We start from the raw sequence: 72089 nt of genomic DNA, 5'->3' as shown, positions 1-72089 counted from the left end.
TATGGATCTTATGTTGCACCTACTCAAAATGTTTCAAGAATATTCTTATCATGTTACTGAATGTTTCCAGAGTATTTTCAGATTTCCTTATCACAAGTGTGGCGAATAGTTCAGTAAATGTAACATGCGCATATAATCAAGTGTAATGTTAGGATTCCGTCGTGTCAGCTGAACTGTTGTGTCCTCACCTTTAGTCTAATATTTTTTTCCCATCATCTCCAGAATGTCCCTTTTAAATTGCTACCATTGGTTATACATGCAGAAGAAAATGGAAAAAGTGTAAGAAACATATCAATTTAGCCCTATCCAAATAGGCCAATTCCCACGAGTGTAAGGGGTTACACTGTTCCTAGACCTTCATTGTAAATAAGAATATGTTCTTAACTTACTTGCCAAGTTAAATAAAGGTTTAAAAAAATTACCAAGTGTGTTTAAATCTATATATTTCATAGTAGTCTATTTACCACCACAAACCAATGCTGGCACTAAGACCGCAGTCAACGAGCTGTATAAAGTCATAAGCAAACAAGAAAATACTCATCCATATGTGGCCCTCCTTGTGGCCGGGGACTTTAATGTCGGGAAACTTAAATCCCTTTTACCTCAGTTTGACCAGCATGTTACATGTGCAACAAGAGGGAAAAATCTCTAGACGACATTTACACCACGCTCTCCATTTGGACAATCTGACCATAATTCTATCCTCCTGATTCCTGCTTACAGGAAGTACCAGTGACTCGCTCAATATGGAAGTCAGATGATGCAGATGCTAAGCTACAGGACTGTTTTGCTAGCACAGACTGGAATATGTTCCGGGACTCATCCGATGGCATTGAGGAGTATACCACATCAGTCACTGGCTTCGTCAATAAGTGCATCAATGATGCTGTCCCCCACAGTGACCGTACGTACATACCCCAACCAGAGGCCATGGATTACAGGCAACATCCGCACTGATCTAAAGGGTATTGCTACCGCTTTCAAGGAGCGTGACTCTATAGGAAACGCTTATAAGAAATATCGCAATGCCCTCAGACGAACCCTCAAACAAGTAAAAAGCGTAAATACAGGACTAAGATTGAATCCTACTACACCAGCTCTGACACTTGGACTACAAAGGGAAGGGCAGCCGCGAGCTGCCCGACACAAGCCTACCAGACGAGCTCTTCGAGGCAAACAACACTGAAGCATGCATGCTGTTCCAGACGACTGTGTGTTCAGGCTCGCCGTAGCCGATGTCAGACCTTTAAACAGGTCAACATTCACAAGGCCGCAAGGCTGATGGATTACCAAGACGTGTACTCTGAGAATGCGCTGGCCAACTGGCAAGTGGCTTCACTGACATTTTCAACCTGTCTCTGGCCGAGTCTGTAATAACAACATGTTTCAAGCAGACCACCATAGTCCCTGTGCCCAAGAACACCGAGGTAACCTGTCTAAATGACTACCGACCCGTAGCACTCACGTCTGTAGCCATGAAGTGCTTTGAAAGGCTGGTCATGGCTCACATCAACACTATCATCCCAGAAATCCTAAACCCACTCCAATTTGCATAGCGCTCCAACAGATCCAAAGATGACACAATCTCTATTGCACTCAACACTGCCCTTTCCCACCTGGACAAAAGGAACACCAACGCTGTTCACTGACTACAGCTCAGCGTTCAACACCATAGTGCCCTCAAAGCTCATCACTAAGCTAAGGACCCTGGGACTAAACACCTCTCTCTACAACTGGATCCTGTATTTCCTGACGGGCCGCCCCCAGGTGGTAAGGGTAGGCAACAACACATCTGCCACACTGATCCTCAACAAGGGGGCCCCTTAGGGGTGTGTGCTTAGTCCCCTCCTGTACTCCCTGTTCACTCATGACTGAGTGGACAAGCATGACTCCAACACCATCATTAAGGTTGCCACAACGGTGAGACAGCCTACAGGGAGGAGGTCCGAGACCTGGAAGTGTCTCCCTCAACGTGATTAAGACAAAGGAGATGATCGTGGACTACAGAAAATGGAGGGCCTGAGCATGCCCCCATTCTCATCGACTGGGTTGTGGTGGAGCAGGTTAAGAGCTTCTTGTTCCTTGGTGACCACATCACCACAGACCACAGAAAACAACTACCCACAAATCAAGTGGGAAAAACAGGCTACCTAAGTATGATTCTCAATCAGAGGCAACGATTGACAGCTGCCTCTGATTGAGAACCATACCAGGCCCAACACATAGAAAACCAAAACTAGAACAACACATAGAATGCCCACCCCAACTCACACCCTGACCAACCTAAACAAGAAACATAACAAAGGAACTAAGCTCAGGATGTGACAAATCCTCACAATCATCACACACAACATCTTCCCAAACATTAGGCTACTGTTCTGGTCCTCACTTCTTTTTATTTTCAACTCTCCATTTTGCATCTTTTCTCTCATTGAATTACAGTGTCCCATTTGTCTCAGTGAATCGACGTTAACTTTTTCTGCCCAAGTTTCCAAAAGCATGTGGAAATTGACATGTATTTAGTGCGTGTACAGTTAGGCCTAAGCTTAGACTAACACGCACCACCCGCATCACTCTGCAAAATAAATGTACACATACATGTTATTCAAACATTGCACCCACACTGCTCATGCGCATTAACGAGCGTCAGCGTAGCCAGACGCTAACATAAAACTTGGTTGTATTTGTGATGCACTTGGTTGTATTTGTGATGTAGTCGAAAACAATTGAAACAAAGCCATGACCTAAGCACTGACTATTTATATTTGGGATAGAAATATGTAAACCGTCATAGCCTCTTGATCACATTTGACATACTGTAATTGTTTTGAATTTCACTTAGTTTGTGACGTTCTCGAAGCTCCAACAGTCATTGTTACAGTTTTCGGTTCCTCTTTATAATAAATGGTGCTAAAATCATATATTTACATTATAGTCACATAGATAGGTAAAGCGTAACTACAGATTAGGCACATTGTTACTGCAATTTATTGTGATAGCAGTTTACAGTTGTGTCATTACACATTTGGATATTCACACATTAGATTAGCAAACATTGTATGATGTAGCGATGTGCATCCTAATGGTAAAAGTAATTAGGCCTACCATGTCAATAAATTATTATATTTCATTTTAAAGTAGGACCGTTTTTCATATTTACATTGTCAAATTTCATTGCATGGAGTTTTTATGGATTTTTGGTGATATGGTTGTCCATAGAGAAAAATGTATCTATTACCTTTGTCCATAAGCTGTCTCTGTACAACATGATTATAATCCCTCTACTTTTTTTAATCACTGAGCAAATTTCAGGTCTGCTGAGCCCGAACTTTGAGAAAATTCTGTGCATTTACTGTGAACATGAGGCTGTACCCGCTTTAAGTTAGTTTTAACAGTGGTCAAGAGGCTACTGTGGCTATTTGATCATAATGTAGGCCTAACATGCACACAGTTTAGAGGGAACATTGATCATGTCTATTTTACACTAATGATAGTTCTATTGAGTCCAATGAAAAATGACTCTGCTCCATTGTCATATAAACTGTGCCATCCTAATTCCATATATCATATTTTGTCTTGTCAGTAACACCTGCTGTCTTCAGAAAATAAAAGTAGTTTTTTGGAGTTTGTAAAGTTATTTCACTCTTACTTCACCTGGTAAATGACCATGTGAATATTGTTTTTAATTTACCTTTATTTTAACATAAGACATATTGAGACCAAGGTCACTTTTTGAAATGTGTTCTGCACAATACAACACAAATTATACATATACATACATTAAAATACAACAACACAGTCATGGGAAGTACAAGTAAAACATCCCAAATCTATCAGAAAAACAAATAATTACCCAATCAATACGGAACGGCACAAGAATATTAAGATGGACTCTATTCCGAATTTTGTTCCGGTAATACTATATTAAAACTAAAAGCAGATTTACCAAGCTTGGTGGAGACCCTACCCAGCTAGCAATAAGGAATCGGCACAGAAACGGCCCTCTTCCGGGTGTCGGACTCGGCCCAGAATCAAAATGAATGACTGCCCAAAATTGGCCCAAGTTCAAGGCCGTTTCCATCTACCAGAATTCAGACGAGTTTGCCGGAATCCTACCAGAATCCCCCCAGAAGCGGCCCGATGCAAATTTAAATTAATGTATACAAAATTACCCGATTTAATCATTTAAAATATTACTATTATACATTTTATACATACAATTTTACCCATCCACAATTTATTTTGTCTCAGATACACCTGGTGACCATGTCAGCGTGCATACGCCTAGCCCGCCACAGGAGTCGCTACAGCGCGACGAGACAAGGACATCCCTGCTGGCCAAACCCTTTCCTAACTCTGACGACACTGAGCCAATTGTGTGTCGCCTCATGGGTCTCCTGGTCGCGGCCAGCACGGATCTCAAACTAGCAAATGCAGCTTGCACTGCAAAACAGTGTCTTAGACTGCTGCGCCGCTCGGGAAGTTCCATCCATAAAGTTTTTAATGCTTATCAATTGCCTTGCACAAAGTACCAAATAGTAAAATACTACACAGGACTTCTATAGAATTTCATTTAAATGTTAATTGTATTTTTTAATCACAGAAACAATGAGAAAATATGGAAAAATAAATAATGACATTTTAATTATATAAAGCAGCCCGTGTAATCATCTGCCAGAGTGTAGCCCCAATCGGCTCGAGCCCCAAGTAATAAATATGGGCCAAATGAACTCTCACCAGAATCGGCCCAAACCCCAAGTAATGTATACATTTGGGCCAGACAGCTCTCACCGGAATCGGCCCGAGCCCCAAGTAATATATACATTTGGGCCAGATAACTCGCACTGGAATCGTCCGAGCTCAAACCCCACATCCTAGCCATAAGTAATACTGCCAAAGGCGGCCCAGACTCAGGCCACATAACGTCAGCCGAGTGCCCCGACTCTCAGCCAGAATCAGCGCAGATCCACTGTGCTAGCTGGGTAGGACCCTCAAGAGTTAACCAATCCTGTGAAGGGGTTAGGCAACTTAGGTGTCTATACGTCAAGAGCAAAATGAGATAAGACGGAAGTTTATGAAGTAGGGCCTTGTAAACAAAAATGGAGTAATGAAGAGATCTATGGGTCTTTAGTGAAGTCCAGCCAACCTTTTGATAAACCTACAGGATGCAGTGAGTATCAAAACTGTCACCTGTAACAAAACACGCAATATAACCCAACAGTAGGAATATTTGTGAAAAGTTTGGGGTCCAAACTAGGATGCGATTCAATCCGATTGTACTTGTAGACAATGCATTTTTAAAGGAAATGTTCCGACATTCGCGAGGATTGCATACATATTTAAAGGTCAAGCTCGCTATAACGCAGATCAGATTGAATCCTGGCCCTAAACAAAATACCTTTCTGATTTTGATGATAACAAGAGGGAACTGGTGCTGCTACTTGTGCCACAAGAGGTTGCTGTTGCTGCAATTTCTGTGGGCTGGAGTGAAGATTATGTTTTAACGGCCACATTAAATTTCAATACCTAGCCCCTTTGGTCTCCACAGATCTGATAGGGCTGGGTACGTGAAAGCAATATGGAGGAATCCCCACTCTGCCTACTGCAGGTCTAGGAACACCATCACTATATTGCTTACCCTTATCTAGTCCTTTCCGGTCTTTAATACTATACAGGCAGGGGCAAGGGACTGAAATGGGACTGGACCCTCTTATTAGTTTAGTCATATGGTATGGTGACATCACTAACCTCTTACTGCAGTAATGGTTCATTCAAGACAACTAGGAACTCGGGAAAAAACAAGGTTGAATCATGACGTCAGTCATTTTCAGGTCGGAGCTCTGGAAAGATGCCTGAGTTCCCGACTTGAAATTCTAAGTTGGATGACCGTTCAAAACAAATTTTACCAGTCAGAGCTCGTTTTTTTCAGAGTTTCCAGTTGTTTTGAACGCATTGAAGTTGGTTGTCTGAGATTTTCCAGTTCTGAGTTGCCAGTTCCCAGTTGTTTTGAACGCGGCATAAAAGCATGCTGCTTCAGTCACCGGATAGAAGTACTAGAAGGAGATTGGATTTGAAACTGAGGCCGATATTGTTCATGTTCCCCGGCTCAGTCGCTGCATGCATCAACCAATGTCTGCATGCCACGTCATTGACTGTGCAGTTGGGCACCAGATAATTGCTATATTCAAAACACCTGAGAACTGGGAACTGGGAAATCTCAGACTTCCAACTTTAGTGCGTTCAAAACAACTGGGAACTCAAAAAAAACGCTCCGGCTGGGAAATTTGAATAGTCATGCAACTCAGATTTCCAACTCGGGAACTCAGGCCTCTTTCTAGAGCTCCGACTTTCCGACCTGAAGATCACTGACGTCATGATTTTACCTTTTTTCTGAGGTCCCAGTTGGTTTTAAAAGCGGAGTGCTATAACATATGGGTCACGTTACCCTTTGGGACCTTGCATGCATCAACCAATGGTTGCTTGCCACGTCATCGACTGTGTCATCGATTGTGTCATCGACTGTGATATCGACTGTGTCATCAACTGTGTCATCAACTGACGAATTGCAATAACATAATGTGGTTAGCTGATACTTAAAATACCTATCCAGGTGTTGTAAGATATGGAATGAATCAGCAATGCCTGAACAGAGGAACATGAGGTTTAACTGTGAGGAGAGTCTGCTATTTTATTACAGTACCCAAAAATCATTCTGCAGTTTTATTTGGGAAATAAAGATACAGTTTATGCATTTGGGTAAAAAATGTTCTACAGTGTTTTCAAAAAGTATACTTTTTCCACATTTTGTTATGTTACAGCCTTATTCTAAAATGTATTAAATTACCTTTTTACTCATTAATCTACACAGAATACCTTATAAATGACAAACCGAAAACAGGTTTCTAGACATTTTTGCGAATTTATAGAAAATAAAAAAACATAAATATTTTTTTTAAACTTTATTTACATAAGTATTCAGACCCTTTGCTATGAGACTCGAAATTGAGCTCAGGTGCATCCTGTTTCCATTGATCATAGAATTGCTCTAGAATGCCCAGGACCTCAGACTGGGGCGAAGGTTCACCTTCCAACAGGAGGTGAACAAGACAACGCAGGAGTGGCTTTGGGACAAGTCTTTGAATGTCCTTGAGTGGCCCCGAGCCCAGATTTGAACCCGATCTAACATCTCTGGATAGACCTGAAAATAGCTGTGCAGCAACGATCCTCATCCAACTTGACAGATTTTGAGAGGATCTGCAGAGACGAATGGGAGAAACTCCCCAAATACAGGTATGATTGTAGCATCATACCCAAGAAGACACGAGGTTGAAATCGCTGCCAAAGGTGCTTCAACAAAGTACTGAGTAAAAGGTCTGAATACTTATGTACATTTCATATAAAAAAATATATTTTAGAAATATGCAAAACATTAAAAAAAAACTGTTTTTGCTTTGTCATTATGGGGTATTGTGTGTAGATTGATGAGGGATAAAACTATTTAATCCATTTTAGTGGTCTGAATACAGGCTAATTGCCTGTGAAACTGAGACAGTCAGAATATGTTCTGTGAGGATAGTGCACCCAAATTACATAAATACGTATTGGTTTCCTTACCCTGTCACCATTCTATGGACAAGGTATGACAGCAAGGTATGACAGCAATCCATGCTTTGGTTTTGTTTACCTGGCCACTGTTTCCAAATGTTAACTTTTTCAATTAGGCCTAGATTCAATCAGATCAAGCGCAAGCATTATCTGGCGATAGCCGACACCCGCATAGCTGATGTTTTGTCGGAGGTGGAACTGCATTGGACCTGTCAAATCGTTGAGCAGCTGCTCTTGTGATCATTGTCACAAAGCCACACCCGCCCCACTCACGTTAGAAGTTCAGAAAGAGAAAGTGTAGGCTATATAGAAATAATGAAGCTCAATTGAAAATAAGTTATCAAAATAATAAGGATTTATATCAGCCTAATCGAGGTGTATATTACAAGTAACATCAATAGGCCTTCTAGGAAAGTGCGTTGTTGGACCTTCACTTCATATCTGTACTTGTCTAGGACTTACCTCTATTTTTTGTAACATATTGTATGAATGGGAATTCTAACATACACTACATACACAAAAGTATGTTGGCACCCCTTCAAACTATTTCAGCCACACTTGTAGCTGACAGGTGTATAAAAATCAAGCACACAGCCATGCAATCTCCATAGGGGCAGCAGGGTAGCCTAGTGGTTAGAGCGTTGGGCTAGTAACCGGAAGGTTGCGAGTTCAAGCCCCCGAGCTGACAAGGTAAAAATCTGTCGTTCTGCCCCTGAACAGGCAGTTAACCCACTGTTCCCAGGCCGTTATTGAAAATAAGAATTTGTTCTTAACTGACTTGCCTGGTTAAAAAAAAAAAAAAAAAAAATAGATAGGCAGTAGAATGGCCATACTGAAGAGCTGTGACATTCAATGTGGCACCACTGCAAATTTCTGCCCTGCTAGAGCTGTGCCGGTCAACTTGTGAAGTAGAAACATTTAGGAGCAACAACGGCTCAGCCGCGAGGTGGTAGGCCACACAAGTTCACAGAACGGGACCACCGAGTGCTGAAGCGTTCGTGAGTTGCAACACTCACTACTGCGCTCCAAACTGCCTCTGGAAGCAACGTCAGCACAATAACTGTTCGTCAGGAGCTCCATGAAATGGGTTTCCATGGCTGAGCAGCCGCACACATGCCTAAGATCATGAAAGCGTCGGCTGGAGTGCTGTAAAGGTCGCCGCTATTGGATTCTGGAGCAGTGGAAATGCAGTCTCTGTAGTGATTAATCACGCCTCACCATCTGGCAGTTTGATGGACAAATCTGGGTTTGGTGGATGCCAGGAGAAGCTACCTGCCCGAATGCATAGTGCCAACTGTAAAGTTTGGTGGAGAAGGAATAATGGTCTGGGTCTGTTTTTCATGGTTCAGGCTAGGCCCCTTAGTCCCAGAGAAGGAAAATCTTTAATGCTACAGCATACAATGAAATTCCAGATTATTCTGTGCTTCTAACTTTGTGGCAAGAGTTTGTTTCACCATGACAATGTCCTGTTGCAGATGACAATGCCCTCGTGCACATAGCGAGGTCCATACAGAAATGATGATTGGTGTGGAAGAACATGACTGGCCTGCACAGAGCCCTGATCTCAACCCCATCGAACACCTTTGGGATGAATTGGAACGTCGACTGACAGGCCTAATTGTCCAACATCGGTGCTCAACCTCACTAATGCTCTTGTGGCTGAATGGAAGCAAGTCCCCGCGGCAATGTTCCAACTAGTGGAAAGCCTTCCCTTCCCGCTTCATGAGTTGGTTTCATAAATTCCATACAGTTGAAGTCGGAAGTTTACATACACCTTAGCCAAATACAATTAAACTCAGTTTTCACAATTCCTGACATTTAACCCTACTAAAAATTCCCTGTCATAGGTCTGTTAGGATCACCACTTTATTTTAATAATGTGAAATATCAGAATAATAGTAGAGAGAATTATTTCTTTCAGCTTTCATTTCTTTCATCACATTCCCAGTGAGTCAGGAGTTTACATAAACTCAATTAGTATTTGGTTACATTGCCGTTAAATTGTTTAACTTGGGTCAAATGTTTCGGGTAACCTTCCACAAGCTTCCCAAAATAAATTGGGTGAATTTTGGCATATTCTGTCTGACAGAGCTGGTGTAACTGAGTCAGGTTTGTAGCCCTCCTTGCTCGCACACGCATTTTCAGTTCTGCCCACAAATTATCTATAGGATTGAGGTCAGGGCTTTGTGATGGCCACTCCAATACCTTGACTTTTGGAAGACCCATATGCGACCAAGCTTTAACTTCCTGACTGATGTCTTGAGATGTTGCTTCAATATATCCACATAATTGTCCTCCCTCATCATGCCATCTATTTTGTGAAGTGCACCAGTCCCTCCTGCAGCATAGCACCCCCACAACATGATGCTGTGCTTCATGGTTGGGATGGTGTTCTCCGGCTTGCAAGGCTACCCCATTTTCCACCAAACATAGCGATGGTGATTATGGCCAAACAGTTCTATTTTTGTTTCATCAGACCAGAGGATATTTCTCCAAAAGTACGATCTTTGTCCCCATGTGCAGTTGCAAACCATAGTCTGGCTTTTTTATGGCAGTTTTGGATTAGTGGCTTCTTTCTTGCTGAGCGGCCTTTCAGGATTAATTCGATATAGGACTTGTTTTACTGTGGATATATATAGATATACTTTTGTACCCATTCCCTCCAGCATCTTCACAAGGTTCTTTGCTGTTGTTCTTGGATTGATTTTCACTTTTCGCACCAAAGTACGTTCATCTCTAGGAGACAGAACGCGTCCTTCCTGAGCGGTTTTGACGGCTGTGTGGTCCCATGGTATTTATACTTGCGTACTATTGTTTGTGCAAGTGAACATGGTACCTTCAGGCGTTGGGAAATTGCTCCTAAGGATGAACCCGACTTGTGGAGGTCTACAATTTATTTGCTGAGGTCTTGGCTGATTTATTTTGATTTCCCCATGATGTCAAGCAAAGGCACTGAGTTTGAAGGTAGGCCTTGAAATACATCCACAGGTACACCTCCAATTGACTCAAATTATGTAAATTAGCCTAACAGAAGCTTCTAAACTTCAACTTCAACTTAGTGTATGTAAACTTCTGACCCACTGGAATTGTGATACAGTGAATTATAAGTGAAATAATCTGTCTGTAAACAATTGTTGGAAAAATTACTTGTGTCATGCACAAAGTAGATGTCCTAACCAACTTGGCAAAGCTATAGTTTTTTAACCAGAAATTTGTGGAGTGGTTGAAAAACTAGTTTTAATGACTCCAACATAAGTGTATGTAAACTTCCGACTTCAACCGTAAGTTTTACTAGATGCCTAGTAAAATAAAGGTAAAAAAAAGATGAAAAAAAAAGAATGTGTAGACATCCATCATCTATTCCATAAGGTATGTTATGAATAACAATTTGTATGGTATGTTACGAATTACAATGAACATACTTTTTTAATTTAATTAGGCAAGTCAGTTAAGAACTAATTCTTATTTTCAATGATGGCCTAGGAACAGTGGGTTAACTGCCTGTTCAGGGGCAGAACGACGTGTACCTTGTCAGCTCGGGGATATCAACTTGCAATCAAAGTAGTTAAAAAGTAGCAAAAAGTAGTAACTACTTGCAAAGTTGCTAATTAGCTCAAATTGTCCATGACGAGATTCGAACACTCAACCTTCGGGTTGTTAGACATTTGCGTAATATATCCATTCAACCACCCTTCTTTCATTTTTGACTTAAGTAACCTTCTATCTTCTGTAACCCTACCAAACATAACAGATTTTTTTTGATAATTGTCTTCCTCCTGTTGAATCATTGTGGGTGACCCCTCGGAGCTCTCGGCCTCTCATGTTCTCCCACCCTCTCCAGACCGGTTATATGTACAACACAGAAACAGGGCAGAAAGTTGCAATAGGCCCGTGCAACTCAATGTTTGATACCAACATAAACATAAACCCTCTTAAACCTACCAAACGTAACATACTGTATCATACTAATTTGAGTGTCTGGGATTTATCGTTTACTATGTTACGTCTAGCCTATGAGAGCAGACTGCACCAACAAAAGCTTTTCAAGCATTATCCATTCATTGGACACAAGACCCCACCTGCTCTTTATTTTAATTTGAGCAGCAATAGCTGCACAGTTGAAACAGGGGGGAATATGCCCCTAAAATGCATTCAAAACACAACTTTGGATCATCAGAGAGTGAATGATCCATACGCTGTAGTGGGAGGTTTTATTGAAATGTCTGTCATTTACAAAGTTCGATATTGATGTCGTTATATATGGTCACCCAATACAAGTTCATTACTTTGTACTGAAACATTGGAGATAAACAAATCAACAAACAAACATCATGGAAGAAGTGCAGTAGAGGATGACCCACACTGCAATGTCTGAAAGCAGAATTCCTATTTGTCCCATCGTAATCATCAACATCACTCTTCCCAATATGCACATTTAGATACATACGGCCATATCTTCTGCAGTTGTCTAATGTTTGTGCCAATTATTCACAGGGGTGTTTATATTAAGGCAGCATACTTCAATGCAAGGGGGAAACAACGTAAAAAATGTAGTTCGTTTTATGATGTTCAGTCTGTACAGTAAAACAAGTGGTTGATGTTATCAATATCATTTCCATTTAATGTTTTCATTGGAGGAAGTGTTGTGCTCCTATTTTGTCTACTGAAACGTTATAGTTCAGTGACAGTGCACAAAAGTCCAGGTCTGCAAATGAAGACGGTAAAGCAGAGGTGCACTAAACTTGTCTATTTATCACTGATGAAGGATTAGGTCAAACTTCAGAAGAATGCTTGACCATAATAATGTAGCAGCTACATTATAGCTGGATTAACAAATGGTCCACTAACTATGAAAAAATGACTGTTGTAAAGTGGCTTCAATGTAAGTAAATGCATTTGATTTCCCAACTTACTCATGTAACAAGCCTGTCATGTAACCTAACTCCTTTGTCCCCCTGCATCACCTAACTTCTGTTGAGCTTGTGGACAGATAGCCTTACATTCTCCTGCAAAATGTCTTGATAAACTTGGGAATTCATTTTTCCGTCAATGATAGCAAGCTCTCCAGGCCCTGAGACAGCAAAGCAGCCCCAAACCATGATGCTCTCTCCGCCATAGGTTTAGATGTTGGTATGCTGTGCCTTTAGTTTCATCTGTCTACAGAATATTTTGACAGTACCACTGTGGAACACCCAGGTGCTCTGTTGCGAACGTCAGACATGCAGAAATAGTTGTTTTTTTACAGCAGTGGCTTCTTCCATGGTGTCCTCCCATGAACACCATTCTTGTTTAGTGTTTTACATATTGTAAACTCATCAACAGAGATGTTAGCATCTTTAACTAACACTCTAGGATTCTTTTTACAGTTTTTCTCAGTCGCTTTGGTGCATTTCTTAGATCAAAAGAGCAATTCTTGATACTACTTGTACAAATTCCAAATCATCTAGTCACTTGTGGCACATCATTAAAGCAATTTCTTATTCCTTTGAACAAATTGCAAATGATAATGTACAAGTGTCAGCTTTTTTCCACATGATCAATTGCTCATGTCATGTTGATCAAAAATATAGTAGATGGTTCTCTGTTGAATAGTCTTACCCTTCAAAACGTGAATTGATGAATCGTGCAGGTGAAATTGGCCCTCACTCATGAAGGAATCTAAAGTGTTAGTTCAACGAACAATCAACCAGTTGTCTAAATTGCTCAAAAGTGCATCTCATGAAGAATCAATTGGCAAGCATATATAGACAGACCACAACACAGAGTTGCAATTTTCCAATAATGGATGGACCAGGAAACGAACAGGGTCAACAGCCAAGAGGAGGAGGAAGAAGAGGAGCAAGAATGCGTGGTGGAAGGCAAAACAGAGGAAGAGGCAGAAGAGGACATGGGCGCATATCTGATGACATAAGGGCCACTATAGTAGACTATGTTGTCAATCATGGCCTTACAATGGCTGAGGCGGGTCGAAGGGTGCAGCCCAATATTGGGAGATCAACCGTGTCCTCAATAGTTCAAACGTTTCGAAGAGAGAACACGTATGTCCACCAATGTACAGCGCACTGTTACTGTATATAAGCAGTATACTGTATACTTCCTACAATGCTTCATATTACAGTGGTCCACTTGTATTTCACAGCATACAGAAATATACTCTATACAGATACATACAGCACCTTTACATGCACCTACCTGTATGTTTTACAGTAAAATGTGTGTTCGCATAGTTTTTGTCTATGTGAAAGTGTGCGATGCATCACTGCATTTTTCCCCACATAGGACTGCAAGATTACCTCAAACTGGTGGCAGAGGACGCCTTTTCACACCTCAACAGGTGGAGGCTATTTGCACCATGGTCGTAGAAAACAATGCCATGAGACTCAGGGAAATACAAAGGACCATTATAGAAGACAACGATGTCTTTGAAAACATCCATACGGTTAGCATCTCAACCATCGACAGGGTGCTGCATAGAAACCAGATGAGTATGAAACAGTTGTACCGTGTACCATTCCAAAGGAATGAGGACAGAGTTAAGGAGCTACGGTACCAGTATGTACAGGTAAAACATATATCTATGTAACTACTTTACAGCAACATTTGATAGTGATACATAGTACAGTAAGCATAAACTGCACACATTTCCATTGCTGTGGAAGGAACATGCAATATATATACATTTTATGTCACTCTTCCTTCCCAAAACAAATTCAACTGTGTGTTCTGGGATATAGCGTATAATGGATTTGGAATCAAGTGAACCCTCTCACAACTTTGTATACGTGGATGAGGCTGGCTTCAACCTGACCAAATTCAGAAGGCGGGGTCGGAATATCATTGGTCCCAGAGCTACTGTGGATTTGCCAGGCCAACGGGGAGGAAATATCACCATGTGTGCTGCAATTTCGGAGCATGGTGTCCTAACCCATATCCCCCTTATAGGGCCATACAACACCCAGCATCTACTCAACTTTTTAGAGACTCTCTACAGGGCGCTCATCCCTGATGATGGAGAGGGGTCTGTTTAGAGAGGATTTGCCAAAGTATGTGGTCATTTGTGATAATGTGAGTTTCCATCGATCAAACATCATAAGGCAATGGTTTGTGACCCACCCGAGGATGCTCATAGAATTCCTCCCACCTTATTCACCATTCCTTAACCCAATTGAGGAGTTATTTTCAGCATGGAGGTGGAAGGTGTACGATCGTCAGCCACACACACAGATGACCCTGCTGGCTGCAAAGGATGCAGCATGTGAGGACATCACAGTAGACACCTGCAGAGGATGGATAAGGCATTCCAAAAGATTCTTTCCACGTTGCATTGGAAGGGAAAATATCTGGTGTGATGTGGATGAGAATATGTGGGCTGACAGACAGGAACGTCTGGATGTGTAGAGACAGCACAACAGTGCTGCGGGCAAAGTTGTGCCTTAGGGGTGGTTTCCTGTGTTTCTTTCTAATTTAGTTTTTTTGTCCTTTGTGCCCCTTGGGTTGTCCAGTCTCTTTCAATCAATAACCCACATACAGTAATATGTAAATAGTACTGTTGAAATTGATATATGCCATAGAAGTGCAGCCTTGTTCATTTTCAATACAGTAACTGTCATCCAAACTGTAGTCTAAGTTTACATGGGGCAGGGCAGCTCTACCCAAAATCTCCAATCCCGTCTCATTGATTCGACTCCAGGTTAGTTGACTCCTGACTCCAATTAGCTTTTGGAGAAGTCATTAGCCTAGGGGTTCACATAGTTTTTCCAACCTACACTTCGAATGTTTAAATTATGTATTCAATATAGACAAGAAAAATACAATAATTTGTGTGTTATTAGTTTAAGAACACTGTGTTTGTCTATTGTTGTGACTTCGATGAAGATCAGATAAAATTCTAGGTCAAATTTATGCAGAAATCCAAAGGGTTCACATACTTTTTTTTTGTCATTGTACGTGAAAATAATGTAGGAATCTGGATCCAGTCATCCTTGCGCCCATGACTTTCCTTTAGCAGGTACTTTATTAGCTTCACTTGCCAGATGTACAGTATAGCTCTCTAATATGCCTTGGCCAAATGCATAGCTTACCCCAAAATGGAGTACCGTAACATTTGTCAACCGGCTATAGTCAAATCACTCGAGGCACACATTCACTGAAAGAAATCTAATCATGAGGTCCAGGTTCTTCAGACCCAGGATAAAATCATTTCAAATACCTTAGTTGTGCTTGATTGAGTTTGCCTGTTACAAAAGTTCCAAAAGTGCAAACGGCACCCTCCTGGCACACCAGGCAGGCTGATGCAAAAGCTCAAAGTATTTGAGAGATTTCAAATGGTATTTGAACCCATATCTGGTTTTCTTACTGACTTCAAAGATTTTCAACAATCCAAAAGCATCACTTGTAGATATTCTCTAGTATAGGCTCTTGTAAATGTATTTTCATTGCTAAATGTCTAACTTTGAACGTGGCATTGCATTCCCTTCTTTAAAAATAATTTAAATAAAAGGACATACAGTATAATTATCTCATGAACTTTGGCTAGTATAGCTTATAAGCCATGAAATAAATGTCTTTAGACAAGTTACCAGCAGTTTCACATTAATGTTTTAGTTAGATAAGATGCCCATTAGACCTTCAGGGCTAACCATCCTAAATTATGTAGGTAATGTTTAAAAATGTTCTTATTGTTGCTCCCATCACGACATTTATTTGTAAGCAGTTAGAAACTTTTACAAACAACCCTCACTATCTATAACTTCCTAAATGTTGCGTCCTGCCTTTGGTGAGCAAGACTATCAATAAATGAGTATAGACCAAGGAAGACTCCTGTCAATAAAACAGGCTACCAAAAGGCCAGAACTTGTTCCCGTCCCATTTCTGATAGCAGACATCATACTAAAGACACGTCAGAAAAACAAAACTAACTAACTACGGCCACAGCAACTGGCTTAAATAGCAAGCTAGTTTTGTATGGTGGCTGTGAACAAAATCTATGATTATACTGATTAATCTACATTATCCTTTATTTAATCTTTCCCTTTGTCTCCACTCCGTCTCACTGTTATTAACGCGATAATATTCTAGGATTTCACATAATCTTTTATCAAGTGTGATCCTGATCATCCATTGGCCTAAAGTTACCAGACATTGTTTAGTGGTTGACATAGCCTTTGTGATGTATGACATTCATGGGCATATTGATATGTCACTTGTTTTATAATGAACACGTTTTTGTCATGACAAAAATTAAATCTTCTAGCCTTACAATCATCTCAGCGGGCTAAACTGGTTGTACTGAGGTCAAGTTCACATTTAGTGATGTCATAGTTATAATTTGTGATGTCATTAGCTAATGATTGTAAAATTGTTTTTATAGTTTTATTTAGCTACCATAAAAGACGCCTTTATCTCGTATTCCGGTTATACAGTCTTTCCCAGGCATCTTGATGTTAAGAAAAAGGTATCTTTAACTGGTTGTAATCAGGTTATATGACATAACTTTAATCACATTTCAACCAACATTTTTGACCACTGGGAGGAGACTGCATAACTTCAAAAAAAGAGTTTCAAAGTAAAAAGTGAATACAATTGTACAATTGGATGTGTAATTCATTAATTAACCACTATCATTCAAGATTGATAAACTTACTGTGTTTTATGGGCATCATAAATATTTAAATTCCTTCAATAATGCACATTGCACATCTGCATGTGGGGGGTAATTAACTTAACCCCTAATGTAGCTTTGATACTTTTTTTAGGACAATTTACAGAAAAGTAAAGTCCTTTCAAACCATTGCCTTTAATTGTCAATCATGCTAAAAAGCAGATCTTCAGCATTAAGGATTGAATAGAGCGTTTCATATAGAAATCTTAGCACCTGTACAAGAAAAACAAATTCCCAAAACACAATACTTACAGTATCGTGATACAAACAATATTGTGAATAAAGAGGCAGGACTGCAATAACTCTTCACTATTCTCTTGAAGGTAGCAATCACTATCCCGCATGCTCTAATATTTTTTGTGAGATTTTGCAATTTGCAAGACAATTTAGTAGCTGGTCAATTTCATAAAACAACACTTAAGGAGAAATACCACAGACATAAGATGTATAAATGCCTTGAAGGCTCTGGCAATGATAGGGATAAACATCTTTAGGGAAAAAATGTGTTTGTCTGTCCTATACCCCTGGGATATATAGTTACAATTTGCACCCGCTGCAACCATTTTATGGTCCATCTATGCACACTCTGGCAAACATGTAGTGAAAAGGCAAACACATCTGAAACAAACAGAAAAGTCAAGTCCTTTCAAACCAATTACAACACTGATCAGCAAGGCAAACTCCTCACACACCACCAACAAGATCACAGTGTGTGTGTGTGCGTGTGTTCAAGAGAATAAATTCTTATGACCTGAGATTGTGTTGGATAAAGAATTTTTTCAATATTTTTTTTATTTAGTCATAAATACCACAGAAAAGGCACATTAGTGCTCCAGGATGGAAACTTAATAATTCAACTAACAATGTAAAACAACCGTTTCCCTTACTAAATTGTCATTATTCATTTGAATGATTTCGTTTCAGTCACTTAAATATAAAAAAAGTTTTGAGTATACATTATTGTACTTATGAATAAATTATACTGTATGGATAGAACTACAATAGCCTATTTTGCTTTGCACTACACAAATTGGAACCTCTGACATTTTGCCTTTCCACCTCCTTATCTCTTCCTTCATTATTTTTAATACTGTGCATCAACATCAACATACAAATAAGATAATTCTCCTGATAAATTATTTATAATTCTTGATAGAAAACATTTCATTGGACATGGATTGGAAATAACACGTAAAAGTATAGATTTTCCCAAATGTGACTACATTTCTCTAATACCAACATTGAGGAATCTGGAAATCTGTCCCAAAAACAAAATTAAAGTCGATATAATCCAAATCAAGATCATTCCTGATTGGCTCTCTTGCAATGGGAGACAAAATGAATCAAGTTCAGGATAGTTTCTTTATTTTGTGGTTGTCATTTTGTTTGTTTGTTTTTTTGCAGTGAAGTTTTGAAGCTGTGGGAACAGTCTCTGGAAGCCATGCCTGTGTGGTTAACAGTCCCAGTAGTAGTTGGATTTTCTGGGGGTTGGGTGAGGGAGGGTTGGACATGTGTGTGTGGATGGGCGAGGAGAAGGTGGGGACACAACGTGACCCAACTTCTGCCTTCCCCACCCCCCCTATTACCCCCAATGGTCCCGACCATAACCTTAATAATCCACGTCCTCCATTTCAGGCCTTGATGTATGTCTGTCTGTATGTCAGGTCAGACGCTGGTGATGGATGCCAGGCAGGTTGAAGACTTCTGCAGTTTCTCAGGCTGTGCGGTATGGGGGGGTTCTGGGATGGTGCGAAAGCTGAAAGGCGGACCGATGCTGGTGGTGCCCATGTGGCCCGGACTCAATGCTGGATTCTGTCGTCTATTGCTCTCCATGATGCTCGACGTGTTGGAAGCCAGGCTTTCACGTGTCCTGTCACGACAGTGAGAAGGAGACACATCCGTGGAGTAAAGAGAAGGAGAGGACAGAAAGAGAATTAGAGGATGGGGACAACAGAGACTTGCAATAAGTGGGAAGTAAACTTGCCACTGGCACCAACAGCTTTTCATTTTCTAACCAAATATTTGATTGTGTAGCTTTATGACTTAGTTGAAAGTTACTTGGGGAGGATTTGGGCATGCAATTTAAACCGTGCTAACTTGGGGACATTGTGTTTTGGTTAGAATAATATTAGCGGTTGGTGGCTAGTTTATATAAACCAAAGCATGGATTGCAGTCTCTCCTTGTCCAAAGACTTCTTTCAAGGTAATGTGTACATTTGAAATTTGACTATCTCAAACCCTGTGTGTCAAACACAAGGCCCGCTGGCCAGACCCAGTCCGTGACACATTTCTATCTGGCCTGGGCAATGATTTGGGTTGTCAATTCATTTTGGCACAGCCAACGTGCTGTGCACCAATGGCAGTGCATTGCGACACACTTTTCTTCCAGACCCACAGACACACATACACCTACGAGCCAGCCAGTGTGCTGTATCATATCATCACTAAAACATTTGCAGAATTCCCAATTGTTCTCCTTAATGGCACTGATTGAATCTTCTACCGGCCCGAAAGTTTAAGCGTGTTGTTATTGCTGTACTACAGAAAGTGTCATATTGGTTGACAAAAAGTTACACACGTCAGTATAAATTAGGACACAAGTGAGTATGATGAGTTAACAGTTTATGAAATTACAACCTGATACGAACCCAAATTACGCTGCTTAAGTGTGTCCCGTTTATAGAGTGTATCGGAGGGAAAGTGCACAGACACATACCACATTCTAGTCTACTAAAATGTTGCAGTCTGGCTTTGGTTTTTAAAGCTTGACAATGAATAACCAAAAAACTTAACCTGCAACAAAACACCATACAAAGGGTAAACGTAGTCCTATTACGGCAACATCTGCGCAGTAGCCGAGGCTCGCTACTCAACCACAATACATTTCCAGGGCACCATACATCAGGGGTGTAAAGTACCTAAGTAAAAATACTATAAAGTACTACTTATGTAGTTTTTGGGGGTATCTGTACTTTACTATTTATATTTTTGGCTCCTTTTACTTCACCACATTCCTAAAGAAAATAATGTATTTTTCCCTTATAACCAAAAGTACTCGTTACATTTTGACAGGAAAATGGAACATCCCTGGTCATCCCTACTGCCTCTGATCTGGCAGACTCACTAAACACAAATGCTTCGTTTGTAAATTATGTTGGAGTGTTGGAGTGTGCACCTGGCTAAAAAAAATAAAAAAATAAACTGCCGTCTGGTTTGCTTAATATCAGGAAGTTGAAATGATTTCTACTTTAACTTTTGATACTTGAGTACATTTTAGCAATTCCATGTACTTTTGATACTTAAGTATATGTAAAACCAAATACTTTTAGACATTTATTCAAGTAGTATTTTACTGGGTGACTTTCCCCTCTACTTGAGTCATTTTCTATTAAGGCATCTTTACTTTGTCTCAAGTATGATAATTGAATACTTTTTCCACCACTACAATGCTGCATTCAACCGAGCTACATTTTTGTTATTTTCCATTTTTAAATAGTTTTTGATTAGTGTCGTAGCATATTATGCACATCTGCAAGCATAGCAGCAAAGGCTGGACAAATATTTTTTCTCTCTTTTGTTTTATTTCTGTTAAAATGCTATATACAGAATTCAATGTACTTTTTTTAATGGACATTATATAAAGGGGATAGGTAGGTTTATGGGGATAGGTTATGTCTGGACTGTGAATTTGTGTTATTTCAATATGGCCCTTGGAGGTGATTGAGTTTGACACCCCTGACATAATACATTCATTAGTGCCACATCCATAAGGAAGAGTTCCAAACAACAGGACAAAGCAGCAGAGACTACAGCCAAAGTGTAGAGGCTTCAATCAGGGTGTATATCTGGTCAAATTCAAATCAGTTTTTGGGGGATAAGCTACATTAACAGACACATTGAAGTTTTATGTTTCAATTTGGCATCATAATCAACAGGACTCAAAACACTATTTAGATTAACGCTCACATCTGGTTTATGTAAATTATTAAAGCTGTAATCCTCAATGGTGAAAGTGCCATGTCCATTTCAGATATTACAACAACACAGTTTTCCCTCAGACGTCATTGCATGTGAGATAGAACAGCGAATATGTGCAGCAATTGTTTTTACCATGATGCTCACCTCCATTTGGATGCTCTTCTCCTCCATTTTGTCAACAAAACAAAAAAACAATAACAAATGTACCTGGGGCGACCAGCGGCACTGTAACATTGCCATCTGCAACTACCACTAAATGTCACTACATACCAGTACAAGTAAAGGAATAGAAATCAACAAGTTTAAAACATAAAATTCTGCTCAACACTGCTGGTTAGCATTAACCTCTAAAGTATTCACACATCTTGACTTTGTCCACATTTTGTTGTGTTACAAAGTGGGATTAAAATGGATTTAATTATCATTTTTTTGTGAAGAATCTATACCAAAATACTCTAATGTCAAAGTGGAAAATAAAATAAAAATATATATAAATAAATAAAACACTACAACATGTTAGAATCACCTTTGGTAGCGATTACAGTTGTAAGTCTTTCTGGGTGTCTCGGAGAGCTTTGAATACCTGGATTATGCAACATTTGCCCATTATTATTTTCAAAAATCTTCAAGCTCTGTCAAATGAATCATTGCAATTCAACAATTTTCAGGTCTTGCCATAGATTCTCAAGCAGATCTAAATCAAAACTAACTCAGCCACTCAGGAACATTCACTGGTTTCTTGGTAAGCTACAGTGTAAATTTGGCCTTGTGTTTTAGGTTATTGTCCTGCTGAAAGGTAAATTTATCTCCCAGTGTCTGGTGGAAAGCAGACTGAGCCAGGTTTTCCTCTAGGATTTTGCCTATGCTTAGCTCCATTCCATTTATTTTTTTATCCTGAAAAACTACCCAGTCCTTAACAATTACAAGCATACCCATAATATGATGCAGCCACCACTAAGCTTGAAAATATGGAGTGGTACTCAGTAACATGTTGTAATGGATTTCCCCCAAGCATAACACTTAGTATTCAGGACAAACATGTCATTGCTTTGCAACATTTTTTGCAATATTACTTTAGTGCCTAATTGCAAACAGCAGATGCATATTGGAATATTTTTTATTTTGTACAGGTTTTCTATTCACTCTGTCAATTACCTTGGTATTGTAGAGTAACTACAATATTGTTGTTCCATCGTCAGTTTCTCCTATCACAGCCTTTAAACTCTGTAACTGTTTTAAAGTCACCATTGGCCTCATGATGAAATCCCTGAGCGGTTTCCTTCCTCTCCAGCAACTGAGTTATCAACTGAGTCACCTGTACATTTGTAGTGACTGGATGTATTGACACACCATCCAAAGTGTAATTAATAACTTCACTATGCTCAAAGGGATATTCAAAATCTTATTTTTTTACCCACCTATCAGGTGCCCTTCTTTGCTCTTTCTTGTTGAATCTGTGTTTCAGGGACCTTACAGATAATTGTAGATGAGGTAGTCATTCAAAAATCATGGTAACCACTATTAATGCATATAAGAGTCCATACAACTTATTTTCTGACTTGTTAAACTTCTTATGGCTGCAGGGGCACTATTGAGTAGCTTGGATGAAAGGTGTCCAGAGGTGCCCAGAGTAAACGGCCTGCTCCTCAGTCTCAGTTGCTAATATATGCATATTATTATTAGTATTGGACAGAAAACACTCTGAAGTTTCTGAAACTGTTTAAATGATGTCTGTGAGTATAACAGAACTCATATGGCAGGCAAGAACCTGAGAAGAAATCCAAACAGGAAGTGAGGTATATTTTCAAACCATTCCCTATTGAAATCCCATTGCGATATGAATGAAGACTCATTCCTAGGGCTTCCACTAGATGTCAACGGTCTATAGAAATTTGAATGAGGCTTCTACTGGGTTGTGGGACTGAATAAGAGGGGAATGAATCAGACTACTGGCAGAGAGCCAGTTCCAGGTCAGGCGCATACCGCATGATATCTTCCTGTGTTCCATTCCTCCTCAAGACACAAAGGAATTCTCTGGTTGGAACTTTATTGAAGATTTACGATAAAAACATCCTAATGATTGATTCTGTACTTACTTTGAAATGTTTCTTCAACCTGTAATAAAACTTTCTGAAGATTTTGTACCAAACGCGCAAACAAAAGTAGCTAATTGGACATAAATAACGGACATTATCGAACAAATCAAATCCGAGCGCCGTCTGATTATTGCATGGTTTGTTTTTAAATCTGACACAGCGGTTACATTAAGGAGAGGTATATCTATAATTCCATGTGTATAACTTGTATTATCATCTACATTTATGATGAGTATTTCTGTTGAATCGATGTGGCTATGCAAAATCACTTGATGTTTTTGGAACTAGTGAATGTAACGTGCCTATGTAAACTCAGATTTTTTAAAATATAAATATGAACTTTATCAAACAAAACATACATGTATTGTGTAACATGAAGTCCTATGAGTGTCATCTGATGAAGATCATCAAAAGTTAGTGATTCATTTTCTCTCTAATTGTGCTTTTTGTGACTCCTCTCTTTGGCTGGAAAAAAGGCTGTTTTTATTGTGGTTTGGTGGTGACCTAACATAATCGTGGGTGGTGCTTTCGCTGAAAAGCATATTTGAAATTGGACACTGTGGTGGGATTAACAACAAGACTACCTTTAAAACGGTATAAGATACATGTATGTTTGAGGAATTTTAATTATGAGATTTCTGTTGGTTTGAATTTGGCGCCCTGCACTTTCACTGGCTGTTGTCATATCATCCCGTTAACGGGATTGCAGCCCAAAAGAGGTTTTAAGCTCATTTTTACTCCTGCATTCATTTAGACTTGCCATAACAAAGGGTTTGAATACTTATTGACTCAAGACATTTCAGCTTTTATTTTTTTAACCAATTTGTAAAAAGCTTGCAGATACACAGACTTCCAGTCATTGCGCTCATGCTAGTTAGCATTGGCTCATGAAACGACCTTCAACTTCATTAAGATATTAACTGTTATACTGCTGCACTGTCGGATCTAGAAGCGTCTACCATTCCAGTGTTTAATTGCTATATTGTAATTACTTCGCCACCATGGCCTATTTATTTCCTTAACTTACCTCATTTGCACTCGTTGTATATAGACTTTTTGTTTTCTTTTGTTCTACTGTATTATTGACTGTATGTTTTGTTTATTCCATGTGTAACTTTGTTGTTGTATGTGTCAAATTGCTACTCTTTATCTTGGCCAGGTTGCAGTTGCAAATGAGAACTTGTTCTCAACTAGCCTACCTGGTTAAATTAAGGTGAAATATAAAACATCTGCTAACCACGTGTACGTGACCAATACAATTTTATTTGAATTTGATTTGATACTGGACATACAAACATAAGAATGGTTTGAGTTTGAGTTTATTTTTACCAGGACAGTGCACATTAATCAACGTTTCAGTAAAAGTGCCGGTTTTAGCCAGCTGGATAATTTTCAACCACAGTCCCTTGGGCAGGATACCCTGGTCATGGTATCCACGAGTTCATCTGACTCCAGGGAAGTAGATCATTGGCAAAATCTAGAAGTATCCCTTTAATACCATTCTAAAGACAGATGCTCCAAGCAGGTGTGTGTGGTAACATAATGCATGGATAGGATGGCCAAGCCACTGCCATGCTATTACTGTGTATAGTGCTTGGAATGGAAATGTCTGTTCTACTAATGCTCATACCCTTAGAAAGAGGACACATCACAAACATCAAAATAAAACCTTAGCAGAGCCACCTTATCCTTTTGGGAGGCAGCATTACGTTTGCTAGAAAATGGCGGTACATTACCTGACTAAGTGAAATGTTTTGCCTCAAAGATAGTTAGCTAGCTTAGGTTCTTTACGGTTAGCCTAGCAACTGCTCCTACACTCTTTTGTTAGATACCGTAACAATGTTGTGTCGGCTTCCGGTTGAGCAATGTAGAGATAAGTTGAACGAGGTCTCTCCAGCAACTTCTGTAAATAATCCTACGTTTCGCCTAAATTCATACTTCTTATTTATTCCTTTACACTTGTGTGTATACGGTAGTTGTTGCGAAATTGTTTGATTACTTGTTAGGTATTACTGCATGGTCAGAACTAGAAGCACACTCGCATTAACATCTGCTAACCATGTGTATGTGACCAATAAAATTAGATTTGATTTTATTTCTCATGACCTCAAAAGTAATTTTAATTACCAAGTAATAGAGCGTACCTAAATTAGCATGCGCAAACCAGTCACACGCTTTGGAAAATTGACGGAAAAAAACGTCACACTCGACCAAATCAACTTCAGATACGATCCCAACTTCATTGAAGGCTTCAATAGCCACACCTGGCGATACGGCTAACCCGATAACACTGGAGATCCTTGCCAGAGAGCTGACGAAATCACGTGAATGTTTGGCAGCAGAACTCACCGAGTTGCTGAATAACTCCCTGGAGGCTGCACTGGCTCCAATTCAGGCAACTGTGGAAACCATCTGGGGTCCTGTGGCATCTCACACTACCACACTGGCCGAAGTTGAGGCCGGGACACAGCGACCAACTCACTATGCTGGAAACCAGGCTTGATGATCTGGCCGCCGCCAACAAGTCTCTGCAGCTACAAGTGGAAGATGTCATGTTCAAAATGCCAGAATATCCGCGTGATTGGACTGCCAGAGGATTCTGAGACAGGATCTCCAACCCAGATCATGGAGGAGCTGTTCAAGGAAATTGAGGCTTTTCCCAATGTCCCTGAAACCGATAGAGCCCACTGCAGCCTTGCACCGAAACCTCGCCCAGGTGGCCGACCGCGTCCCATCATAGTGCGGTTCCATCGATACAATGGAGCCTGTCCTTTGGTGGGCAAGGGAACATAGTGACATCCCCTTCCAAGGCCACAAGATCACGTTCTATCAGGATTTCAGTTCTAGCCTGGTGAAGTAACGGGCCGCATTCAACGACATCAAGTCCACTCTGTACAAGAAGGGAATCCACTTTGGGGTGATTTATCCTGCCCGTCTTCGTGTCACCTTTAACGGCAAGGTCCATTTTTCGAAACTCCTGAAGAAGCTGAGTCCTTCTACCGACAGCACATACATTGAATTCCTGAATTGGGCTGATTTCTCACCTGCCTGTATTATGTGGGTAACATTAGTTCTAGTGACATTGTGGACACTAGGCTACATACAATACTGGTCAAATGTTTTAGAACACCTACTCATTCAAGTGTTTTTCTTTATTTGCACTATTATCGACATTGTAGAATAATAGTGAAGACATCAAAACAATGAAATAACACATATGGAATCATGCAGTAACAAAAAAAGTGTTAAACGAATCAAAATATATTTTATATTTGAGATGCTTCAAATAGCCACCCTTTGCCTTGACAGCTTTGCACACTCTTGGCATTCTCTCAACCAGCTTAACTTGGAATGCTTTTCCTTCACTCTGCGGTCCAACTCATCTCAAACCATCTCAATTGGGTTGAGTTCGGGGGATTGTGGAGGACAGGTCATCTGATGCAGCACTCATCACTCTCCTTCTTGGTCAAATAGCCCTTACACAGCCTAGAGTTGTGTTGGGTCATTGTTCTGTTGAAAAACAAATTATAGTCCCACAAAGCCCAAACCACATGGAATGGCGTATCACTGCAGAATGCTGTGGTAGCCATGCTGGTTGTGTGCCTTGCATTCTAAATAAATCACTGACAGTGTCACCAGCAAAGCACCCCCACACCATAACACCTCCTCCTCCATGCTTTACAGTGGGAAATACTCATGCAGCGATCATCACTTCACCCACACAGCGTCTCACAAAGACGACGGTTGGAACCAAAAATCTCAAATTTGGACTCCAGACCAAAGTTCCACCGGTCTAATGTCCATTGCTTGTGTTTCTTGGCCCAAGCAAGTCTCTTTTCTTATTGGTGTCCTTTAGTAATGGTTTCTGTGCAGCAATTAGACAATGAAGGCCTGATTCCCGCAGTCTCCTCTGAACAGTTGATGTTGAGATGTGTCTGTTACTTTAACTGTGAAGCATTTATTTGGACTGCAATTTCTGACACTGGTAACTCTAATGAACCTATCATCTGCAGCAGAGGTAACTCTGGGTCTTCCTTTCCTGTGGCAGTCCTCAAGAGAGCCAGTTTCATCATAGCAATTGATGGTTTTTGCGACTGCACTTGAAGAAACTTACATTTAAAAACAAAATGTTACGTATTAACTGACCTTCAAGTCCTAAAGTAATGGACTGTCGTTTCTCTTTGCTTATTTGAGTTGGTCTTGCCATAATGGACTTGGTCTTTTTATCTATCTTCTGTATACCCTCCATACCTTGTCACAACACAACTGATTGGCTCAAACACATTATGAAGGAAAAAAAATCCACAAATTAAGTTTTGAGAAGGCACACCTGTTAATTGAAATGCATTCCAGGCGACTGCCTCATAAAGCTAGTATAGAGAATGCCAAGAGTGTGCGAAGCTGTCATCAAGGCAAAGGGTGGCTATTTTTAAGAATCTCCAATATAAAATATATTTAAATTTGTTTAACACTTTTCTGGTTACTACATGATTCCATATGTGTTATTTCAAAGTTTTGATGTCTTCAGTATTATTCTACAATGTAGAAAATTGTTAAAATAAAGAAAAACCCTTGAATGAGTAGGTGTCCTAAAAATTCTGACTGGTAAGTATACATCTAGGGCCATCTATTGATCCGTTTCTAAGGGAAACAATCCGGCAGCGTAGCCTAGTGATTAGAGCGTTGGACTAGTAATCGAAAGATTGTAAGATTGAATCCCCCGAGCTGACAAGGTACAAATCTGTCGTTCTGCCCCTGAAAAAAAGCAGTTAACCCACTGTTCCTAGGCTGTCATTGGAAATAAGATTTTTTTCTTAACTGACTTGCCTGGTTAAATAAAGGTAAAATAAAAAATATGCTAAAGCTTGATGGCTACAGTAAGTATGTTTGAAGCAGCACATAACTCGTTTGTGTTGTTGACAATTACATACTACGCGGTCTCACTGCTCTTTAAACTTCCATTTGATCTTGTTCAGTTTCTTAATCAAAGGCAATCGCTTTTAAAAGCGCAGCATTTTGATTTCTTTATTCTTACTAAAGCTTTGAACTTGCTGCACCACTAATGGCAATCTATAGCCTACATTGCAGTTTGGCAGCCTTTAGATCATTTTGGATACTAATGTTACTAGTTCGTTAGACACCGATCCTGTCCACCGTTATTTTAATTGTATTTTTTACTCTTTTTTTATGGACATTCTGAACTACCGTGGCTTACGTTGGCCATAGTTGGTGATGTTGGTCACAGACAGTCCTCAGTTACATTCCCTTTTTCTTTGTCTCCACTATGACATTAGTCTAATAATATCACTCCTCTCTTCCAACTGTACTCTTGTTTATTTGTTGCACTAGCTGAAGAGTTTAGACCCACGGTTTGTTTGCTTAATTGTACATATCCAAAATACTAGTTGTCCGTTTGAATACTTTTATTGAATTGTTTCCTCCTTAGGACGTTTAACAATTTAGGGGGCGATACTTTTCATAGCCTACTGGTTCATTTAAAATGTTTCTCATTACTTAGCCCTGTGGTGACACCTAGTGGACTACATTTTATGGCCATTGAAATGCCACCGATCGCATCTTCTTTCCTAGGTTGGTTTGACCTCACAGAGATGTAGGGTAATCAACGGATGCTGAGTAAAAGAGAATTCCTGCTTACTCGTCTCGTTAATAATGACGAGTTTAGGATTTGTATGTTTTCATTTTTTTTCTTCTTTGAAGTGTATTGTACTATAATTTTTATTTTTGTGTATGTTTGGAATGTTTGGGATGGTGAGAGGGCTTTATGTTGGCATTATCCAAAGATTCTTGTGCTCTGCTTTTTTAGAGGATTTGTATATATATCTTTATGCTGCTCCTCTCTCAATCTCTCTTTTCCTCTTTCTTTTTCATTTGACTTCTCCTCTTATGAAGATTAATGTCTAGTTCAACAACAAGTCAGGATGGTATCTTGGGGCTTCCAGTCAGACTGGTGACATGAAACATTTGCGGTTGTGGGGGGAAAATTAAGCGTGCCAGGGTATTTTCACATCTGAAGAGCCTGGATACTGATATTGCATTTCTTCAAGAAATGACCATACTTGATTGCGTAAAGCATGGGTTGGACAGGTTTTTCATTCACATGTTTAACGGCAAAGTCAAGGGAACAGCAATAGTGATTCACAAACGAGTACAGTTTTCACCCTCACAGATCATTTCAGATACTTATACAATAGTTAGTGGCACCCTCTTCCAAACCCCTGTAGTACTTGCGAATGTTTCGCCCCTAACTGGGATGACACTAGATTTATGACATCTCTTTTAGCCTCCCTAATCTTGACACGCACCGCCTCATCTTCGGCGGGGACCTTAACTTCTCTCCTAAGCCCCACCTGTAACAACCACCTATTTTTACCCTCCAAACCCCACCAGGCTTTTTTGGGTTTTGTGGCATGAGAGCGGTTTGGTTTGTTTCAAAGATGTATTTTTAGACGGGACGTTTGACAGTTTTAATGATCTCATCGCTAAATCTAATCTGGCTCATTCTTTTTTTCTAATTCTCAATCTTTTCCGCTATTTTCAAGCCCGTAACTTTGTTCACTCTCATTTTCCCACCTTTCCTCAAACTGCCTCCCAAGACATTGCTAGAGGAGATTTTGTCCCTCCTGTGGAGTCGTTTAGGTCTGATTTCTAGATTATATGACATTGTGCTTTCCTCTGAACACTCTCCAATAAACTAAATCAAGACTGGGGTAGTGAACTTGAACTGGCAGATGACTGGTGGGAGGAGGACCTTCTTAGGGTCAACTCCACATCCTCATGTGCTCGGTTAAGTTTCATTCAGTTCAAAGTCTTGTACAGACTTCATTACAACAAAGAAAAACATAGTAAATTCCTCCCAGACACGAATGACACGTGATAGACGTTCTCTCTCATTCTCTCCGGCGGACCAAACTCATATGTTTTATTCATGTTCGAAGCTGTATTGAGTATTGGTCATCCTGTTTTAATACTCTCTCTAAAATTTGAGATACTGACCTGTAGCCTTGTCCTCTAATAACGTCCGACTTCAAGTGTAGCTAACATACACCTTAGCCAAATACATTTAATCTCAGTTTTTCACAATTCCTGACATTTAATCCCAGTAAAAATGCCCCGTTTTAGGTCAGTTAGGATCACCATTTTATTTTAAGAATGTGAAATGCCAGAATAAAAGTACAGAGAATGATTTATTTAAACTTTTATTTATTTCATCACATTCCCAGTGGGTCAGAAGTTTACATACACTCAATTAGTATTTGGTAGCATTGCCTTTACATTGTTTAACTTGGGTCAAATGTTACGGGTAGCCTTCCACAAGCTTCCCAAAATAAGTTGGGTGAATTTTGGCCCATTCCTCTTGACAGAGCTGGTGTAACTGAGTCAGGTTCGTAGGCATCCTTGCTCGCACGCACACACTTTCTCAGTTCTGCCCACATATTATCTATAGGATTGAGGTCAGGGCTTTGTGATGGCCACTCCAATACCTTTACTTTGTTGTCCTTAAGCCATTTGCCACAACTTTGGAAGTATGCTTGGGGTCATTGTCCATTTGGACGACACATTTGCAACCAAGCTTTAACTTCATGACTGATGTCTTGAGATGTTGCTTCAATATATCCACATAATTGTCCTTCCTCATCATACCATCTATTTTGTGAAGTGCACCAGTCCCTCCATCAGCAAAGCACCCCCACAACATGATGCTGCCACCCCTGTGCTTCACAGTTGGGATGGTGTTCTTCGGCTTGCAAGCCTCCCGCTTTTTACTCCAAACATTATGGCCAAACAGTTCTATTTTTGTTTCATCAGAGCAGAGGATATTTCTCTAAAAAGTACGATCTTTGTCCCCATGTGCAGTTGCAAACCGTAGTCTGGCTTTTTTATGGCAGTTTTGGAGCAGAGGCTTCTTCCTTGCTGAGAGGCCTTTCAGGTTATGTCGATATAGCACTCGTTTTACTGTGGATAAAGATACTTTTGTACCGGTTTCCTCCAGCATCTTCACAAGGTCCTTTGCTGCTGTCCTGGGATTGATTTGCACTTTTCGCACCAAAGTACATTAATCTCTAGGAGACAGAACACGTCTCATTCCTGAGCGGTATGGCTGCTGCGTGGTCCCATGGTGTTTATACTTGCGTACTATTGTTCGTACAGATGAACGTGGTACCTTCAGGCATTTGGAAATTGCTCCCAAGGATGAACCAGACTTGTGGAGGTCTACATTTTTTTCTGAGGTCTTGGATGATTTCTTTTGATTTTCCCATGAGGTCAAGCAAAGAGGCACTGCGTTTGAAGGTAAGCCTTGAAATACATCCACACGTACACCCCCAATTGATTCAAATTATGTCAATTAGCCTAACAGCTTCTAAAGCCATGACATAATTTTCTGGAATTTTCTAAACCTGTTTAAAGGCACAGTCTTGTTAACTTAAGTATGTTAACTTCTGACCCACTGGAATTGTGATGCAGTGAATTAATAATCTGTCTGTAAACAATAGTTGGAAAAATTACTTGTGTCATGCACAAAGTAGATGTCCTAACTGACTTGCCAAAACTTTAATGACTCCAACCTAAGTGTATGTAAACTTCCGACTTCAAATGTATATTTGGAGTTCCATCTTTGTTGCCTCTTCTCACTAAAAGTAAAGCGGACATTGTAGCCTTTGCTTCCCTTATAGCCCGTCTGCAGATCTTGCTTTACTGGAAATCCTTCAAACCTCCCACTATATCATCTTGGTTGAAAGATCTAATGTCTTTTCTACACTTATAAAAAATGTAATACACTTCGAGAGGCTCTACTGATAATATTTACTTGAGATGGCAGCCTTTAATTTCCTTTTTTGTACAGTTGCCCTCTATTGATCAGGAGTAAGAATTTTGGCAAACAGGATACACATTGTGTACGTGTATGTGTACTTGTGTGCTTATGTATAATTATATATTATCTCCAATTGTAAATTAGTTTAAAAAAATGTTAATGTATTGTATTAAATACTGCATTATTGACTGTATGTTTGTTTATTCCATGTGTAACTCTGTGTTGTATGTGTCGAACTGCTTTGCTCTATCTTGGCCAGGTCGTAATTGTAAATGAGAACTTGTTCTCAACTTGCCTACCTGGTTAAATAAAGGTGAAATAAAAAAATAAAAAAAAATGTATGCTGCTTTTGTTGTTAAAGGGAGGAAGGTGTTTCAAAAAGTAGAGATAAAAGGACGTATCTGTTCAATTTGTAATTTGTATTTCTTTATATGTCCAATAAAAATATATATAAAAAAACAAAAACAATGTCGTGTCAAAAACATACGTATTTATTTGGACATTAAAGCGAAAACCTTTAATTTGGCTCTATCCTTCAGCATTTTGTATTTGAGATCAACAAGTGCCTTCCAATGCATTTGTATAGTAAACTTTTGAATTTGTCCAAAAGCTCACAACACCTTCAAATGGAGGGATTAGATACATAAAGTGCATTCATTATCTAAACGGTAAAACAGATATGTATGAAAATACCCTCAAATAAAAGGTGACATTTTGTACTGTCGCCTCATATAAAACATTTGATCTCAAATCCGCAGCGGAGTGTAACGAAACATACCTCCAAAAATTACAAGTTGTCTCCAGCTGTTTACATTTGACAGATTGTGATGATATCCACTTTCTATGTGTATTCTTTGGTCATAACCCTCTGGTTGCTGTAGTGGAAAAACTGGGTTCAGCTTACCTTGGGGAGTTGAATCCACTGTCTACAGTCACACTGCTGCTGTCCATGCTATCCAGACGTGCCGAGTGTGCTGACTTCTGGCTGCTACTGTTCTCTGTCTCCTTGGGGCTGAGCAGCGTGAGGTTAGTCTCAAACTTGCGCTGCAGATCACGCTCCTTCTCCCGCTCCAGAAGCCACTGCATGGTTCCAACTTCACCCTGCCCGTGCCCTTTGACCTCTGCCACCACTAACTCCTCCCGTGAGGCCTCCTCCACCACCACCTCCTCCTCCTCGTCATCGTCCGACACATTGTAGTAGTCAAAGGCGGCCTCGGAGGATGATGGGACCGCTGGCTCGGAGCCCTGGAGGCCCAGGGCGGAAGCGGGGGAAGCTGCTGAATTCGAAGGCTGCTGGGCCTCTAGATTGTCAAGAACATCGGCTGATTTGATGTGTGGGGTCTTTCGCAGGGTGCCCGACTTGGTGTAGGTGCCCTCCACGTAGCCTGCAGTCAACGCGTTGTGTGGAGGCTTGAACAAAGTGTCCTTGCTAAAGATCTCTTTTCTCTTGTCTGCCCCACCACCACCGCCTCCCCCTCCAGGGTCTACGTTGTGTTGGTGTTGTATCAAACGTCCATTAGGCATGGGCTCTGGGGTCTGGCTTGGTGTTGGCCGTTTTGAGACGTTTTGTCCCTTTGCCAAAGAGTCCTCTTTGTATTCCATTGTGAGGGGAGAGGTAAGGTGAGGGGTGTGGCGATCAGCCGAAGTGCCCTTCCGGATTCCCTCAGACGAGGTTAACGTGTCTTGGTCTGCTTTTGACAGAGGTGAAGGGGCGGTAAGGATTGTTTCGTTCGACGTATTGCACTGGAAGTAGTCGTCCGCCGAGGGCTTGGGCGAGAGTCCCTTCAGATCACTGTAGGCCGGCAAGCTGTCTCTGCTCTTGTTCCTTTCCAGTGGGCTTCGGATCCTAGACTCGTCCAAGCTCCCCTTCCCTAAGCTCCCCTTCCCCAAATCAGGCACATACATTTCAGAGTTGAACTTGGCAGCCGAGAACATGATCCTTGAGTAGTGGGACGACTTCTGGGAGGCCCGCAAAGTCCCATCATCTGTGTAGTAATGACTCCGCTCGTCGGGACTCCGCTCATAGTCCTCTGACATCCCCAAAGAGGTGCTCATTCCGCCCAGAGGGCTCAAAGCGTTATCCATGGAGCGGGACCTCTCCTTAGCCTGATCGGGCATCTCGTCGCACGACTTCCTTCCTTCTTGAGTTTGACTGTGGCTTCGGTGCACTCTCCCGCTGGATGTCCCGCGCGAGGGCTCGGGGAAAGGCATCTCTGTCCTCCTTTTCGCCAACTCTCCGGACACGTCCCACTCTGGGGTGACGGGGAAGTGGGACTCTGGGAGGTTGGGGTTACTGTGGACTATGTAAGTCCCGCCGCTTCGTTTGCGCTCCAATGTGTACATGGCCTCGCGAGGGGAGCGCACCAGCGAGTGGCTGAAGAAGCGGCTGTAATCCCTGTCCACCATGGCCATGTCCAGGTTGGAACTCTCGGACGGGCCACCCCGGGAGACGCGAGCCTTGCTGTGTGAACGGGACTTGCCGTGCGGCACCCGACGGTGACCACGACTCCTCCGGCTGCGTGCACTGTGCTCAGCCGAGCTGCCTGCTTTTCTCCTCTGGGCACGCTCCTCCTCCAGCCTCTTCATCACAGCCGTGTGGCGTGCCACATTCTCCACCGTCAGGTCTGGGTTGATCCGCCGGATGATCTCCATCTCCACAGTGCGGGGGATGGTGATGGCAGGCGCGTCCTCATCACGGAGGGGCCATTCCTCTGGGGGGAACTGGGCCGAGAACGTGGCCAGCTGCCTCAGCTTGTCTTTCTTGAAGCTCAGCCTGAACAGTTTCAGCCCAAATTTCTTTGATTGCTTCTCGGCACTGCTGCCACCACCATTGCCCTCCTTTTTTTTGGTCAGCGTGTCAGTCTTGTAGGGGAAGGGGGCATTGCTCTTGCTCTTGTCCACCAGAGGCTCTTGCAGCTGTGACGTCTGAACAGGAGCCGGAGGGGGCTCAGGGTAGGAGGGGGGCTCTCCCCGAGGCTCCTTGGGAGACTTCCTCTGGTAAGCCGGGGCATGAGGAATGGGTGTATCATCGCGGTACGTGTTGTAGGAGTCACCGTGGTTCTTCTGGTTGGGCCTCTCCCTCGTGCAGCCCGGGGTGGAGGGCGTGATGGTGCCCGACTGTGGGGAGGTACACTGCTGCTGCTGTTGTTGCTGTTGCCGGTCGTCCAGGTGGTACCACTTGCTGTTGGATCGGATGAGGTTGGGGGTGATAAAGTAGGCCTGGGGAGTGACAATGAAGTAGCCCTCAGGTGTTGGGTAGATTTTCCTCTCTCGCACCAGCATGTTTAGGGTGTGTCGCAGAATTTCCGAGCTCGGTGTCGGAACACCTGAGGGAAACACAGATGGGGGGAAAGAACAGTTTTACAGTCACATCAGCAGTTAAAAACCAAAGTTCTATGACTTACATTTCAAGAGTGAAGTGTTTTTAGGTGGGACTTGCAAAGCAAAAGTCTCAACTTTAAATCTTCGTCATACTTTTTACCATTATTATTTAGGTCGCTTCTCCTCTTACACCGTTTAAGCTAGAAAATAATTTCAAACTTTCAAATGTGTAGATTGGTCAGGAATAGTGTGCTTACCTACAATTTATTGATATATTTTCTACTTTTTTAAGTTATACATTTTTATTGTTCTTATTTTTGTCCTCCAACCACTTTCATGACAATTCCTCATAATTCTAAAGGCCCCATTGTGACATCTTCACTTCCAACACACTGTAAATGCAACTTTTGACACAAATCCTCTACTTTGACCACTTGGCCAATAACTTAGACAAAAAGTTAGAGCATATGAAATCTTCCTCTACTTCTCTGCTTTTCAAATCTGAATGATGAACAAAAATATTCTGATAAAAAGTTACAGCTGTTTTAGTAACCGCATCAACAGCTTTTGTAACTTTTTATAAATAACTGAAATGTTGACCACTTTCCAAAAAAGCTATTCAAATTGGAAAGTGGATAAGGAATAGCTTCTACCAATCAATAGATAGGTTGATGGGTTACAGCTCTCTCTCTTTATGGATGCAGTAAGTCATGTCAGAAGCTAGCAGATTCATTGCTTACCAACAACAGCTGCACATTTCAATAGAAATAAATCACGTTTTAAAGTTCACTTTCCTTGCTTTGTCTAACAACACTATCATGAATCTAGCAAATATGTTTGTGGATCAGAGTGCAGTATTTATTTAGTTTCAAAGCACGCATCTTTGTTAGAATGTTCCTCATACTGGCTGTAGCCAAGGCAACTGTTGCCTAGCAAACGGATAACAATTGTCACCATTCACTCTAGATATTTCACCCATCACTTCTCATTGCACTTCTTCAGTTTTCAAAGACACCAAAAGTAGTTTAGACACTGAACACAACCACACAACTACTGACCACAGCCACACAACTATCGACCACAACACCACAACTACAGACCATAACTACTGACTCAACTACTGAACACACCTGCTGACCACAACCACACAACTAATGACCAAAACTACTGACCACAATCACTGTCCACAATCACACAACTACAGACTGCAACCAACTACTGACCACACAACTACTGAACCACACAACTACTTACCGCAACTACTGAGCACAACTACTGAGCAACTGAGCATAACTCCCGACCACCACTACTACCTACAACTACTGACCACAACACACCTACAGATTATCTCTTGACCACAACCACACAACTCCCGACCACAAATACTGACCACACAACTACTGACCAATCACTAAACTACTGACCACAAAACTACTGACTACAACTACTCACCACAACTATCGACTACAGCCACACAATTACTGACTACACAACTACTGAACACAACTCCTGACCACATACTGACCATGACCACACAACTACGGACCACAGCTACTGCCCACATCTAATAACTAAAACTATTGACCACAACTGACCACAATCACTTAACTACTGACCACAACTGCTGACCACACAACTACTGAACCACAACCACACAATTACTGACTACACAACTACTAACCATAACTACTGACCCTAACTACTGACCACAACCACACACCTATTGACCACAACAACTATTTACAAAAACTACAGCCCAAAACGTAATGACCACAACTACTGAACACAACTCCTTACCACGACCACATAACTACTGACCTAAACTACTGACCACAACCACTAAATTACTGACCACACAACCAAATAACTACTGACCACAACCACAAATGCTGACTACAACTACAGACCACAACCAAACAACTACTGAATACACAGCTACTTACCAAACCACTGACCAACTATTGACCACAACTGCTGTCCACAACCACACAACTACTGACCACAACCACAAAACTACTGACCACAACCACACAACTACTGAATACACAGCTACAGTTGAAGTCGGAAGTTTACATACAGCTTAGCCAAATACATTTAAACTGGGTTTCATTCGTTCTTGACATTTAATCCCAGTAACAATTCCCTGTCTTATGTCAGTTAGATCACCACTTTATTTTAAGAATGTGAACCGTCAGAATAATAGTAGAGAGAATGATTTATTTCTGCTTTTATTTCTTTAATCACATTCCCAGTGGGTCAGAAGTTTACATACACTCAATTAGTATTTGGTAGAATTGCCTTTAAATTGTTTAACGTGGGTCAAACGTGACAGGTAGCTTTCCACAAGCTTCCAACAATAAGTTGGGTGAATTTTGGCCCATTCCTCCTGACAGAGCTAGTGTAACTGAGTCAGGTCTGTAGGCCTCCTTGCTCGCACATGCTTTTTCAGGTCTGCCCATACATTTTCTATAAGATTGAGGTCAGGGCTTTGTGATGGCCACTCCAATACCTTGACTTTGTTGTCCTTATGGCATATTGCCACAACTTTGGAAGTATGCCTGGGGTCATTGTCCATTTGGACCAAGCTTTGACTTCCTGACTGATGTCTTGAGATGTTGCTTCAATATATACACATAATTGTCCTTCCTCATCATGCCATCTATTTTGTGAAGGGCACCAGCACCCCCACAACATGATGCTGCCACCCCCTGTGCATCATGGTTGGGATGGTGTTCTTCGGCTTGCAAGCCTCTCCCTTTTCACTCCAAACATAACAATGGTCATTATGGCCAAACAGTTCTATTTTTGTTTCATCAGACCAGAGGACATTTCTCCAAAAAGAACGATCTTTGTCCCCGTGTGCAGTTGCAAACCGTAGTCTGGATTATTTATGGCGGTTTTGGAGCAGTTGCTTCTTCCTTGCTGAGCAGCCTGAGGGGCCTGAGGTAATGTCGACATAGGACTAGTTTTACTGTGAATATAGATCATTTTGTACCTTTTTCCTCCAGCATCTTTACAAGGTCCTTTGCTGATGTTCTGTGATTGATTTGCACTTTTCGCACCAAAGTACATTCATCGCTAGGAGTCAGAACGCGTCTCCTTCCTGAGCAGTATGACGGCTGTGTGGTCCCATGGTGTTCATACTTGCGTACTATTGATCGTACAGATGAACGTGGTACCTTCAGGCGTTTGGAAATTGCTCCCAAGGATGAACCAGACTTGTGGAGGTCTACAATTTTTTTTCTGAGTTCCTGGCTGATTTGATTTTCCCATGATGTCAAGCAAAGAGGTACTGAGTTTGAAGGTAGGCCTTGAAATACATCAACAGGTACACCTCAAATTGATTCAAATTATGGCAATTAGCCTATCAGAAGCTTCTAAAGCCATGACATCATTTTCTGGAATTTTCCAAGCTGTTTAAAGGCACAGTCAACTTAGTGTATGTAATCTTCTGACCCACTGGAATTGTGATACAGTGAATTATAAGTGAAATAATCTGTCTGTAAACAACTGTTGGAAAAATTACTTGTGTCATGCACAAAGTAGATGTCCTAACCAACTTGCCAAAACTATAGTTTGTTAACAAGAAATTTGTGGAGTGGTTGAAAAACAAGTTTTAATGACTCAAAGTGTAAACTTCTGACTTCAACTGTACTTACCAAACGACTGACCACAGCCAATGAACTACACAGCTACTGACTACAACCACACAACTACTGATCACAAAACTACTGAACCGCACAACTAATGACCACAAAAGCACAAATGCTGACCACAACCACACAAGTACTGACCATGTCTATACTGTAGGGTCCAAAGAACCTGCAACACAACTACAGAACTACTGACCACAACAACCGATCTGGTCTGCACTAGCTCTGACCCCAGCTCTGGTCCTGGGCATAGCTAGCTAGCTCTGGTTTGCACTAGCTCTGGTCTCCACTATAAATTATTACTACTTAAATGAGAATACATTAGCATATAATACCCAACAACAATAATTGTAACTCTTGAATAGTTCAAGCTAGAGACGACACCAACCCAATGTTCAGGCTGTCCTATCCTATAAACCAATCAAACCATTCAATCAATCTTTTCATCTATCTACTTTTTCAACTATAAACAGTCACTCAGGGGGCTCCCGAGTGGTGCAGCGGTGTAAGGCACAGCATCTCAGTGCTAGATGCATCACTACAGACCATGGTTCGATTCCAGGCTGTATCACAACCAGCCGTGATTGGAGTCCCATTGGGCAGCGCACAACACTACCACGACCATAACATATTTCGAAACAACACATACTTCAAAAGAAGCTGGCACCACACACACACCACATTTTCTTCAGGAAATGTACTTTTAGCCAAAAGCTAGCTATCAGTAGGTCTACATACAGTGAGTTCAGAAAGTATTCAGACCCATTGACTTTCCCCATATTTTCTTACTTTACAGCCTTATTCTAAAATGGATTACATAGTTTGAATCATTAATCAACACACAATATCCCATAATGACAAAGCAAAAAACAGGTTTTTAGAATTTATATTTTTTTACATATGTATTCACACCCTTTGTTATGAGACTCAAAATTGAGCTCCGGTGCATCCTGTTTCCATTGATCATCCTTGAGATGTTTCTACAACTTGATTGGTGTCCATCTGTGGTAAATTCAGTTGATTGGACATGATTTGGAAAGGCACACACCTGTCTGTATAAGGTCCCACAGTTGACAGTGCATGTCAGAGCAAAAACCAAGCCATGAGCTTGGAGCAATTATCCCTAGAGCTGCGAAACAGGATTGTGTCAAGGCACAGATCTGGGGAAGTACTCCAAAAAATGTCTGCAGCATTGAAGGTCCCCAAGAACACAGTGGCCTCCATCATTCTTAAATGGAAGATGTTTGGAACCACCAAGACTCTTCCTAGAGCTGACTGCCCGGCCAAACTGAGCAATCGGGGGAGAAGGGCCTTGGTCAGGGAGGTGACCAAGAACCCGATGGTCACTCTGAAAGAGCTCCAGTGTTCCTCTGTGGAGATGTGTGAACCTTCCAGAAGGACAACCATCTCTGCAGCACTCCACCAATCAGGCCTTTATGGTAGAGTGGCCAGACAGAAGCCACTCCTCAGTAAAAGGCACATGACAGCCTACTTGGAGTTTTCCAAAAGGCCCCTAAAGGACACTGTGGTCTGATGAAACCAAGATTGAACTCCTTGGCCTGAATGCCAAGCATCACACCTGGAGGAAACCTGACACCAGGTGAAGCATGGTGATGGCAGCATCATGCTGTGAGGATGTTTTTCAGTAGCAGGGATTGGGAGACTAGTCAGGATCGAGGGAAAGATGAACGGAGCAATGTACAGAGAGTTCCTTGATGAAAACCTGATCCAGAGCACTCAGGACCTCAGACTGGGATGAAGGTTAATCTTCCAACAGGACAACAATCCTAAGCACACAACCAAGACAACACAGGAGTTGCTTCGTGACAAGTCTCTGAATGTCCTTGAGTGGCCCATCCAGAGCCCGATCGACATGAACCCGATCGAACATCTCTGGAGAGACCTGAAAATAGCTGTGCAGCGACCCTCCCCATCCAACATGACAGTGCTTGAGAGGATCTGCAAAGAAGAATGGGAGAAACTCCCCAAATAGCGTCACACCCAAGAAGACACAAGGTTGTAATCGCTGCCAATGGTGCTTCAACAAAGTACTGAGTAAAAGGTCTGAATACTTTTTAATTTGCAAACATTTCTAAAAAAAGTCTGCTTTTTCATTATGGGTTAATGTGTGTAGATTGTTGAGGGGTAAAAACAAAATATTAATCCAATTTAGAAGTAGTCAAGGGGTCTGAAAACTTTCTGAATGCACTATATTCTACATAGTTCTTCAATAATCACAGAAATTATTTGAAAAGCGCTATCATCACTAGAGCGGTCATCATATTTCTCTACTCAAATAATGGCCTACAACTTTCTAATCATTACATCATTCAACTCAAAACATACTTCAGTCACACTGAAAGTTTTATATTATTTATATTATTTATTTCCATTCGATAACAATAAGTATCACAATGTTAATCAAATCATGTTTAAAAAGGTGCATACAGTGCCTTGCAAAAGTATTCGGCCCCCTTGAACTTTGCAACCTTTTGCCTAATTTCAGGCTTCAAACATAAAGATATAAAACTGTATTGTTTTGTGAAGAATCAACAAGTGGGACACAATCATGAAGTGGAACGACATTTATTGGATATTTCAAACTTTTTTTACAAATCAAAAACTGAAAAATTCGGCGTGCAAAATTATTCAGCCCCCTTAAGTTAATACTTTGTAGCGCCACCTTTTGCTGCGATTACAGCTGTAAGTCGCTTGGGATATGTCTATCAGTTTTGCACATCGAGAGACTGAAATTTTTTCCCATTCCTCCTTGTAAAACTGAGAGCATTTGTGAACAGCAGTTTTCAGTTCTTTCCACAGATTCTCGATTGGATTCAGGTCTGGACTTTGACTTGGCCATTCTAACACCTGGATATGTTTATTTTTGAACCATTCCATTGTAGATTTTGCTTTATGTTTTGGATCATTGTCTTGTTGGAAGACAAATCTCTGTCCCAGTCTCAGGTCTTTTGCAGACTCCATCAGGTTTTCTTCCAGAATGGTCCTGTATTTGGCTTCCCATCAATTTTCCCATCAATCTTCCCATCAATTTTAACCATCTTCCCTGTCCCTGCTGAAGAAAAGCATGCCCAAACCATGATGCTGCCACCACCATGTTTGTCAGTGGGGATGGTGTGGTCAGGGTGATGAGCTGTGTTGCTTTTACGCCAAACATAACGTTTTGCATTGTTGCCAAAAAGTTCAATTTTGGTTTCATCTGACCAGAGCACCTTCTTCCACATGTTTGGTGTGTCTCCCAGGTGGCTTGTGGCAAACTTTAAACGACACTTTTTATGGATATCTTTAAGAAATGGCTTTCTTCTTGCCACTCTTCCATAAAGGCCAGATTTGTGCAATATATGACTGACTGTTGTCCTATGGACAGAGTCTCCCACCTCAGCTGTAGATCTCTGCAGTTCATCCAGAGTGATCATGGGCCTCTTGGCTGCATCTCTGATCAGTCTTCTCCTTGTATGAGCTGAAAGTTTAGAGGGACGGCCAGGTCTTGGTAGATTTGCAGTGGTCTGATACTCCTTCCATTTCAATATTATCGCTTGCACAGTGCTCCTTGGGATGTTTAAAGCTTGGGAAATATTTTTGTATCCAAATCCCGCTTTAAACTTCTTCACAACAGTATCTCGGACCTGCCTGGTGTGTTCCTTGTTCTTCATGATGCTCTCTGCGCTTTTAACGGACCTCTGAGACTATCACAGTGCAGGTGCATTTATACGGAGACTTGATTACACACAGGTGGATTGTATTTATCATCACTAGTCATTTAGGTCAACATTGGATCATTCAGAGATCCTCACTGAACTTCCGGAGAGAGTTTGCTGCACTGAAAGTAAAGGGGCTGAATAATTTTGCACGCCCAATTTTTCAGTTTTTGATTTGTAAAAAAAGTTTGAAATATCCAATAAATGTCGTTCCACTTCATGATTGTGTCCCACTTGTTGTTGATTCTTCACAAAAAAATACAGTTTTATATCTTTATGTTTGAAGCCTGAAATGTGGAAAAAGGTCGCAAAGTTCAAGGGGGCCGAATACTTTTGCAAGGCACTGTATCTGCTTCAGACTCAAGAATGCCTAAACAAACCAAAGGCTTTAATGTTTCTTATTTATTGTCAGAAGCAGAACTCACAAATAACATTAACTCGAAAAAAATTCAGCTGTGAAGCCTTTACAAGTCATGAGCAAGAAATAAAAAAATAGCAAAAGTCAATATGCATTATAACTGTTAGCCTAAATAGCACATTATCATTTATGTTGGGGTAGTTGTCTTACAAATTACAAGCAAGAAAGAAAAGTATGTCTACTGTCTCTAGCTTTAATGATAATTATCACAATTTTAATCAAACAATGTTTAAAAGGATCATTTCTGCTTCAGACTCAAGCCTGCCTGAACAAACCGAAGGCTTTAATGCTTCGGTTCATTTGATGGATCTTCCACCAGTCCAGTGGACTGGATTCACTGTCAGCATCAGGAGATTGACGGTAGCAGCTGAGTTCCTTTTCTACCAGCTGGATTTCAGTGAGACCTGTAGTAAGAAATGCCCAGTGACTTCACTTGTGGTGAAACAGCAGCAACGTCTCCCTGTGCTGGGCTTGGGTTTTCATGTCTCTCATTAACCATCACTGAGACAGCTCTTGCTTTTATGTGGCCCAACTCCTCCTCTTTGATGTAATGTGTTTTAAAGCGAGGGTCGACCAACGAGGCTATGTCCAGGAGGTCATATATGTCTCATTCAGATAGTCCATGACTATTGTTTTGATGGTTTGGGTGACCTCTGTTTCACCATCATCAGATTTCATGACCTCTGTATTGAACAGGTGTAGTACCTGCTTCAAGTAAGACACACTGACATAAGACTCACCAGACAGAACATCTGTGAATTCTAGGAGTGGGGTCAATGCCTGGTTGATGGACTCAAGAACATCTATATCTGTATAGGTGGGAGCTAAATGTCTTCTTGTCGCTGCACAAAACCTGTGAAATGGCTTTCTCCTGCTCCAGTACTCTTTGCACCATCGTTTGACGTGATCTCCGCCTGGTAGGCAACTCTGTCACCAACTTGTGCTGGGGTAGGCTGTGTTCTTTTTGAGCAACTGCCAGGTCTCTCTTCTTTTTCTCCGAATAGGAAAAGGAACCTACCACTTTCTTACACACTCCAATTGCTCGATCCACCCGCTTGTCTCTGCCCACTCTCTCTAAGAGAAATCAAGACATTTTTAATAACATGTTAAAATCACAATAATCCCTTTTAATTATGTACAAATGTAATACTTAACTTGAATCAGTAGATGAAAAAATATATATACAATATACACAATTGACAAGGTTACTTACCAATGGCCAAGCGCAGACGATGTCCATAACATTGCAGTCCGGTCCATTAGTTGATTTGAGTGGACTTCATTCGCACCACTATCCGCTGTTATGCAGACCTGTCTGTCTTGACTGAGTCCCCAGGAGGCGAGAGCGTCAATGAGCCCCTCTGCTATAGCTTCAACCATATGGTCTTCGGGAAAGTATGATGTTTGAAGGCATTTATTTTGAAGATTCCACTCTTTGTCAACATAGTGGATAGTGAGGCTAATATAAGGCTCTGGCGTGTGACTAGACCACAGATCGGTGGTAGTAGCAAAATACGTCAAATCTGTCTTGAGCTGTTCCTCAACTTTTTACCTACATTCGGCGATTCAATTAAATCGAAAAGCCTCTTGAAACGTTCCTTTTCGACTGTGTTAATTGGTAGCATGTCCTTCACAATGCAATGTATAATAGCATTTGTAATGTCTTTGTGACTTTTTGATGTTTGCTCATAGGGCATAAACGCTGACAGTGTTGACTGCTTCGGGTGAACATCCCTTGATTGGCTGGTGCTTGAGTGGCGTTTATCAATACCGTTGCATAAACAAACTTTCTGCATGTTCCAAATAGTGATTTTGCTTCAAAAAGGTGAAAAGGGTTTGTCGTATTACCAGACTTGGTCGCCACCTGTCTACGGCACAATTTGCGCCGAACATTGCTCTGCTCTTTGTCGGACTTCAAAAAGCCAAACCACTTCCAAATATCTGAGACAGTTGAACCCTTTTTATCAAAAATGTATTTGTTGGAAGCTGCTCCTTCTCTATGGCTATCACTGCCACTATTTTCTCCAACATCACTTATTTTTCATGGGTAATAGTTACTACTCCATCACTCTAGGTGCTAAGTGGTTTTTAGTGGGCGTATACCTATCCACGTGAGAGTCGTGAAGAGGGCATGACAAAACCTATTCCCCCTCAGAAAAGATTTGGCATGGGTCTTCAGATCCTCAAAAGGTTCTACAGCTGCACCATCGAGAGCATCCTGACGGGTTGCATCACTGCCTGGTACAGCAACTGCTCGGCCTCCAACCGCAAAGCACTGGGGCCAAGCTTCCTGCCATCCAGGACCTCTATCTCAGGCGGTGTCAGAGGATGGCCCTAAAAATTGTCAAAGACTCCTGCCACCCTAGTCATAGACTGTTCTCTCTGCTACTGTATGGCAAGCAGTACCGGAGCGCCAAGTCTAGGTCCAAGAGGCTTGTATGGCAAGCAGTACCGGAGCGCCAAGTCTAGGTCCAAGAGGCTTCTGAACAGCTTCTACCCCCAAGCCATAAGAACATCTAATCTAATCAAATGGCTACCCAGACTATTTGTATTGCTACTCTGTTATTATCTATGCATAGTCACCTTAATAACTCTACCTACATGTACATATTACCTCAATTACCTTGACCAACCGGTGCCCCCGCACATTGACTCTGTACCAGTACCCCTTGTATATAGCTTCGCTATTGTCATCTTACTGCTGCTCTTTAATTATTTGTTACTTTTATTTCTTATTTTCTGTAGGTATTTTTCTTAAAACTGCATTGTTGGTCAGGGGCTTGTAAGTAAGCATTTCACTGTAAGGTCTACACCTGTTGTATTCGGCGCATGTGACAAATACATTTGAATCACAGAGATACCGTGATGAGATTCTGTGGCCTATTGTCGTGTCATTCATCCGCCGCCATCACCTCATGTTTCAGCATGATAATGTATGGCCCAAAAAGCAAGGATCTGTACACAATTCCTGGAAACTGAAAATCTCCCATGGCCTACATACTCACCCGACATGTCACCAATTAAGCATGTTTGGAATGCTTTGGATTGACGTGCACAACAGTTCCCGCCAATATACAGAAACTTCACACAGCCATTGAAGAGGAGTGAGAGAACATTCCACAGGCCACAATCAACAGCCTGATCAACTCTATGTGAAGGAGATGTGTCACACCAGATACTGACTGGTTTTCTGATCCACACTTCTACCTTTTTTTTCTTTAAGGTACCTGTGACCAACAGATGCATATCTGTATTCTCAGGTCATGTGAAATCCATATATTAGTGCCTAATTTATTCATTTAAATGAACTGATTTCCTTATATGAACTGTAACTCAGTAAAGCCTTTGAAATTGTTGCATGTTGCGTTTATATTTTTGCTCAGTATATAACGCTGCTGCAGCGTGGAACCCTGGAATGAGTGAAGGGGATTTTGAATGCCTTTAACAAACTGCCTCTCGACAACTATCAAATGGGCCATGAATGCATACACTACCATAAGGACATTGTGTGTGTGTGTGTGTGTGTGTGTGTGTGTGTGTGTGTGGTGTGTTTTTTAAGGGGTTGCAGGGGTTGTGTTAATTAGGGCACGCAACAGAGTGTTTAAAAATGTTTCACAATGGAAAATGAAAATGAACGTTACTTATTGGAGAAGGCAAGGCAGTGCCTCCCTATTTCAGTTTGTTTATTCCATTTTGTGCCTAATCAACACAGCCTCAACATACCCGTAGACTTGCGTAATTGCGCTAGCGCTATACATTTCACACTGTAGCTACTGTACCTGGGAAGCAGGTGGCGAGGTGTTCCATCAGCGCCTCCTGGCTGACGGGCTTGCGAGCAGAGTTCATGGCTGAGATAGCCAGACACAGGATCTCCCCCAGTGGGATGAACTGGGACTGGCTGATAGGAGACATGCTGATGGGAGACACATCACCTGCAGTAGGGAGAAACAGACTGACTAGTCAGTGAATGAACTGTGGGTCTCAGAGTAGGAGTGCTGATCTAGAATCAGGTCCCTCTTGTCCATAATAATCTTATAATCACTATGATTTAAAAGGCAAAACTGATCAGCATTCCTACATAATATAGCCCCGGGATTCAGTAACTGACCGAATCTGAATGGTAGCAAAGCTCAGCAGTCTCCTCCCAGAACTAGTATCGCTTCATATGGTTATAATAGCGCTATCATTTTTAAGTCATGTCAATTAAAGAGGCACAAAGGTGATCATCTGTAAGGGAGATTGGGATAAATTGAGCTCCACTCTCCCCTATAAAATATCCCTGCCTTCTCTCACCACACATTTAGCCAGATCCCACCATATTAAAAAGCATGAGCCTTCAGAAACCCAAGCATGAAAACTCTGAGCCCGGTTCTAAGTGAACTCGTCCTCGCAAAGACAAGGGAGGTGTAACCAATCACAATCAAGTTCGGCATTCACCAGTTTTCAAAGCTCTCCACCGGTAATGCACATACATTCTCTCAAGCAGTTGTCTAAGGCACTGCAGCTCAGTGCTAGAGATGTCACTACAGACCCTGGTTCGATTCCAGGCTGTATCACAACCGGCCGTGATTGGGAGTCCCATAGGGTGGCACACAATTGGCACAGTGTCGTTAGGGTTTGGCCGGGGTAGGCCGTCATTGTAAATAAGAATTTGTTCTTAACTGACTTGCCTAGTTAAATAAAATGTTAAATAAAAATAGCTAAGCCAACAAACACTTGGTTAACTTGCCTAAATAGGTTTTAAATACATTAACGGCAACATAAATATATACATAATCCCATTCGCTATTGACTTTGGGATATATTAACCAGTTTTCAAAAGACACTATTGTGTTATACAGTTTTAAACTGTTTTTATGTACAGAGGGAGGAGACACGAACCTGCTCCCAGACTGAAGAGCAGGCAGACCAACTTTCCAAATAGTGGAGAAGTACTCAAAACCCACTAGTTGTTCTTTCAAGGAAAATAATACAAAAAAGGTCAAGCTGAAGACCTCTTGTATTGCCCACCTTACTACAGTTGCAGTAAATATTTGTATGAATTCGACAACACATAATAAATGGAAACTTGATAAATATCACACCTTTTTCTGAAGTGGATGGTTTCACCCACTACTCTGCCCATGAACGGTGAAGTTCTTTGATATTTACATTGCTTTCGAGCAAAGTTGATGGAAACTCTACATTTTCACACGTATACAAAACATTGAGGACACCTGCTCTTTCCATGATGTAGACTGACCAAGATAATCCAGTTCAAAGCTATGATCCCTTATTGATGTAATTTGTTAAATCCACTTCAGTCAGTGTAAATAATATATATATTTTCATTTAACCTTTATTTAACTAGGAAAGTCAGTTAAGAACAGATTCTAATTTACAATGAAGGCCTACCCCGGCCAAACCCGGACGACACTGGGTCAATTGTGCGCCGCCCTACGGGACTCCCAAGATGTGATGCAGCCTAGATTCAAACCAGGTGCTGCAGTGATCGCTTGCACTATGATGCAGTGTCTTAGACCACTGCGCCACTCGGAGCCAAATAAAGGGTGAAGGGAAGGAGACAAAATTAAAGTTAAATTAGGGTTTTTAAGCCTTGAGACAATTGAGACATGAATTGTGTATGTTTGCCATTCAGAGGTTGAATGGGCAAGACAAAATATTGAAGTCAACTAGACAACTACTAGCACACAGCACAGATCCCCATGCATATCCCACAATACAAGACACCAGAAGTCTCTTCACATTCCAAGTCCAGTACAGACTATGGGAGGCACACAGTACTACATAGAGCCATGACTACATGGAACTCTATTCCACATGAGGTAACTGATGCAAGAAATAGAATCCGATTTAAAAACAGATAAAAATACACCTTATGGAACAGTGGGTACTGTGAAGAGACACACAGACGCACGGGTACAGACACAGGCATATGCACACAAACGCTAGCACACGCACTCAACACACATGTATATTGTAATATTGTTGTATGGTGGTATTATACATTTTGTATTGTAGATATATAGTGGTGTAATAATGTCTTTTTATGTACTGTTTTCTATTTTGTTTTGTGTGTGACATAAGTGCCTTAATGTGTTTGGACCCCAAGAACAGTAGCTGCTGCCTTGGTAGAAGCTAATGGGGATCCCTAATAAATACAAATAAATACAACTGGGGGAAGCATTGAAGTCAAAATGGGCCAGCATCCCTATGGAACGGTTTCGACAAATTGAGGATGTTCTGAGGGCAAAAATGGAGGGATGCAACTCAATATTAGGAAGGTGATCCTAATGTTTGGTCTATATAGTGTACCAATAAATACTATTTATCCTTGGTGTTGCTCAGTATCAGCAGCCCAATTATATATTGGTAATGGACCAAATGCTTATGTGACTATAACCATGTTTCCATTCAACCATTTTTATGCGAGTCAAGTACATGTCGGATAAAAAAATATTTTTTAAATCACTTTAGGCCTGACGGAAACACATTGTCAGTAAACTTCCCTAAATGTCGACAAAACAATATACATTCAACAGGGAAGAATTATTTTTTTGTCAGTGAAATAGATCAGGTGAGTATTGTTGAAAGAATAGAACAACTGTCAAGTAAACTACAGTCACGTGATGCTATGTGGTCAACTGACTATGACTTGGAAAAGAATGCAGTTTATGAGGCTACAGATTAAATAAATGATGATGAACTTTACATGGTGATGAAAGTGCACGGTGATGAGCTTGATACTAATTTCCAATAAATATCAAGGGTCTTAATTTGTATGCTTCATTTGTGTTTGGCTGCCAATTGAAAAATAAATATTATGTTTCTGTAATCCACAATCTCAAAATGTACCCTCTGCACTATATTTGCGAGCTATTGGCAAGAGTGCATGTGCATTAGCAAATTTGCCATTTATCTCAAGGCTTTTTGTGGCAAAACCATTGACAGAATACAACATGGGATAGAAATACAAAACTTCTGTTTTTATTCAATAAATGAAAAGTTATAGGACAATGTATTTTTTTAAAGTATTTATTCATTACACACAGCTTGCTATTCGCAACAAGCCAGTTTAATTGAAACACACCACTGCTGGTAAATGCACATATCTTTTTGTGGGTGGAAAACTAGCTAGTGACGAAAACTGGAAGAACAAAACTATTTTCACCATATTAGCTGAATTTCCATCCAATTGGCGACAGATCTTCAGGCTGAATATTTAAAAATCTGCATTAAACAATACGGGCTGTGCGTGATGATGTAGTGCGAATACAAATGTATTTTTCTGTTAAATTCCCACGTACCAAAAAGACCCCACCATGTCGAATGAACAAATTGTCGACATTTATAAAATTGTACCGGCATTTCCTGTTTCACAGCCTATTTTTTCATGCTTCAGGTAATTCATCCACAAGAAATGGTTGGAAACCTGGTAATTGATGCTAACACAGTTCCAATGACTAAAACTGGGCAGTTAAGCTTGACATTCATTCATTTATTCTTGCCGGGCAGGACACCAGTGTTTCTATTATTCACTTGTCACATTTGACCAAATTTCCTTCATTTTTTCAGATGCCATATAGAATTTACAGCTTCTCGTAAAAGCAAAATAACGTAATTTGTACAGTAACAAGTGGGTTCTTGCATTGTCATTACTAAGAACATCAACAATGACAACTCCGCTGCCTGTATACAGTCCATGTTTGAAGAATGCAGAGAAGAGAGAGCTATTAGTGCTTCCATCTGTCAAGCTCCTCTCTGCTACCTTTTTATACAATCATCCTGAGGAAATCCTACAGAGGTTAGTCAATCACGTCAGCATCTGGGATGGCCAGAATGAGGGTGATTATGTTTAGCCTAGTTCAGTACATGAATGTGGAGCGAGACAACAAATCCTTTATTGATGTACTGTAACTTGAATATTTGAATGAGAGTTCGAGTTGCACGTAACTGTAATTAGGATTTGGCCCGAAGTGAATAAGAGAGAAAGAGATATACGGTACCAGTTCCAGAGGCTTAAGAGGCGTCATCTTAGTGGCTGACTGATTTTCTACAACTCAAACAGCTGACTGGAGGCGGGGAACAAGGGCTTACTCACGCAGCCTCCTCCCTCTCCTCTATACATATTACTACAGAGAGGGCTGGCTAACACCACAGCACTACCATGGCCTCATTTCTCTACCCACGCCTCAAATGCAGCTGGGGCCCAGGTCCACACGGTCCTAGCCAAGAATTGAGCCAGAAATAACATTTAGCCTTCAGATGCTTTTGGGAAACCGGGCCCAGCTCTACTTCACAAAGATAAACAGACAGATTACAAGCACATCTGCTTATGCATTGCTTACAGTGCCTTCAGAAAGTATTCATACCCCTTGACTTATTCAACATTTTATTGTGTTACAGCCTGAATTAAAAATGTATTAAATAGCAAATTGATAAAAAATGAAATAGAGAAATCTTATTTACATAAGTATTCACACCCCAGAGTCAATACATATTAGATTCACCATGGGCAGCAATTACAGCTGTGAGTCTTTCTGGGTAAGTCTTTAAGGGCTTTGCACACCTGGATTGTGAAATATTTGCACATTGTTATTTGTTAAATTCTTCAAGCTCTGTCAAGCTTTCACAGCCAATTTCAAGTCTTGCAATAGATTTTCAAGCCCGATTTAAGTCATAACTGTCATCTTGGTAAGCAATTTCAGTGTATATTTGGCCTTTTGATTTAGGTTATTGTCCTGCTGAAAGGTAAATTTGTCTCCCAATGTCTGTTGGAAAGCAGACTGAACCAGGTTTTCCTTTAGGATTTTGCCTATGCTTAGCTCTATTCTGTTTAAATACAATTATTGCACACAGAGTAAGTCCATGCAAATTTGTACTCCTGAACTTTAAGGCTTGCAATAACAAAGGGGGTGAATACTTATTCACTCAAGACATTTCAGCTTTTAATTTTTAATGGATTTATAAAAACATTTTAAAACATAATTGCACTTTGACATTATGGGGTATAGTGTGTAGGTTAGTGACACACATCTCAATTTAATCCATTTCAAATTCAGGCTGTAACAACTAAATGTGGGGAAAAAGTGAAGGGGTGTGAATACTTTGAGGGCAATGTATTTTAATATTTCTCATTGAATAGTTTCAGATTGTTGTTATTTTATGGCCTCTGTGTATTATACCCAGCATGGCCATCTAAAGTACCTTGCCTCATCTTAAGTGTCCCCATCTTAAGTGTCTCCTCAATGATTTAAAAAGGAGTGGTCTGGTGTGAGAACAATAGTGGAAACCTATCCAGCCTATTCCTTCACCAGTCCAATGCTTTTAGATCCATGATGGGGAGTGTAGAAGTGCACACTTATGGAGAGGGGTATTGAAACGCAACCATAGCTTGGCTATGTACATAGACATGGACCACTAGTCACTTTGAAAGGCTGGTCATGGCTCACATCAACAGCATCCTCCCGGATACCCTAGACCACTCCAATTCGCATACCGCCCCTTAACCTGAACAGGCAGTTAACCCACTGTTCCTAGGCAGTCATTGAAAATAAGAATTTGTTCTTAACTGACTTGCCTAGTAAAATAAAGGTAAAATTAAAAAAAAATAAAAAATTAACAACTTCTACCCCCAAGCCATAAGACTGCTGAACAATTAATCAAATAGCCACCCGGACTATTTACATTGGATCTGTTTGAGCGCTAAGCAAATTGAATTTGGTCCAGTGTACCTGGCATGCTGGCCTTGATGTAGGCCCTGACCAGCCTCTCGAAGCACTTCATCATGCCAGGGGTGAGTGCGACGGGGCAATAGTAATTTGGGCACTGGGATGATGGCGGTCTCCCTGAAGCAAGTGGGGACTACAGCCTGGGACAGGTTGAAGTTGGATTTGGTCTGGTCAGCACACCAAGCCATCTGGGCTTTAGAAAATATATTTAAAAAATTACCCCCTTTTTCTCCCCAATTTCATGGTTTCGAATTGTTAGTCTTTACTGTCTTGTCTCATCGCTACAACTCCCGTACGAGCTCGGGAGAGACGAAGGTCAAGAGCCATGCGTCCCCAAAACCACAACCCAACCAAGCCTCACTGCTTCTTACTGCAGCGCACATCTAACCCAACCATACGCTTAGCGACCTGGTCAGCATGCACTGCGCCCGGCCCGCCACAGGAGTCACTAGTGCGCGATGAGAAAAGGATATCCCTCCCGGGCCAAACCCCCATCTAACCCGGCCAACGCTAGGCCAATTGTGTGTTGCCCCATGGACCTCCCGGTCGCAACTGGCTGCATCAGAGCCTGGGCACGAACCCAGAGTCCCTGGTCGCACACTGCGATACAGTGCCTTAGACCACTGTGCCACCCGGGAGGCCCCAGTATCCACTCTTTTTAGAGTTTTCCTCAGGTCAGCCACAGAGAGCGATACCTTTGGACTGAAAGCCTCTGAAAGTTATTGTCAGTCAGAGGATTAGAGGGTGAACCAGGCGGGAGATTGGAAACCAAATAGTCAATAATATTCTCTGGAGCCGACGTGGAGTAGTGAAATTGCATAAATAATAGCTTGCTAGCACTGTAGCTTACTCTGGATAATTTGCAGTTCTGAAGAATGGATAGGGTGGTGGTTGTTTTTGAAAAATTACATCTATTCACAACCAATCAGCCAGCAGCAACAAGCAAGCAGCGCACCACTCATACCTACTCTTCAATACAAACTTCCCCAGGTTTTTAAGAACAACATGAGCGAAACCTGGGAGCTGAGGCTAGTATGAATGGGGTCAACTAGGCCACACAAAATTCTGGGTTAGAGTTGACGTAGTTATGACCCAGATTTTGGTGTGAAAGGTAGGCCTCTTTCTACAACTAAAAAGGGAATAGTATAGTTCTTATTTCCTCTATGATTTTGTGGACTTTTTAAAATCTGAATCAGCTAACAACAATCAGTTGACAGGGGTGGGAAACCCTGTCAAAGATGTTCTTCTCTAAAAATGTAAATCTTACGAAAGTTCTGTGAGTAAAAGTTGATTATCATATGTCACTTATTCAAATTCATCCCGTTACATGTCATTAATTATTCAAGAACAATCCAATGAGATTCGTAGTTGATCCCTAAAACATTCACCTACCTAATTGCTGGTTTGGCTTTCTGATTCTACAGATCACCCATCTCCACCCACCAAGTGAGTACAGACTGGCACATTGATTATTGGTTGAAATTAGGTTGGTCCACCCTGGCCTTTATTGGGTTGTTGATTTATGGGCTGGCCTTGATTTGGCCCAAAAATAGTTATCTATGTTTGGTCCATTTAGTCCCAAATGGACTGGCCTTGACTTGACCAATTGAACATGATCACTGTCAGCTCAAAAGCTTTTAAAAAGGCTAACATAAGTGCAATAATTCAAATTCCATAATTGAATCTCTCTAAAGGCGAAATTTTAAAACGTTCACTTCATTCTTAAACTGGATGTCAATAGAAAGTCTGGCAGAGTTGTCATTTTAACGTCTGTAAAATACATATTTAAAACTATTTCACATAGAACTGAAAATGAACGTGACTTAAATGTCAGACATAGACGGCTTTTTATTGTATTGTCAACTATATTTTGCTTAGAGGACAGGAACCACCAGAAACTTGTTTGAATATTTTAGAAATGCATCCTTACTTCCTTGTTTTCTAGAGGTACACACAAATAAGTAAGTAAGGTGCCATCCTATTACTTTCACAGATCCAACCAATTCAAATCTGTGATTACTTCAAGGACGGTAGGAGCGAAGTAATCATACAGGTTCCAGTTGTCATTAATCCAGAGCATCCCAAACATGTTCAATGGATGATAAGTTTGGGGAGAATGCAGGCCACGGAAAAGTGGGACATTTTCAGCTTCCAGGAATTGTGTACAGATCCTTACGACATTAGGCCATAAATTATCATGTTGAAACATGTGATGGCGGCGGATGAATGGCATGACAATGGGCCTCAGGATCTTGTAACGGTATCTCTGTGCATTCAAACATCGATAAAATGCTATTTTGTTTGTTGTTCGTAGTTCATGCCAGCTCATACCATAATCCCACAGCAACACGGGGCACTCTGTTCACAATGTTGATATCAGCGAACTGCTCGCCTACACGATGCCATACATGCTGTCTGCCATCTCCCCAATATAGTTGAAACCGGGATTCATCCTTGATTCATCTGCAGCATGCCAGTGGCCATCGAAGGTGAACATTTGCCCACTGAAGTCGGTTACAATGCCAAACTGCAGCCAGGTCAAGACTCTGGTAAGGACGACGAGCACGCAGATGAGCTTCCCTTAGAAATCCCTGCAGAAATTATTTGGTTGTGCAAACCCACAGTTTCATCAGCTGTCCAAGTGGCTGGTCTCAGACGATCCCGCAGGTGAAGAAGCCGGATGTGGAGTTCTTGGGCTGGCGTGGTTACATATGGTCTGCGGTTGTGGGGCTGTTTGGACGTACTGCTAAATTCTCTAAAACAACATTAGAGGCAGCTTATGGTAGAGAAATGAGCATTCAATTCTCTGGCAACAGCTCTGGTGGACATTCATGCAGTCAGCATGCCAATTGCACGCTTCCTCAAAACTTGAGACATCTGTGGCATTGTGTTGTGTGACAAAACTGCACATTTTAGAGTGGCCTTTGATTGTCCCCAGCACAAGGTGCACCTATGTAATGATCATGTTGTTTAATCAGCTTTTTGATATGCTACACCTGTTAGGTGCATGGATTATCTTGGCAAATGAGAGATGCTCACTAACAGGGATGTAAACAAATTTGTGCACAACATTTGAGAGAAATAAGCTTTTTGTAACATTTCTGGGATCTTTTATTTCAGCTCATGAAACATTGGACCAACACTTCACATGTTGCGTTTTTATTTTTGTTCAGTATAGGTCGCTGATGTTGGCTAATAAATTAGCTAGCTTGTCAAGCAAGGAGATCATGTAGCTGGTTAGTCTGTGATGAAACATTACAACTTAAACAAGTCACGCCAATGAAAATCAAACTCCCCGTTTAGAATATTTTATATTTCATGCCAAAACATCTCAAAATTAATTGTATTGCACAACAATGACTTGGTTTTAAATTACTTTGGGATGACTTCCATATTAAATTTAAAATATTCTAAACGGGGGAGGATAAACAAAAGCAACGTGTGGATCGTAAATCCTTGTACATAGACTGCTTTGAAGGTAAGGAAACAAAACATCTAAATATGCAATTTAGCTGAAATGTCCCTTTAAAATGTACCACGGTGTCATTAACAACAGAGACCATAAACTACATTTTCACTTATACCCCAAATCACAGTCCTATCTGACACTTCACACAACAATACTAGATGGACAAGCATCTCTCAGAAACATGCATGACATATGGATTGATTCCACGCTCCAAGACTGCTTCCATCACGTGGACTGGGATATGTTTCGTATTGCGTCAAACAACAACATTGACGAATACGCTGATTCGGTGAGCGAGTTCATTAGAACGTGCGTTGAAGATGTCGTTCCCATAGCAACGATTAAAACATTCCGAAACCAGAAACCGTGGATTGATGGCAGCATTCGTGTGAAACTGAAAGCGCGAACCACTGCTTTTAATCAGGGCAAGGTGACCGGAAACATGACCGAATACAAACAGTGTAGCTATTCCCTCCGCAAGGCAATCAAACAAGCTAAGCGTCAGTATAGAGACAAAGTAGAATCGCAATTCAACGGCTCAGACACAAGAAGTATGTGACAGGGTCTACAGTCAATCACGGATAACTAAAAGAAAACCAGCCCAGTCACGGACCAGGATGCCTTGCTTCCAGGCAGACTAAATTTTAAAAAATGCCCGCTTTGAGGACAATACAGTGCCACTGACATGGCCCGCAACCAAAACATGCGGACTCTCCTTCACTGCAGCCGAGGTGAGTAAAACATTTAAACGTGTTAACCCTCGCAAGGCTGCAGGCCCAGACGGCATCCCCGGCCGCGCCCTCAAAGCATGCGCAGACCAGCTGGCGGGTGTGTTTACGGACATATTCAATCAGTCCCGATCCCAGTCTGCTGTTCCCACATGCTTCAAGAGGGCCACCATTGTGCCTGTTCCCAAGAAAGCTAAGGTAACTGAGCTAAACGACTACCGCCCCATAGCACTCACTTCCCTCATAATTAAGTGCTTTGAGAGACGAGTCAAGGACCATATCACCTCCACCCTACCTGACACCCTAGACCCACTCCAATTTGCTTACCGCCCAAATAGGTCCACAGACGATGCAATCTCAACCACACTGCACACTGCCCTAACCCATCTGGACAAGAGGAATACCTATGTGAGAATGCTGTTCATCGACTACAGCTCAGCATTTAACACCATAGTACCCTCCAAACTCGTCATCAAGCTCGAGACCCTGGGTCTCGACCCCACCCTGTGCAACTGGGTACTGGACTTCCTGACGGGCCGCCCCCAAGTGGTGAGGGTAGGTAACAACAGTTTCACCCCGCTGATCCTCAACACTGGGGCCCCACAAGGGTGCGTTCTGAGCCCTCTCCTGTACTCCCTGTTCACCCACGACTGCGTGGCCATGCACGCCTCCAACTCAATCATCATGTTTGCGGACGACACAACAGTGGTAGGCTTGATTACCAACAACGATGAGACGGCCTACAGGGAGGAGGTGAGGGCCCTCGGAGTGTGGTGTCAGGAAAATAACCTCACACTCAACGTCAACAAAACTAAGGAGATGATTGTGGACTTCAGGAAACAGCAGAGGGAACACCCCCTATCCACATCGATGGAACAGTAGTGGAGAGGGTAGTAAGTTAAGTTCCTTGGCGTACACATCACAGACAAACTGAATTGGTCCACCCACACAGACAGCATCGTGAAGAAGGCGCAGCAGCGCCTCCTCAACCTCAGGAGGCTGAAGAAATTTGGCTTGTCACCAAAAGCAGTCACAAACTTCTACAGTTACACAATCGAGAGCATCCTGTTGGGCTGTATCACCGCCTGGTACGGCAACTGCTCCGCCCACAACCGTAAGGCTCTCCAGAGGGTAGTGAGGTCTGCACAACGCATCACCGGGGGCAAACTACCTGCCCTCCAGGACACCTACACCACCCGATGTCACAGGAAGGCCATAAAGATCATCAAGGACAACAACCACCCGAGCCACTGCCTGTTCACCCCGCTATCATCCAAAAGGCGAGATCAGTACAGGTGCATCAAAGCTGGGACCGAGAGACTGAAAAACAGCTTCTATCTCAAGGCCATCAGACTGTTAAACAGCCACCACTAACATTGAGTGGCTGCTGCCAACACACTGACTCAACTCCAGCCACTTTAATAATGGGAATTGATGGGAATTGATTTAAAATATATCATTAGCCACTTTAAACAATTCTACTTAATATAATGTTTACATACCCTACATTATTTATCTCATATGTATACGTATATACTGTACTCTATATAATCTACTACATCTTTATGTAATACATGTATGACTAGCCACTTTAAACTATGTCACTTTGTTTACATACTCATCTCATGTATATACTGTACTCGATATACTGTACTGCATCTTGCCTATGCCGCTCTGTACCATCACTCATTCATATATCTTTATGTACATATTCTTTGTCCCTTTACACTTGTGTGTATAAGGTAGTAGTTTTGGAATTGTTAGCTAGATTACTCGTTGGTTATTACTGCATTGTCGGAACTAGAAGCACAAACATTTCTCTACACTCGCATTAACATCTGCTAACCATGTGTATGTGACAAATAAAATTTGATTTGATATGCAGATCCCTTACGGCTCAACCCATGAATCAAGGGGAAAGAAAAACCTGTGATGAGAGGATTTCAAAGATTTAGCTCCAACAGCATCCCATTGCTTCCCTTTTCAGCCCTTGGTTGTACTAAATACTAATATTAACGTTCTAATTTATAAATAATCAACCGCCATGATGCAATATCCTTGCCTGGGACTATTCAATTCCAATATTGTCTTTACCCTTTAACTATGTTACTTCAACTTTTTTTTAAATATAAAAAAATCACATTACAGAACACAGACGCTCACAAACTACCCTTTGTTCTCACATATTCCATATCAATAGATACCCCCTAGTTGACTTGGTATCATGTTGTCTTGGAAGAAACCAAGACGTTACTAACCCTCACATACAACTTTACACACGCTTGCCAACATCGGAGAAAATTGTGAGTTAGGGATGGTAGTGGTTGTGGTGGGGGTTGCTGTCAGACTCACCTGGCATTTGGTAGCCCTGGGGGGGGCCTGGTGAGATGTGGGGTGGAGGAGGGGGAGTGTGGTGGTGTTTCTGCTGGAGACGGAAGTCCTTCTCGCTCCGGGAGCGGGTGCGCTCCGGCAGCCGCTCGGACAGGTCCGAACTGGGCCAGGCCCGCCGCAGGTTGGTGCTGCGGGTATTCTTCATAGCGACCCCAGGGGCAAGCGGCCTGCCACGGGGGCTACTACTGGGTTCGGGGGGAGGCCAACCTGAGGCTTAGTGCCTCCCCCACATCAGCAGGGTCGCCCCGTGCAAGGGATCAGGCGAGAGACATGACGGAGGACCAGCGTGCACGCTTGCATACACACACACGCACGTTTAGTCATTCACATCCACAGGCAAGCTACTACAGCCGCCTCTCAATCCAGACTGCGGTGGATTGGCATCTGCTGCGTTTTCCCGGGCTGATCCATTGCGGCGGTGGTGGTTGCGCCAGGCATCACCCTTTTTTATGTCAGCGATCAGTCCGAACCACCATTTGTAGCATCCCTGTTCGCATGCGTCGGGAGGCGCATTACGTAGCCGCTATGCTGCGGAAGGGGAGGGGGTGGCAGGGGTAAGGATGAAGAAAATGGGGCATGGGAAGCAAGGAGGGAGGATGGCGAGTAGAGATGGAGGTGTGGGAAAGGAAGGTTGGAGGGGGTTGGTTCAGGTGAATGTAGTTTTTTTGGTGTGGAGGGGAATTGGGGGAGGGGAATTGGGGGAGGGGGTGGATAGGGAATAGATGGGTAGAGAATCGGCAGTTTAGCTGTAGAGGCTGTTCTCCGACAATAGCTCAATTCACCATGGGAGCTATAGGCGGAAAACGGAAAACAAAAGAGCCCCCCTTTGAGGAAAAAAAAGAGAAATAATAGCGCCCTTTACCCTGACCTCCACTGAAAATCTCTACAGATTGCAGAGTGTAGCGGAGGCCAAATCCACCGCGCAAGACCCGCTCGTCCTCGACGACACCACACCTGGAAAGGGTGGGGAGAAAAAAAAGGCGCATAGAATGGAGCGCATATAAATAAAACAAATCCCAGAATAGATATCCTCCTCTCTCGTGAAAATCCAATACGAGAATCCAATCCTAAAAGGCTCGTTATATCATCCATTCATTCAACCAACAGAGCTGCAGCTAACTCCAGTCAACGGCCAATGTATTTCAACGCCAAACACCGCAGCTGCCGCTGCTCCCAGAACCTCAAGAAAGAGAGTGTGTGTGTGCGCGCGTGCCCACTGCGCGAGATTGTGCGTGTGTCTGTGTCTGGGTGACTGAGATGATGGGAGGGGTAGAGAGAGCGAGTGAGAGACCGAGGACAGACGTACAGCGGAGAAGAAAGAAAATAACAACATTCACACACACAAAGATGCAGCTACCACATGTGTCCTGCAAGCAATTTATTCCAGTTGGATAAAGGGACTAATGAAGAGAAAGCCTCTGGTTGAGTGTTTTTTTAACCAACCCCTATCTCATTCTCTCTCTCCCTCTCTAACTCTCTTTCTCTCAGCTGCCTCTCTAATTCTCTCTCTCTCAGCTGTGCAGCGCCACTGCAGGAAAGGGGGCAGGATAAGCATGAGACCCTCTCCCTCTCTTCCCCTCTTGAGACATGTCCCATGCTAATTGAAGAACTGTCCTGCATTACATGCAAACTGAACAACCCCCAAAGCTTGGCTCCACCCCCAGCCTATGGCCCAGCCTATGAAAGCTCTGCTACTAGATTGACAGAGAAAGTGCTAAAATTGTTAGCACCTCTATATCACCACTGTATAACAATGAATGGTATTAAAAAATACAACAGAAACACCATCAAGGATTTGCTTCATCCATATTCAAATCGATTTCACATTTCTTATTTCTATTCAAAACCGCATATAGTTTTACTAGGCTTACAATCATTAAATGTTTTAAACACAACAGGGATACTTCCTTCAAAAGTCATGCTTAGGACTCCTTTCCCCTATTCCCACTTGTAAGTGACATTGAAGACAACTTAAAGGGGTCCCATCTTGATCATACAGTAAGACCTTATCTACATTTATCTAGCCTACAGAAGACCATTTTTTTTGTGTTTAATAAATATCGTAGTTCAACAACAACATTTGGTAGACCAGTTAGTCCTTAACTCTGAGGTTTGTATCTTTGAGGTGATAGGGATTAGAGGCATGAGGATATGCAGCTTCCCCCCACCCACAAAGACCCCATACACACTCAGGTTGAACAGCTGAGGTACAACTGATATTTTTCTGATACAATGGAGAGTTTGTCTGCACACAAAATGTTTACACAACCATTGTGCAGTGTCTCCACAACACTTGTGTAATTAGATCAGACAAACTCTGTTGTATCACAACAGTTGTGCCAGACGTGTTGTACATCAGTTGTACAACTTCAGTATGTACAGAGCCAAAGGTCTTTAATCCCTTTCACCTCAAAATTGAATTTTTTTGTATTTCAAGGATGTTAATAATCAATACGGGCTATGGCAGAGATTAACTAATGAGATCACAGAGGCTTCTACACACACACACACACACACACACACACACACACACACACACACACACACACACACACACACACACACACACACACACACACACACACACACACACACACACACACACAAATGATTCTATTTAATCACAATTGTAAACCAATATGTTATTTATGCAACATTTTTTAAACAAAATAACATGCATGAATTTCGTTTTACCTTTCCAAATGTCAGGGGCACACATGGCATTCAGACGTTTTTATCTCAATATTAAATAATTTCTGGGTAACAATTAAGTGCCTTACTGTTTTTTTTTTCATTAAAATGGTCAAAAATAAACAAAAAATACAAAAAAAACTATTTCGCAAGCAAGAATTTTGCTTGGACTGTCTGGGAGTGGTCCTTAAGAGTGATTGACCTTACTGCGCTCATAAAATGATGGGTTCAACTGGAGTTCTTCTAAAATCCTCAAAGATCCCCAAAGAACCTTAGGGTTCTTCGCAATGAAAAACAGTCCCAAACAGTTCTTCAAAGAACTTCTTAGGAGGTGGGGTTCATCGAGGAACCCCCATATTTCCTGAACTATATTCTGTCTCATATATTGTATATTTTTTCTGATTAGCCAACATGGCTTTACACTCATTAATGTAAATTTCCAATCTAGAGCAGTTCTCACTTTTGTGAGAATGAACTAGCTAAGTTAGCTGGCTAATCAACTAAGTAACATTAACTTACTAACGACGGTGACCTGTCCAGACGAGATGTTACAACGAACTGAATCGGTCAATGGAGGGCTTCCTCTTTATATAGCCTGCTACAGCATGCAATACTATTAACTCACAAGGGGGCATAACGTTACATATACAATACTATCCCATTTTGGAAACGTTACATGTGTAAAATTTGAACAATGTGTACAAAGATCGCCTTAAATCTGATATTAGGCCTTTATGGCAGTACTTTCACTGTATGGCAATACTGTATTGGTTTAACGGCTTTCTTTATGTGAAGGAGAGTCGGACCAAAATGCGGCGTGGCTATTGAGATTCATGTTTAATGAGACAAAGGAAACACGAATCAATAACCGTACTGCGAAACCCGAAACAGCCTAAACTGGTGCAAACTAACACAAAACAGGAACAATCACCCACAAAACCCAACACCAAACAGGCTACCTAAATATGGTTCCCAATCAGAGACAATGACTCACACCTGCCTCTGATTGAGAACCATATCAGGCCAAACATAGAACTAGACAAACTAGACATGAAACATAGAATGCCCACTCATATCACACCCTGACCAAACAAAACATAGAAACATACAAAGCAAACTATGGTCAGGGTGTGACAATTGGCGAGTGCTTTCTCCAATATGTTCTATTTTGCATTAAATTCTATGTCGATGCCATTTATCTTTCAATATTTATTTAATATATACACTAGCGTTCAAAACTTTGGGGTCACTTAGAAATGTACTTGTTTTTGAAAGAAAAGCAAAACATTTTGTCCATTAAAATAACATCAAATTGATCAGAAACACAGTGTAGACATTGTTAATGTTGTAAATTACTATTGTAGCTGTAAATAGCAGATTTTTTAATGGAATATCTACATAGGCGTACAGAGGCCCATTATCAGCAACCAGATAGGAGTCGCCTCTTCACTGTTGACGTTGAGACTGGCGTTTTAACAGGTACTTTTTCATGAAGCCGCCAGTAGAGGACTTGTGAGGCATCTGTTTCTCAAACACTCTAACATGCTGACCAGACCGGACACGTCGCGTGCGCGAGCATCACAAAATACATTTAGAAATCCATGTTATTCAATTATTGTGCCCACACTGCTTGCGCACGCCAACGAGCGTCTGCGATGCCAAGGGCTAAAATAGACCTCATTCCTATTTCTGACGCAGATCGCGCTGCAAGTCCTGCCTCTCCCATCTCCTCATCGGTTTAAAGAAGCAGGTACCCACGTGCCATCTCCTCATTGGTTATAGCCACGTGGGTGATTGAAAGACAAACTGTTTTGCCGGTAGTCGTGGTAATACAATGAAAGTTTAGATGCGATCACCATATAAATTAAACGATGAAAAAGCCTGGAATGAGGATAGATGACTAGAAACGATTCGGTTGGCCGTTTTGTGTGTGGATTAATTGTCAGAGTAGATGTCCTTGTGCATTTCAGGTAAAATAACAAATCAATGTTTATATCCCAGGACAAATTAGTTAGCAACAGCAAGCTAGCTAATTAGGACAAATTAACATTAGCTAGCAAGTGCAAGCTAACTAGCTAAATTGCCATACATGTTTAATGCTTTTCGACCTGTCCCCAAATTAATGTCATTGGTTCAGAGTTTGTTTTGATATTTGAACCTGCATGTCGTGATCGCATTTGGTGTGGGGGGGCAAAATAAATGAATGCACGATAGCACACGCGCGCAGCCGGTTTGGGTTCAGTGTAATGTAATTCAAGGACTAGCAGAGGTAGAGAGGCGAGGCAGGGGTGAGGACATCATCCTTTGTGGGCTATACTCTGCCTTGTCTCAGGATGGTAAGTTGGTGGTTGAAGATATCCCTCTAGTGGTGTGAGGGCTGTGCTTTGGCAAAGTGGGTGGGGTTATATCCTGCCTGTTTGGCCCTGTCCTGGGGTATCATCTGATGGGGCCACAGTGTCTCCTGACCCCTCCTGTCTCAGCCTCCAGTATTTATGCTGCAGTAGTTTGTGTCGGGTGCCTAGGGTTAGTTTGTTATATCTGGAGTACTTCTCCTGTCTTATCCGGTGTCCTGTGTGAATTTAAGTTTGCTCTCTCTAATTCTCTCTTTCTCTATTTCTTTCTCTCTCTCTGAGGACCTGAGCCCTAGGACCATGCCTCAGGATTACCGGGCATGATGACTCCTTGCTGTGCCCAGTCCACCTGGCAGTGCTGCTGCTCCAGTTTCAACTGTTCTGCCTGCGGCTATGGAATCCTGACCTGTTCACCGGACGTGCTACCTGTCCCAGACCTGCTGTTTTCAACTCTCTAAAGACAGGAGTGGTAGAGATACTCTTACTGATCGGCTATGAAAAGCCAACTGACATTTACTCCTGAGGTTCTGACTTGTTGCACCCTCGACAACTACTGTGATTATTATTATTTGACCATGCTGGTCATTTATGAACATTTGAACATCTTGGCCATGTTCTGTTATAATCTCCACCCGGCACAGCCAGAAGAGGACTGGCCACCCCTCATAGCCTGGTTCCTCTCTAGGTTTCTTCCTAGGTTTTGGCCTTTCTAGGGAGTTTTTCCTAGCCACCGTGCTTTTACACCTGCATTGCTTGCTGTTTGGAGTTTTAGGCTGGGTTTCTGTACATCACTTTGAGATATCAGCTGATATAGGAAGGGCTATATAAATACATTTGATTTGATCCTGCTATTTTAACAGTCCCTGAAGGACAATACAGAAGTGGTATTTGCACTTATTCCTTCCATTTCTCTAATGTATTTTGTAATAAAATTAGCAAGTGTAGTAAGATCATTGCTTTACTTTACTAGGATTCAAGACCACAGCAGCGATCCTGCTCTTGCCCTACCTCTTCAACGATGACCCAAGTGGCCTTACGTCCGTGACAAGGTATGACTATGCACAAATAATCTGTCTCTTCATAAACATAAGTGTCCATGCTTATATAAAACTAAAGCTGAACATGTGTATTCATCATTTCTTACTTTTTTTGACACAGATTTCACCGCTCCCCACTCCTTTATTGCACATGGGCGGAAATCCATTTCACCATGAGAGTGAAATCCCGCTGGCCTTTGATGGGGAGAACATTCACGCCCTAGAGGACATTCCCATGGGACTTGGGGCTCTGCTAGGGCTGGATTTTTTATTTTCTGTTAAATTTCCCAAAAATGTCAGAGAAACACTTATGTTCTTAAATTACTATGTTTTGGGAATAAAGATGGCAAACTTCCTAACATAACTAAGTGGTTGTTGGACACACACGACGCCCGCTGAAGGCCCATTATGCTAACCAGCTAGGCCTGCGTGCTACCTAGAGCTACTTGGAACCCTACTAATTCCACGACCGGTCTATCGACGTCACCGCATGAAGAGGCAAAAACAGACTGAACCCCATCGCGACATCCCCCAAAGGCTAACATTCTAGCCCCTGCTATCTGCTTGCTTGTTAACCCGGCCTGCTAACTGCTAGCCTGCCCCGGTCTACTAACTGCTAGCTTGTTTAGCCCCAGCCTACTAACTGTTAGCTTGTTAGCATAGGCCTGCTAACTGTCTGAATCGCCGTGTCCCCAGCCAGCCAAACCAGTCACTGGACCCATATTTATTTTCAATCATCTTTTGATTTTTAATTTGATTATACCTTCCGGTAACCTGCCTCACCCAATGTGATATGGAATCACTATTAATTTTTATTTTAGAATACATTCAAGTACCTACAGAAGCTGACCAGCTAATTAGCTACAAGCTGTTTAGCCATTGTTAGCCACTGCTAGCAGCTTTTAACTTCTGCACAGCCAGCCCTGTTTTTAGCATGGATAATACTAACAAGTCTACCAGTATCGAACTGTCTCTCCACAACAACGCCGGATTCCTGCCGTAATCCCTGGACCACTACTTCTGATCTTCACAGCGAGCTTGCACCCAGTACCGAAGCTATCCCTGAGGCCCACCTCCCAGCCTACTCAGCTGTTCATCCGAACCCCACTCATACATGGCTAGAGCCCAATACTCCACCAGATCCTTGCTGTAAACTCTGGACCTTGGCTAACGCCACTGCCACGAAGCTAGCACCAGTTAGCCGTGAGCCAGGCACATCCCCTGCTAGCAAACCAAATTCTACAACACCTCTCTCGCCATCTGGCTTGGATTCTCTGTCGACACGGCCCCCCGCCGCACCACCACGACTGGTCTGACTGGTCTGTGCCTTCAACGGCCTCCGTCTGAGCAGGCCCCCCCCCTACCACCCGCGGGCTACTAACTTTAAACACTGTGTCGCCCGCATGCTAGCGTAGTGGCGGCGTTCCTGTTCCATCTACTGCTGCCCCCTGGACACAGCTGGACTGTCTATTAATCACGGTACTCCATTCTGTTTATTTATGTTTTATCTGGTTGGCCCCAGCCGCGAACTCAGGCTCTGTGTGTAGTTAATCCGACCCTCTCTACCTCTTCATCGCCATTTTACCTGCTGTTGTTGTGTTAGCTGACTAGCTGTTGTTGTCTCACCTGTTGTTTTAGCAAGCTCTCCCAATCAAGACCTGCGATTACTTTATGCCTTGCTGTATGTCTCTCTCAAATATCAATATGCCTTGTATACTGTTGTTCAGGTTAGTTATCATTGTTTTAGTTTACAATGGAGCCCCTAGTTCCACTCCTCACACCTCTGATACATCCTTTGTCCCATCTCCCACACATGCAGTGACTTCACCCATTATAACCAGCATATCCAGAGATACAACCTCTCTTATCATCACCCAGTGCCTGGGCGTACCTCCGCTGTTCCCGCAACCCACCATACCCCTGTCTGCACATTATGCCCTGAATATATTCTACCACGCCCATAAATCTGCTCCTTTTATTCCTTATCCCCAACGCTCGAGGCGGCCAGTTTTGATAGCCTTTAGCCGCACCCTCATCCTACTCCTCCTCTCTTCCTCGGGTGATGTGGAGGTAAACCCAGGCCCTGCATGTCCCCAGGCACCCTCATTTATTGACTTCTGTGATCGAAAAAGCCTTGGTTTCATGAATGTCAACATCAGAAGCCTCCTCCCTAAGTTTGTTTTACTCACTGCTTTAGCACACTCTGCCAACCCTGATGTCCTTGCTGTGTCTGAATCCTGGCTTAGGAAGGCCACCAAAAATTCTGAGATTTCCATACCCAACTATAACACTTTCCGTCAAGATAGAACTGCCAAAGGGGGAGGAGTTGCAATCTACTGCAGAGATAGCCTGCAAAGTTCTGTCATACTTTCCAGGTCTATACCCAAACAGTTCGAACTTTAATTTTAAAAATTAATCTCTCCAGAAATAAGTCTCTCACTGTTGCTGCCTGCTACCGACCCCCCTCAGCTCCCAGCTGTGCCCTGGACACCATCTGTGAATTGATCGCCCCCCATCTAGCTTCAGAGTTTGTTCTGTTAGGTGACCTAAACTGGGATATGCTTAACACCCCGGCAGTCCTCTAAGCTAGATGCTCTCAATCTCACACAAATCATCAAGGAACCCACCAGGTACAACCCTAAATCCGTAAACATGGGCACCCTTAATTGACACTATTCTGACTAACTTGCCCCCCAAATACACCTCTGCTGTCTTCAATAAGGATCTCAGCGATCAGTGCCTCATTGCCTGTATCCGCTACGGGTCCGCGGTCAAACGACCGACCCTCATCACTGTCAAACGCTCCCTAAAACACCTTTCTAATCGACCTGGCCCGGATATCCTGGAAGGATATTGACCTCATCCCGTCAGTTGAGGATGCCTGGTCATTCTTTAAAAGTAACTTCCTCACCATCTTAGACAAGCATGCTCCATTCAAAAAATGCAGAACTAAGAACAGATATAGCCCTTGGTTCACTCCAGACCTGACTGCCCTCGACCAGCATAAAAACATCATGTGGCGGACTGCAATAGCATCGAATAGTCCCCGCGATATGCAACTGTTCAGGGAAGTCAGGAACCAATACACGCAGTCAGTCAGGAGAGCAAAGGCCAGCTTTTTCAAGCAGAAATTTGCATCCTGTAGCTCTAACTCCCAAAAGTTCTGGGACACTGTTCTGGGACAAGTCCATGGAGAACAAGAGCACCTCCTCCCAGCTGCCCACTGCACTGAGGCTAGGTAACACGGTCACCACCTATAAATCCGTGATAATCAAAAACTTCAACAAGCATTTCTCAACGGCTGGCCATGCCTTCCTCCTGGCTACTCCAACCTCGGCCAATAGCCCCCCCCAGCTACTCGCCCACGCCTCCCCAGCTTCTCTTTACCCAAATCCAGATAGCAGATGTCCTGAAGGAGCTGCAAAACCTAGACCCATACAAATCAGCTGGGCTTGACAATCTGGACCCTCTATTTCTGAAACTATCCGCCGCCATTGTCACAACCCCTATTACCAGCCTGTTCAACCTCTCCTTCGTATCATCTGAGATCCCCAAGGATTGGAAAGCTGCCGCGGTCAACCCCCTCTTCAAAGGGGGAGACACCCTGGACCCAAACTGTTACAGACCTATATCCATCCTGCCCTGCCTATCTAAGGTCTTCGAAAGCCAAGTCAACAAACAGATCACTGACCATCTCGAATCCCACCGTACCTTCTCCTCTGTGCAATCCGGTTTCCGAGCCGGTCATGGGTGCACCTCAGCCACGCTCAAAGTACTAAACGATATCATAACCGCCATCGATAAAAGGCAGTACTGTGCAGCCGTCTTCATCGATCTGGCCAAGGCTCTGATTGACTCTGTCAATCACCATATTCTTATCGGCACTCAGTAGCCTCGGTTTTTCTAATGACTGCCTTGCCTGGTTCACCAACTACTTTGCAGACAGAGTTCAGTGTGTCAAATCGGAGGGCATGTTGTCCGGTCCTCTGGCAGTCTCTATGGGGGTACCACAGGGTTCAATTCTCGGGCCGACTCTTTTCTCTGTATATATCAATGATGTTGCTCTTGCTGCGGGCAATTCCCTGATCCACCTCTACGCACCTCTACACCATTGTGTATACTTCTGGCCCTTCCTTGGACACTGTGCTATCTAACCTCCAAACGAGCTTCAATGCCGTACAACACTCCTTCCGTGGCCTCCAACTGCTCTTAAACGCTAGTAAAACCAAATGCATGCTTTCCAACTATTCGCTGCCTGCACCCGCACGCCCGACTAGCATCACCACCCTGGATGGTTCCGACCTAGAATATGTGGACATCTATAAGTATCTAGGTGTCTGGCTAGACTGCAAACTCTCCTTCCAGACTCATATCAAACATCTCCAATCCAAAATCAAATCTAGAATCGGCTTTCTATTTCGCAACAAAGCCCCCTTCAATCACGCCTCAAAACTTACCCTAGTAAAACTGACTATCCTACCGATCCTCGACTTCGGCGATGTCATCTACAAAATAGCTTCCAATACTCTACTCAGCAAACTGAATGCAGTTTATCACAGTGCTATCCGTTTTGTTACTAAAGCACCTTATACCACCCACCACTGCAACCTGTATGCTCTAGTCGGCTGGCCCTCGCTACATGTTTGTCGCCAGACCCACTGGCTCCAGGTCACCTACAAGTCTATGCTAGGTAAAGCTCCGCCTTATCTCAGGTCACTGGTCACAATGGCAACACCCACCCGTAGCACGCTCTCCAGCAGGTGTATCTCACTGATCGCAAAAATCTCTGAAGTTGGAGACTTTTATCTCCCTCACCAACTTTAAACATCTGCTATTTGAGCAGCTAACCGATCGCTGCAGCTGTACATCGTCCATCGGTATATAGCCCACCCAATTTACCTACCTCATCCCCATACTGTTTTTATTTTATTTACTTTTCTGCTCTTTTGCACACCAGTATCTCTACCTGCACATGTTCATCTGATCATTTATCACTCCAGTGTTAATATGCTAAATTGTAATTAGTCACTCCTATGGCCTATTTATTGTCTACCTCCTCATGCCTTTTGCACACAATGTAAATATAGATGATTTTTTTCTACTATGTTATTGACTTGTTTATTGTTTATATTTTACTCCATGTGTAACTGTGTTGTTGTCTGTTCACACTGCTATGCTTTATCTTGGTCAGGTCGCAGTTGCAAATGAGAACTTGTTCTCAACTAGCCTACCTGGTTAAATAAAGGTGAAATAAAATAAAAATAAAGTGAATAAAAATCTGCTAAGATTGCCCTTTTTGGCTCTTGCCAATTTGCATCCTCCCGCATGTCCACAACATAGGATAACTCTCAAAGGAAAAAAGATTAATCTTTATCAACGACGCTTATGCTGTGGGTAAGTAAACTAAACCATATTTTGGCTAGTTATACAGTACATAAAGGGACACTATATATTATATTTATCTTGTGCCCCCAACTTTAAACACACTTTTGGATATGCATGAATTGTAAGTCAACCAAACAGGTGACCCAGCTGGCAAAATATGGCACATTATGTACATTTTTAGTTTTTAAACTGGTTCTTGTTGAAAGGACGTCATATAACCTGATCCTATAACCTGATCCAACAAGTCTCTGTTACAACCAGTTTTGCCTGTCGGGAAAGTTTGATACTCACCAATCTGATCTTCTTATGGGTAGGACCCAATGACTGTATATATGAATGGTCAAAGCCATCGATCACGTGACACCATTCATTCCTTTCTGAAGACTCAATAGGCATTGAAGCAACATTAAGTCGGTTCAGATGGCATCTCATGGAGACATAACATGTGCAGTTTGAGCTCCAGTAAGTGACGTTGCAGGGTAGCTGGATCGAATCCCCGAGCTGACAAGGTAAAAATCTGTCGTTCTGCCCCTGAGCAAGGAAGTTAACCCACTGTTCACCGGGTGCCGAAGACGTGGATGTCGATTAAGGCAGCCCTCCGCTACCTCTCTGATTCAGAGGGGTTGGGTTAAATGTGGAAGACTCATTTAAGTTGAATGCATTCAGTTGTACAACTGACCAGGTATCCCCTTTCCCATTCCCTTTTGACTGACAAAAACGGACAATGATGTACGTCATATATGATGTCATCCGTGTTCATGCGTTTAACCTCTTGGAACTCCCCATCCCGGATCCGGGATCGTGACTAAAGCCTCAGGCTCATTAGCATAACGCAACGTTAACGATTTCTGAAAATCGCAAATAAAATGAAAATAATGCGTCTGCTCTCAAGCTTAGCCTTTTCTTAACAACACTGTCATCTCAGATTTTCAAAATATGCTTTTGAACCATAGAAATTGACTAATTTGTGTAAGAGTATGCAAAGCTAGCATAGCATTTTGAGTAGCATTTAGCACACAACATTT

General features: G+C 42.0%; 1 protein-coding gene across 1 annotated transcript; it reads right to left on the bottom strand.

Moving 5' to 3' along the window:
- Positions 1-17053: 17053 nt before the first annotated feature.
- Positions 17054-60794, bottom strand: LOC135507822 (storkhead-box protein 2-like). The gene is made up of 4 exons (XM_064927501.1): positions 59562-60794; positions 47061-47213; positions 33078-35499; positions 17054-19136 (listed from the first exon to the last, which is right to left on the bottom strand). The coding sequence occupies exons 1-4, from the start codon at positions 59743-59745 to the stop codon at positions 18932-18934; spliced, it is 2964 nt and encodes a 987-aa protein (XP_064783573.1). The 5' UTR covers positions 59746-60794; the 3' UTR covers positions 17054-18931.
- Positions 60795-72089: the final 11295 nt, after the last annotated feature.

Source organism: Oncorhynchus masou, chromosome 21, assembly GCF_036934945.1.
Source record: "Oncorhynchus masou masou isolate Uvic2021 chromosome 21, UVic_Omas_1.1, whole genome shotgun sequence".
Classification (NCBI taxonomy): domain Eukaryota; kingdom Metazoa; phylum Chordata; class Actinopteri; order Salmoniformes; family Salmonidae; genus Oncorhynchus; species Oncorhynchus masou.
Note: the sequence above shows the minus strand (reverse complement) of the source record. Positions and strands in the feature narration are given on the sequence as shown.

What these genes read in the sequence shown, in the direction of transcription:
- LOC135507822 (XM_064927501.1), bottom strand. Translation starts at nt 59,745, where the DNA reads ATGAAGAATACCCGCAGCACCAACCTGCGGCGGGCCTGGCCCAGTTCG. An exon ending in CCAGGGCTACCAAATGCCAG is followed by an intron (nt 47,214 to 59,561) that starts GTGAGTCTGACA and finishes TCCCTACTGCAG; the next exon opens with GTGATGTGTCTCCCATCAGC. An exon ending in AGTGGATTCAACTCCCCAAG is followed by an intron (nt 19,137 to 33,077) that starts GTAAGCTGAACC and finishes CTGTCGTGACAG; the next exon opens with GACACGTGAAAGCCTGGCTT.